This window comes from Lathyrus oleraceus, chromosome 5, assembly GCF_024323335.1.
Source record: "Lathyrus oleraceus cultivar Zhongwan6 chromosome 5, CAAS_Psat_ZW6_1.0, whole genome shotgun sequence".
In the NCBI taxonomy this organism is placed as follows: domain Eukaryota; kingdom Viridiplantae; phylum Streptophyta; class Magnoliopsida; order Fabales; family Fabaceae; genus Lathyrus; species Lathyrus oleraceus.
This window is the reverse complement of record NC_066583.1, coordinates 206,345,880-206,417,968: the sequence shown is the minus strand read 5'-3', so window position 1 is coordinate 206,417,968 and position 72,089 is coordinate 206,345,880. Positions and strand designations below refer to the sequence as shown.

The 72,089-nt window shown below is 37.9% G+C and overlaps 1 protein-coding gene across 1 annotated transcript; it reads right to left on the bottom strand.

Moving 5' to 3' along the window:
- Window positions 1–50,092: 50,092 nt before the first annotated feature.
- LOC127082889 (uncharacterized) lies at window positions 50,093–52,728 on the bottom strand. The gene has a single exon (XM_051023116.1). It carries the CDS (start codon window positions 51,992–51,994, stop codon window positions 50,576–50,578), a length of 1,419 nt encoding a protein of 472 aa, XP_050879073.1. The 5' UTR covers window positions 51,995–52,728; the 3' UTR covers window positions 50,093–50,575.
- Window positions 52,729–72,089: the final 19,361 nt, after the last annotated feature.

Below are 72,089 nucleotides of genomic sequence, written 5' to 3'. Positions count from 1 at the left end.
TGATTTGATAAAACTTCTCGGTTTTTGTTCGCTTTCTAACCTTTCCTTTGGATAAATAGAAGTGCGGTGGCGACTCGAATTGTATGATTTACTTTTGATTTAGTCAATAAATCTAAACGTAACGAATACCCCGCTACACCCAACATTTGAAGAAGAAGATGATACATGCTTGGCATAAGGTGCATAGGAAAGGAAGATCTGAGCTTGGTCCGTGCAACTCTGTAGCTTTAAAAGCTTACACTACTTGGGTGAAGAAGAGAGCTGTAGAGGAGAAGATGTCGTACGCTTGTGAAAGACTTATGTCTTTGGTTATGGCTAAGCCATCAACTCTCCCTAACCAAGATATAGAGGAGTTGGAAGACTCACTCGCCAAGATGAAGCAAGAAAGATATATATAGGAAGAACGGTTCCATGCTTTGAGCCAAAAGCATGAGGAGTTGCAGCTTGAGTCAAAGGACAAAGATGTGCTTATTGAACTTCTTGAAGATCGAGCAGTGAAGAGACGGAGAGAGCCAGGGGGTCCATCTTCCTCTAGTATGCCTTAGCCTTCCGATGCTTGGAAGAAGATTGTTGATCAGCTTGTCCTTGAGAAGGCTCAGATGAAGACATCTTTTGAGTCTGAGATTCGATGCATCCAAAGGAAGTACGCGCCCACAACCAGATCATCTGACACAGTTACTAGGGGATCCTTAGGATGATTAGTTTCCTTTTCTCTTGTATTTGTACTTTTAGTTTCTGAAATTGTACTAAGTGTAATCCTTCCAAATTTTATGAATAAAAAGAGATTTTATGGTCAATCAAAATTGTCATTACTATTATTATTTAAATATATTTGCAAATAGAACTTCACGTGTTCCTTGGAATTAAAAGCAAAAAAAAACATTGCATTACATACATCATATGCCTAACAGGTTTTCTTCTGCCAAATGTCTTTTCGGTTATTCTCCTATGCTTCAGCCAAGCTGACTCATCGATACAACACTCGTGTCAATCAACTCAAGATCATGGAACATTTGGAACAAGAGAATAGAGAGCTGAAGGATGAGATTGCACGGTTGACTTCCATTATGGAGTGTGTTCTTGCCGCGCAACATCAGTCTTCACCAACTCCTGCCACTCATCTCCAGAGGATTATTATTTCAGAGGTTGCTACCTCAATTTATCCCGTCTCTGCTAGCCAATCCGGTCCTTCCATGCCTGGTGGATTCCAATGGGGAATGCCACCAAACTTTGTGCCTGAAGGGTTTGCACCAACCTTTGTCTCTATACCGACATCTAGCCCGGTCATGTCTGTGCCACCACCAGTTATTTATACTTTGCTGCGTATTGAGGACACCATCTACCATTCTAATCCATCTGAGGGCCCAGATGTATATGAGAAGATGGATGAGATGAAGGATCAATTCCTTGAGCTATGAAAGGAGTTGAAAACATTGAGAGGAAATGACCTGTTTGGGAAGAGTGTTGTTGAGCTCTGCCTAGTGCCTACTGTGAAAATCCTGATGAAGTTCAAGGTCCCTGACTTTGAAAAGTATAAGGGAAATACTTGTCCTCTAAGCCACCTTGTTATGTACGCCTAAAAGATGTCAACTCAAACTGATAATGATCAGTTGTTGATTCACTACTTTCAAGACAGTTTGACTGGTGTTGCTCTAAGATGGTATATGGGATTGGACAGTGCAAGTGTCCATACTTTCAACGATTTGGGTGAAGCTTTTGTTGAGTAGTACAAATACAATGTTGATATGGCACCTGATAGAGATCAGCTAAGGTCTATGTCTCAGAAGGATAATGAGACATTTAAAGAGTATGCCCAAAGGTAGAGGGAACTTGCTGCCCAGATTAATCCTCCATTGGAAGAAAAAGAGATGACAAAGTTTTTCCTGAAGACCCTGAGTTCATTTTATTACGAACGTATGATTTCCAGTGCCCCCAATGACTTTATCGAAATGGTAAATATGGGGATGAGGTTAGAAGAGGGAGTCTGTGAAGGACATCTATCTAAGGAAGAAGCATCGTCCAGTAAGAAGTATGGGAGTGGTTTCTCCAAGAGAAAGGAGGGGGAAACTAATTCCATATATGTGGGGAGGAAAAGGAGGCCTCTTGTTAGAAGGAGTTCTCAACCTCGACAACATCAAAATCAAGTTTCTTTAGTGATTCCTGTATTTTCCAAAAATTCCAACAATCAATTAGTTCCAGTTCAATAACAACAACGTCAACAGCAACTGCAACAAAAAACCAACTAGAACAACAACAATATTCAACAACAAAGCTTTGAGAGGAAGAAGGTCTCTTTTGACCCTATTCCTATGACATACGCAGAATTATATCCATCTTTGGTTCTCAAGAACCTACTTCAACCAAGAAATCCACCTCAAATTCTCGAGCCACTTCCTTGGTGGTTCAAACCTGAACTCCGTTGTGCCTTTCACCAGGGAGCCCCTGGCCATGACATCGAGAATTTCTATCCATTGAAGTACGAAGTACAAAAGCTTGTGAAAAGTGGGATGGTGTACTTCGAGGACCGTTCCCCTAATGTGAAAGCTAATTCGTTGCCTGCTCATGGTAATGCTACTGTCAACATGGTGGATGGTTATCCGGGAAATTTCCGAGTTTTTTATGTACGACGTATTCGTAGGTCGTTGGTGGAAATGCATATAACCTTGTGTTTGATCAGTGACTGTGAGCACGACCATGAGGGTTGTGCAATCTGTAGCATGAACCCCCGTGGGTGTACAATTGTCAAGAGGGATATCCAGAAGTTGATGGATGAGAATGTAATCCAGACTCAACAGTCGAGGGATATAGATGATGTCAATGTGATTGTGTTGGTGTTTAAGACCCTAGAGCGGGTAGTAATCCAGTTTGATAGCAGCAACAGCAATAGCATACATAGATCGATATCGTCGTTGGTAATATGGTTAGCGGGTCCCGTCCCGTATGCATCCGATAAAGTTGTGCCTTATCAGTATAATGCCACAATGGTGGAAAATGGTCAAGAGGTTCCTTTACCCATAATAGATTCTGTGGTGAATATAGTTGATATTGCAAAGGTGACCCGTAGCGGTCGTATCTTCGGTCCGGTCTTTCCAAAGGAGATAGAAGATGTTTCAATCAGTAAGAATGTTGATATGACAGTGGTAAATCCAGTTAGTACTCTAGTGTGTCAGTCTGATGAATCCAGCAAGCTGAAGACTAATGATGATGAAGTTTTAAGAGTAATAAAGAGGAGTGAGTTTAATGTGGTGGAGCAGCTGCTCCAAACCCCGTCAAAGATCCTAGTGTTGTCCTTATTGATGAATTCTGAGGCACGTAGAGAGGCATTATAGAAAGTGCTTGAACAAGCCTATGTTGAACATGATGTTATTATGGATCAGTTTGACCACATTGTTGCTAACATCACCTCTTGCAATAATCTAAGTTTTTGTGATGAAGAGCTTTCTGAGGAAGGCAGAAATCACAATCTGGCACTCCATATTTCGGTAAATGGCAAGGAGGATGTGTTGGTCGACACTGGTTCGTCTCTGAATGTGCTTCCGAAGTAAACTATGTCCAAACTTTCTTATCAAGGGGGCCCGATGAGGTACAGTGGTGTGATTGTCAAAGCGTTCGACGGTTCTTGTAAAACTGTCATTGGTGAAGTGGACCTTCCAATGAAGATAGGTTCGAGTGATTTTCAGATTAATTTCCAACTAATGGATATCCACCCAGCCTATAGTTGTTTATTGGAAAGGCCATGGATTCATGAAGCTGGAGTAGTGACATCCACTCTACACCAGAAGCTTAAATTTGTGAAGAACGACAAGCTTATCGTTGTTGGTGAAGAGAAGGCGCTTTTAGTGAGCCATCTGTCATCGTTTTCTTATGTTGAAGCTGAGGAGGAGGTTGGAACTTAGTTACAATCTTTGTCTATTGTTGAAGTGAAAAAATTTGGGGAACCCATGTCTTCTTTGAAGGATGCTCAGAAAGCTATTGAAACTGGCAGCACTAATTAGTGGGGTCGTATGATAGAAATTGCTGAGAACAAGAATAGGGTCAGATTAGGGTTTCAACCAGGGTCGTTCAACATCAAAGCTGAAGATGTGGAACCGAGTTTCCGTAGTGGAAGGTTCATTCATGGTAATGATCAACACTCAGCTGCTGCGATCGAGGTTTAGGACGATGAAGGTGAAGCTTGCGCCAACTTTGTGACGCATGGCCAGACTTGCAACAATTGGGTTGCTGTTGATATTCCTATTATTATTCACCGATCTAAGTAATTTGTTGTTAATTTTAAAGAAAAATACTTCTCCTATGCCTAAGGGATAAGTGAACATTGTTGGGCATCTCAATTATCATCAATAAAATGCAATTCTATTCATCCACATCTATGATGTTTTATTTTTACTTTTTGCTTTTCTGAAAATGGTAATCACAAAAAACATAAATAAATAATAACTTTCCATCTTCATAATATTTGGTCACAATTCATCTCTAAAATCAAAATATCCAATCATTATGCAGGTTGGTTCCCAAACCGATTAAATACAATGATCCTACTCCCTCTCTGAACTTTGATTTCACTGTGTTTGAGGCTGAGGAAGAAACTGATGATGAAGAAGTATCTGATGAATTATCTCGTTTACTTGAGCATGAGGAAAAAGCCATTCAGCCGTTGGAAGAGCTGATTGAATTAGTCAACTTGGGTTCCGAAGATGATGTGAAGGAAGTCAAGATTGGGTCTCAATTGTGTCCAGAGGCTAAGAAAGGGTTGATTGATCTTCTTCGAGAATAGATGTGTTTCCTTGGTCCTATCAAGACATACCTTGTTTAGATTCTGAGATTATGGAGCATAGATTGTCGTTGAAGCCAGAATGCCCGTCGGTCAAGCATAAGTTGAGAAGAACTCATCCTGATATGGCAGTGAAGACCAAAGAGGAAGTGCAAAAAGAGATTGATGTTGGTTTTCTTATAACCTCAGAATATCCGCAGTGGGTGGCCAATATTGTTCCTGTTCCTAAGAAGGATGGAAAAGTCTGTATGTGTGTTGATTACAGAGATTTGAACAAAGCTAGTCCAAAAGATGATTTTCCTCTGCCACACATTGATATGTTGGTAGACAATACAGCTAAATTCAAAGTCTTTTCATTTATGGACGTATTTTCCGGTTATAATCAAATCAAGATGGCACCTGAAGATATGGAGAAGACCACATTCATTACACCCTCGGGAACATTCAGTTATAGAGTGATGCCTTTCGGTTTAAAGAATGCTGGTGTAACATACCAGAGAACTATGACCACTCTTTTTCATGATATGATGCATAAAGAGATTGAAGTCTATGTTGATGATATGATTGCCAAATCAAGTGATGAAGAAGAACATGTTGAGCATTTGTTGAAGTTATTCCAGCGTTTGAGTAAGTACAAACTCCGCTTGAATCCCAATAAGTGTACTTTTGGTGTTCGTTCTGGTAAGTTGTTGGGCTTTATTGTCAGTGAGAAGGGTATTGAAGTTGATCCTGCCAAGGTCAAAGCAATAAAAGAGATGCATGTTCCCAAAAATGAGAAGCAAGTCATAGGTTTTCTTAGCCTCTTGAATTTTATCTCAAGATTCATATCACATATGACTACCACATGTGTGCCTATATTCAAGCTTCTTCAGAAAGATCAGTCTTGTGATTGGACAGAGGATTTCCAGAAAGCTTTTGACAGTATCAAAGAGTATCTGCTTGAGCCTCCGATTCTACCTCCACCGGTTGAAGGAAGACCCTTGATTATGTATTTGATTGTGCTTGATGAGAGTATGGGATGTGTTCTGGGTCAACAAGATGAATCTGGAAAGAAAGAATATGTCATTTACTACCTCAGTAAGAAGTTCACCAACTGTGAGACTAGGTATTCTGTGCTGGAAAAGACTTGTTGCGCATTGGTTGGGCTGCTAAGCGTATGCGCCAGTATATGTTGAATCATACTACTTGGTGTAACACCCCAAAATTTGCCCTCCTCATTCATGCATTCATTTAGCATTTCATATTGCATTTCATCATGTCAATCAGAATTAGATCCAAAAAAAAAAAAAAAAAAAAACGAAAAAAAAAAAAACGAAAAAAAAAACGAAAAAAAAAAGAAAAAAAAAATAATTAAAAAAATAATAATAAAAAATTTTAATTAATTAAATTAAATATATAAAAAAATTTTGGACTTGGGTCTCTCTCATTTGAGCCCACAAAACCATGAAATTCAGTCTATAAATACCAAGGCTTCACTTGAGAGAACACAGAACAAAAGGGGGATTTTGAAGAGAAGCAAAATACTCTGAGGTTTCCTTGGAACAAAACCCTGAGGAAAAAGATAGTGAGAGAAGACCTAACGGAGTTCAAAGCAACCTCCAAACCCCGAAGGGAACTCAACTACACAGAATCACCTCTGTCTCACATAAACCCTGAAGATTGTTTTGTAAACCTCACGGGTGCAACTCAATTTCAATCAAGCTCTCCAATCAGGTTTGCCATTATTCCCATTACCTTTGCCCATGGGTTTAATATGTATATGAATGTATAAACAATGCCTTGAATGTTTAACCGTTTAATTTTTGAGTGTATGCCACAGGGTTTGAGGTTTCTGACCATACTGTTATTCATGAAAAAAATGCTTATGATGTTTTACTAACCCTTTTGTTGAATTTTTGTGAGGGCTCACATGACTTTTGCAGGGATAACTTGCGTGGTTTCCCACTTTATTTGTGGGATAACCCCTGGAGGTTCATTCCGATTACTTGTACTGACTCACTTTTCTTTGATGGCATTAGCTTGGAAGGATCTCAAGGTTTCCCATTCCTCTAATTGTTGTTACTTCGGATCTTTATCCGCGTGGTAGTTTTACATTTTTCCCGTATTTTACTGCTTTCCTAGCTGGAAGACCTCGATAGGAGGCAACGTTTGAGCCCCTTGGTGGCATTTTACTTTGAGATACATGTTTTGTGTTTTGTGTTCGTATCCCTGCAGGTAGCGCGGTTCCTTCATCAAGGACTGCCCTTTTTGCCCTTGAGCATCCCAAACCCTAAAACCCAAAGCAACACGTTTACTCCTTCTACTACAGGCGAGTAAGTCTCCAAAGGTCGAGCATCTGGTAGATTGCGTAGTAACGTTGTTCGCCCAAAACCCAATCCATAACCCCGTAGTTAGCCGAACTACGTTTTGCTCTGATTTTCAGGCCAGATGAGATACGTAGGCATAAGACGCGATGTCTTAGCGAGCACACATCCCCCAACCCATAGGTCAGCCGAGCTACGAAGACTCTGATTCTCATATTCAGATGAGATACGTATGCAGTGGATGCGACATCCGCGCGAGTCATTTTCATTTAACCCTTTTTTTTTGGTAAACATCACAAGATAAACCCACACCCTTTAGACCAGAACTACAAAAGTGGATCCCGTAGAGTACTACGGATGCGTAGGGGTGCTAATACCTTCCCTTCACATAACCGACTCCCGAACCCAAGATTTGGTTGCGAGACCCCGTCTTGTCCTTTCCTTTTTCAGGTTTACTTCGAGCGTTTCCTTTCCCTCCCTTGGGATAAATAACGCACGGTGGCGACTCTTCTGTCTTTTTCTTTCGCCGGTTGTTTTTTTTCGCACTGTATTTTTCAGGTTGCGACAGCTGGCGACTTCACTGGGGACTAAGAAGTTGACCTCTTGCTGGTCCATCTTCCCTAAGCGAGTCCCTCCTAGCTTTTGTAGTTTGTTTATTGGGTGTTCATGCTTTTGTACGGTTATTTATTTACCTGCTTTACCTTATTGCGTTGTGTACATATCCTTGCTTTATCTGTTGGCTGGCTATGGCTGCTTGGTGATCTTTGTGAGATGAGTTCTATACCCGAACTCGAGTGCACTTAAGATAGGAGAATGGCATAGTCCTGTCAACTTGTGTGGAGTATTCCTTAGCGAGTTGACTTGCAAGCCCATTCACTTGGTGAAGGTCGTGTTGAGATCAATAATGTCACATAAGTAAGTTGTGGTTAGACATTACTTGTTCCAATATAGACCTAAGAAGCCAAGGACCTTAGTTTACCAAACCCATCTTGGCCTATTCGTAGGACGTAGTGCGAAAGTCGTTCAAGTGTAAGATTTGATACGATTGTTACGCGATACTACACTCATAAGAGTCTCTCTTGAGAATATTGTTGGAATACGAGTAGTCGTTCCTCCAATAATATCTGAAAGATGGGATCATGACTATGGGAACCTTTTGTAGAACATGTTTGGTAGGTTTAAACCTTAGTACACTCCTTTTGGGTGGTTCTTAACCTAAACTCCATGCTCGTGACTTGCGACAAACCCTTGATTCATGGTTGATCCGATCAGGCATCCTTAATATCAATGAAACTCGGGTGTTGATAAGGTGTAAACCATAATCCACCAAAATGGGTGGTTGATATTAAGGATAACATGACCCATCCCATGACCTTTGTTTGGTGTGCTCTTAATTTCTCTCCAGGCAGTGCAACCTGACAGATGTTCAAGCGGATCCAGCAATTCTGATTGACATGCCTTTGCATTGCATAACATCATCTGTATATTTGCATCCAACATCTCATGTTTATTCATTTGCAGGGTATTCCCTTTCAAAACGGGGGTGCCTTAAAACTGAACAAGTAGTGCATCGCATACCATGCATATTAACCCTTGTCTGTTTTGCAGGTGTCACCGCAGTGTCTAACGTTTGTTCCCTGTATCAGGCAGTTATTGGTCCCAAGCGAGTCCACAGGTACCCGACAAAGGAAAATCGTCCACAACTAGCGATGGACCAAGTACAGAAAGAGCTGGCTGATATGCGTGAAAGGATGGATCAGTTCATGACATTGATGACTGGTATGGCAGCAAGCCAAGAAAAGCTGAGGGAATTGGTTGAACAACCGAGGCCCAATCCAGATTTGGAGATACCAAATGCTGAGGGAAACCCTGGTAACCCTGGGAACGCTGATAACCCTATGAACACTGGTAACGCGGGTAACGCAAATGCTGATGGAAACCCGGGTAATGTTGGCAACATAGGGAATGTTGGAAATGGTATTGGCGGAAGGTACGATGTGAATCAAGGAATTCGGATTAACGGGCGCCCCGTTACTGAAGATTATCAGTGTGATCAATTTTCTTTGCACGACGAGGCCCTCGAGACCACTCGCCGTATGGATGAGCTTGCTGAGAAGCTCAAATCTTTGGAGTCTCAAAATTCCTTAGGCTTTGATGTCACAAATCTTGGTCTGGTTCAGGGAGTAAGGATTCCTCACAAGTTCAAACCCCCTACTTTTGAGAAATACAATGGGGCTTCTTGCCCACGCACTCATCTCCAATCTTATCTGGGAAGGTTGGGAGCTCACACGAAAGATGAAAAGCTGTGGATGTACTATTTTGAAGACAGTCTAACTGGAGCTTCTCGTGAATGGTATTCTCATTTGTCTCGTACTACCATCAAGAGCTGGAAAGACTTGGCAGAGGCTTTTATCAAGCAATATCAATACAACTTGGACATGGCTCCAAATCGGACCTTGTTGCAAGGTATGTCTCAGACTGCCAAAGAAACCTTTAGAGAGTATGCTCAGCGTTGGAGACAGATTGCTGCGTCCGTCCAACCCCCTATGTCTGGAGATGGCGGACGTGTTCATGAACACTCTTCAAGGCAATTATATTGAGAGATTGGTTGCTTGCTCGTCAATCAGCTTTTCAGAGATAGTAATTGCTGGAGAAAGAATCGAGAGTCTGTTGAAGATGGGCCGAATTCAAGACAATAGTGCTTCCAACTCATCAGGTCCCAAGAGACCGTTTGCTGGTAACGGTCAGCGAAGAAAAGAAGGCGAGACAAGCGCTGTGTATACCGGCAGAGGCAGGGGTAGAGGACACCCTAATTATTATCAAGATCAAGTGGCCGCAGTCACTATTCCAACACCTGTTCCTCAACCGCAATATCATCCGCAACAACAACCCAGGTACAACAATCAAGGAGGTAATCCGGGTCAGCAGAGACACTATCAACAACGTCCAAGGCAGACGGACCGGGTCATCGAGCCAATCCCAATGCCTTATTCAGTATTACTTCCCAAGCTGATTGACATGAATCTGGTTACGCTGAGAACTCTGGCCCCACCAATCGATCCCAATAATTTGCCCAGAGGTTATGATGTCAACGCCAGATGTGCTTTTCACTCCAACGCACCTGGCCATACTACAGATAATTGCAAGGCTCTCCAGTTAAAGGTACAAGATTTGAGAGATTCCCAGGCTATCAATTTTGCTCCGGTGCCTAATGTTATCCAGAACCCGATGCCGGCTCACGGCGGGCAGGGGATTAATGCTGTCGAGGTGGTTAAAGTTGGTAATGCCCAAGGCTGGGGCAAATTTGTGGAGCCAATCATCAAAGAAGACAAGTTTGGATTGGGGTATGCTCCGGGATCTCAGAAGAATGAAGCCGGTACTTTCTCCAGCGGGGGTTTGGTTTCTCCCCACGTCGTCAATGCTGCAGATGAAGACAAGGCTGACAGCGACTGTGACTTAGATAACTGGATTCGCCCGTGTGTCCCAGGAGAAAAGCACGACAATTGGTCGTCTGAAAAAACCGTCCGGGTTACTCTACTGAAAGAGTGATTTTTATTGTTTTCCTTTATTACATGCATAATAAAGTCTTACACTTTGCCCAAGGTGTAATGGCTCATTTGTAGGGCCATCCATTTACTTACATTTCGCAATTATTTTTATCATCAATAAAGGACGGCTTTTGCAAACAATTTTGTGTTCTCTTTCTTTCAGTTTTTTTACTTTTACAAAAAAAAAATGGCAATGTTTCTTTTTTCGTTTTTTCTCTCTTTCCAAAAAAAAATCTCTCATTCTAAGGTAAAGCATGATCCTCCATCATGCAGAGCCGACCACTCGGATCTCACTGCTAACGACACTGCTATGGCCAAGTATGACTTCGACAATCCTATCTATCAAGCCGAAGAAGGGGCTGAGGAAGATTGTGAATTGCCTGAAGGGTTAGCCAGATTGTTGAAACAGGAGGACCGAGCTATTACACCTTATCAGGAGGTGGTTGAGACCGTCAACATCGGTACCGCAGACGACAAGAAAGAGATCAAGATCGGGGCCAGTCTACAGGCCGAGAGGAAAGACCGTTGATCATGTACTTGACTGTGTTAGAAAAGTCAATGGGTTGTGTGCTCGGTCAACATGACGAGTCAGGTCGAAAAGAGCATGCAATATACTACCTTAGCAAAAGTTTACCGACTGTGAACAAAGATACTCATTGCTCGAGAAAACTTGCCGCGCTTTGGCATGGGCTGCTCGCCGACTAAGACAGTATATGTTGACTCACACGACTCTATTGATATCAAAAATGGATCCAGTCAAGTATATTTTTGAAAAGCCATCACTTACCGGAAAGGTTACTAGGTGACAAATGATACTGACAGAGTATGACATCCAATACACTTCACAAAAAGCCATCAAGGGAAGTGTCTTGTCAGACTATCTTGCAGAGCAACCGATTGATGATTACCAACCTATGAGGTTTGACTTTCCTGATGAGGACATCATGTTTCTCAAATCGAAAGATTGAGAGGAACCACTCCCGGAGGAGGGGCCTGACCCTGAATCCAAATGGGTTATGATGTTTGATGGGGCGGTCCACGTCAATGGTCGCGGAGTTGGTATAGCGTTGATCACACCGGAAGGGGGTTCATATGCCATTTGGTGCCAGAATAACTTTTCCCTGCACCAACAATGAAGCCGAATACGAAGCTTGTATCCTAAGACTTGAGGAAGCCGTCAATATACAGATTAAAACCCTGGATGTATACGGGGACTCAGCTTTGGTCATCAATCAAACCAACAGGGAAATGGTGCTATGCTGGAACTACGTACCCAGAATTGACGTATCTCGGTCAGAGACGAATGAAGAAAGCATTTGGTCAGAAAGTACGCTCTCGGGAGTATCGAGTCGGTGAATTGGTACTCAAAAGATTTCTTCCTCCCAACACAGATCACAGGGGCAAATGGACACCGAACTATGAGGGTCCGTACATGGTTAAAAGGATTTTCTATGGTGGAGCTTTGACGCTAACAACCATGGAGGGTGAAGGATTCCCGTCCCCTATTAACTCAGACGCGGTTAAAAAATACTTCGCATAAAATAGACCCACTGGACAGTAAAAAGAATAGTCCAGGCAAAAAAAAGGGGCATCCCGACGAACCAAAAAAAAGAATAAAGAGGTTCGGGCAAAAATTAGGGATATATAAAAAAAAAAGAGTACACCCGGTGAGTCGAAAACCCAAAAGGGCGGCTCAGGAAAAAATGGGTATCCCGGTGGATTGAAAACCCGAAAAAGGGGCGATCCAGGCAAAAGTTAGGGAATAAGCGAATGACTGTGATCTGAGTTCATCAGTATTATATCACCGTTTCATTCAATCCGGCAATCTTTGAAGGTTAAAGATCGACTAATCATCCACTTCAGAAAGCAAGATGAGCAGAGCGTCTTGAGGACATACGAGCCATAGCAGAGTCGAAACTCGGTGGGACCCCGTATCCACGTTGTCATTAGGATAGTTCTCTTTTTATAGCGATCACCTCTTTTCAGGGATCAGCTTCCTGATACCCTCGCCTATTCCTGGCACAAATTTTCTCCCCAGTAAGAGTCGAATAATTCAGTTAAAGAGCCTCTTTATTTTTCATTTATCAGTTTGTTTGCAAAAATGTCCGAATTTTTGATAAAACATATTGCATATGAACATAATGGTGGCTTTTGCAGATGATTTGCACAGGAAAACATTTAAAATTGCTTAGAATGTGCTTAATCCCGAACGGTGAATTCAAACCGAGTAATTCCCCCGAGGCATACGTGTATTTTTGGTTGCAGGTCACAGGAACCGGATGCCAAGTCATGAATCCTCATCCCCAAGCGGTTGACAAAGGCTCTCCTCAGCAGAGCATGTTCCCCAACAGAGTTGACAGTATCCAGACTGTCTATCCCCAACAAAGTTGACAGTATCCAGACTGTCTATCCCCAGTAGAGTTGATAGTATCCAGACTATATATCCCCAGCGGAGTTGACGGTGTCAGACTGTATCTTCCTAGCAACAGCGGAGTGGTTGCATACCCAACGGACAAGAGGGTGGTGTTCCCAGTGTTCATCTCATCCCCAGCAGATTATTTCTAACAGATTTGTTCTAATCCCCAGCTTGAGGACGATTAGCAAGTTCATATCCCCAGCAAAGGTCGTTTCCTACGACACTTCCCCAAGAAGTGTTTTCCCCACAGACTCTCCTCACAGAGCCTCGCCGAACCAAGTTTCCATAGTCGATACTCCCCCCGCAAGGTCGACTTTTCAAGCAGCCAATTTATTTTTGGTGGCTCATTAGTCCCGGCAGACGGATCATTCCCCACAGAGCATTCAAGGATTGATACAACGATCTGTTCCCTACCGGAGTTTGCTTCCCCTAGAAGATTTCTTTTTTCTTTTACACCATGCATAGCATTTGCATTCGCATGCATATCATATCAAGCATACACATAAGCTGATAAACAGGTTCTTCCAAGAAGACTGAAGAATTACTGTACAACCAAGGTCTTGAGATCCAGCCAGAGGATCAAGCGTGAGTGATCCAGCCTGAGGGTCATTTTGAAGATTCAGCCTGAGAATCGTTTTCCCGTGATCCAGCATGAGGGTCACTTTTTGAAGATTCAGCCTGAGAATCGTTTGCCCGTGATCCAGCATGAGGGTCATTTTTGAAGATTCAGCCTGAGAATCGTTTTCCCAAGAGTCAACCTAAGGCTCAATTTGAAGATTCCCCAGTGAAGTCGCCTACAAGCTTTATTTCCCCAGCAAGCCCAAGTCTAGTTGAGGAGTCGTTACAACATGTTCTAGCCCGAAGAATATGTACGAAGCCCAAAAGTGGAATATTCTCGAAGCTGCATATCTAATATGAAGGTTGGGTGTAGATTTCAAAAGAGGGTCAACCAGCGCATGCCTCAGATGCGGGATCCTAATGATGGGAATTTATCATCAAAACAATCCAGATCTAGCCAGAAGATCGAAATAGATTCGGCCAGAGAATCGAAACAAATGAGATCTAGCCAGAAGATCGAAGAAGATCTAGCCAGAAGATCGAAGTCAGGTCTAGCCCGAAGACCGGAAATAGATTCAGCCAGAGAATCGAAACAATTCAGATCTAGCCAGAAGATCGAAGTAGATTCAGCTAGAGAATCAAATTAAGTTCAGATTCAGCCAGAGGATCGACACTCCAGATCTAGCCAGAAGATCAAAGTCAGGTCTAGCCCGAAGACCGAAAATGGATTCAGCCAGAGAATCAAAGGAAATAGATTCAGCCAGAGAATCGAAACAAAGAAGATCTAGCCAGAAGATCAAAATCGTATCCAACCCGAGGATCAAAATTAATATCCAACCAGAGGACTAAATTGAGTATAGGTTCAGCCAGAGGATCGAAACTCCAAATTAAGCTAGAGGATCGGAGAAAGATAAACAGCGCGGTGTATTTCCGCGTTTTTGTGGTATTCTCGGAGCACAAATTTTCGGTTTGTCTTTGGTATTCAATCACAGCTCACCCCGTTTGTCTGATAAGCTGTTCGCTTTCATCCTACTCGGGTTAGCTGATGTTTGAATAGGGGCAGCTGTAACACCCCAAAATTTGCCCTCCTCATTCATGCATTCATTTAGCATTTCATATTGCATTTCATCATGTCAATCAGAATTAGATCAAAAAAAAAATGAAAAAAAAAAATTTTACAAAAAAATAATAAAAAATAAATAAATAAAAAATTTTAATTAATTAATTAATTAATTAATTTATTAAATAAATAAAATATAATAAAAAAATTTTGGACTTGGGTCTCTCTCATTTGAGCCCACAAAACCATGAAATTCAGTCTATAAATATCAAGGCTTCACTTGAGAGAACACAGAACAAAAGGGGGATTTTGAAGAGAAACAAAATACTCTGAGGTTTCCTTGGAACAAAACCCTGAGGAAAAAGATAGTGAGAGAAGACCTAACGGAGTTCAGAGCAGCCTCCAAACCCCGAAGGGAACTCAACTACACAGAATCACCTCTGCCTCACATAAACCCTGAAGATTGTTTTGTAAACCTCACGGGTGCAACTCAATTTCAATCAAGCTCTCCAATCAGGTTTGCCATTATTCCCATTACCTTTGCCCATGGGTTTAATATGTATATGAATGTATAAACAATGCCTTGAATGTTTAACCGTTTAATTTTTGAGTGTATGCCACAGCGTTTGAGGTTTCTGAAACCATACTGTTATTCATGAAAAAAATGCTTATGATGTTTTACTAACCCTTTTGTTGAATTTTTGTGAGGGCTCACATGACTTTTGCAGGGATAACTTGCGTGGTTTCCCACTTTATTTGTGGGATAACCCCTGGAGGTTCATTCCGATTACCTGTACTGACTCACTTTTCTTTGATGGCATTAGCTTGGAAGGATCTCAGGGTTTCCCATTCCTCTAATTGTTGTTACTTCGGATCTTTATCCGCGTGGTACTTTTACATTTTTCCCGCATTTTACTGCTTTCCTAGCTGGAAGACCTCGATAGGAGGCAACGTTTGAGCCCCTTGGTGGCATTTTACTTTGAGATACATGTTTTGTGTTTTGTGTTCGTATCCCTGCAGGTAGCGCGGTTCCTTCATCAAGGACTTCCCTTTTTGCCCTTGAGCATCCCAAACCCTAAAACCCAAAGCAACACGTTTACTCCTTCTACTACAGGCGAGTAAGTCTCCAAAGGTCGAGCATCCGGTAGATTGCGTAGTAACGTTGTTCGCCCAAAACCCAATCCATAACCCCGTAGTTAGCCGAACTACGTTTTGCTCTGATTTTCAGGCCAGATGAGATACGTAGGCATAAGACGCGATGTCTTAGCGAGCACACATCCCCCAACCCATAGGTCAGCCGAGCTACGAAGACTCTGATTCTCATATTCAGATGAGATACGTATGCAGTGGATGCGACATCCGCGCGAGTCATTTTCATTTAACCCTTTTTTTTTTGTAAACAGCACAAGATAAACCCACACCCTTTAGACAAGAACTACAAAAGTGGATCCCGTAGAGTACTACGGATGCGTAGGGGTGCTAATACCTTCCCTTCGCATAACCGACTCCCGAACCCAAGATTTGGTTGCGAGACCCCGTCTTGTCCTTTCCTTTTTCAGGTTTACTTCGAGCGTTTCCTTTGCCTCCCTTGGGATAAATAACGCACGGTGGCGACTCTTCTGTCTTTTTCTTTCGCCGGTTGTTTTTTTTCGCACTGTATTTTTCAGGTTGCGACACTTGGTTGATATCCAAAATAGATTCAATCAAGTACATCTTTGAGAAGCCTTCTTTAACTAGGAGGATTGCCTGGTTGCAGATGTTGTTATCCGAGTATGATATTGAATACCGATCTGAAAAAGCGATTAACGGTAGTATCTTGGCTAACCATTTGGCTCACCAACCCATTGAAGATTACCAGTCAGTACAGTATGATTTTCCTGATGAAGAAGTTTTGTACTTAAAAATGAAAGATTGTGATGAACCATGGCTTGAAGAAGGGCCAGAGCCTGGTTCTCGTTGGGGCATGGTATTTGATGGAGCTGTTAATTAGTATGGTAATGGAATTGGGGAAGTGATTATTACTCCTCAAGGCACTCATTTTCCGTTTACAGCTAGATTGACTTTGAAGTGTACAAATAACATGGCTGAATATAAAGCTTGCATTATGGAGCTTGAAGAGGCCATTGATCTCAGAATCAAGTATCTTGACGCCTATGGAGGTTCAGCTTTGGTTGTGAATTAGATCAAAGGTGAATGGGAGACGAATCAACCCGGTTGAATATCATATAGATATTATGCAAGGAGGATTTCAACTTTCTTCGCAAAGGTTGAGTTTCATCATATCCCTTGAGATGAAAACCGGATGGCAGATGCTCTTGCAACATTGGCTTCTATGATCATGGTGAAATTTTGGAATGAAGTTCCCAATTTGGTTGTGATGTGTCTTGATAGGCCAACTAATGTGTTTGTTGTTAAAGAGGCCAAAGATGAGAAGCCTTGGTATTTCGATATCAAGTGTTTCCTCCAAAGTCAGATTTACCCGCCTGGGGCATCTTTGAAAGATAAGAAGACTTTGAGAAGATTAGCTGGCAACTTCTACCTGAATGGTGATGTGCTTTATGAAAGAAGCTTTGATATGGTTCTGCTCAGATGCATGGATAGACACGAGGCAGACATATTGATGACTGAAGTCCAAGAAGGTTCCTTTGGTACTCATTCCAATGGACATGTTATAGCTAAGAAGATGTTGAGAGCAGGTTACTATTGGCTAACAATGGAATTTGACTGTTGCAAGTTTGTGAAGAAATGCCACAAGTGTCAAATTTATGCAGATAAAATTCATGTTCCCCCGATACTGCTGAATGTCATTTCCTCTCCATGGACCTTTTCCATGTGGGGAATTGATATGATTGGTATGAATGAGCCTAAAGCTTCAAACAAACATCGTTTCATTCTAGTGGTTGTTGACTACTTCACAAAGTGGGTTGAAATGGTATCGTATGTGAATGTAACCAAGCAAGTTGTTGTGAGGTTTATCAAGAATCGGATTATATGTCATAATGGTGTGCCAAGTAAGATCATTACTGATAATGGATCTAACTTAAACAATAATATGGTGGAAGCTCTTTGCAAAGACTTCAAGATTTCACATCATAATTCTTCTTCCTACAGACCCAAGATGAATGGGGCTATTGAAGCTGCAAATAAGAACACTAAGAAGATCATTCAGAAGATGGTTGTGACGTATAAAGATTGGCATGAGATGCTCCCATTTGCTTTGCATGGGTACCGTACATCCATCTGCACTTCAATAGGGGAAACCCCTTTCTCACTTGTTTATGGTATGGAATTTGTGCTCCCGGTAGAGGTTCATATCCCATCATTACGTGTTTTGATGGAAGCCAAGTTGACAAAAGCCGAATGGTGCCAGAACAGATATAACCAACTGAATTTGATTGAAGAGAAGAGGCTGACTGCCATGTGCCATGGTTAGTTATACCAACAAAGGATGAAGAAAGCTTTTGATAAGAAGGTCAGGCCTCGTGTGTTCCGAGAAGGTAACCTTGTGCTCAAGAATATTCTATCTTTCAAACCCGATGTTAGAGGGAAATGGACTCCTAATTATGAAGGCACGTATGTTGGTAAGAGAGCCTTTTCAGGCGGTGCTTTGATTCTTACAACTACGGATGGTGAAGAGTTCACTCTTCCTGTGAATACTGATGTAGTCAAGAAATACTTCACCTAAAAAGAAAAGAATAACTTGCTAAGTTGAAAACCTGAAAGGGCAGCTTGGACAAAAATGAGCGTCTCGGTGGATTGAAAACCCGAAAGGGTGATCCAGGCAAAAATTAGAGACATAAAAAATAGAAAATTTATCCTGATAGATTGAGTACCACACCTTAGGGAAATATATGCAAAAAAAATAGGGATTATAGCAAGTAATTGCAGTTAGTTGATTCCCCAATCATGGGAACATTGTTTTGAGCAAATTAGTAAGTTCTAATTCATCATTCTCAACCGAAACCAAAATCGCAGCGGATATTAAAGTTGGTAGAAGGATTAGTGATCATTTTATTCAATGTAGCCATTTTCCATGTAAATTACCATTTTCCAACTTTTGTAAAAGATCTATGAAGTCTTGTCATTTACATACTACCATTCTATTAAATAAAGTTGAGCTTTTTATCCAATTGTTTCTACTCTTATTTATTTTTCAGCTAAATAGAATTGAATTTTATGATGATAATTTTGAAATTGAATTAATAAATAAAAATCATTTTTCTTAAATAATAATGAAAGAAATTACTTTTAAGCGATCAATTTCGGTAAAGAATGTCAACAGCAGTCTGAGAACAGGTGAGTCCTAAAGTGCGAAGCATTGTTGGTCTTCCCCAAGCAATTAGTTTGATAACTGTTTCCTCCCCAACAGCAAGTCAGATTTACCCAGCTGAGTTTGCAATCCCCTCCCCAGCTGAGTTGTAGGCTCACATCCTCAACAGTTTGCTCAGACCCCATACAGAGTTTTATCTCCTGTAGTCCCCGGTAGAATTCATTTCTAATTCCCGACAGTGTTGATCCTAAGTAGTGATTGATTTGGTCCCCTACGAGGTTGTCTCCCATTTCGATATGATGTTGGTCTAAAATTCCCCACAGAATTTAGACCCTCCGCATATATCTTCTCTCTTTCCCCAGCCAGGTTTGAGATGTTCAGAGCCAGGTGATTGGCATCCATCCTGAGTGTAGCGATAAATTCATGATCATCAAGCTATGGATAAGCTAGACATCAAATAACAAGAGTCGCCACCGCGCTTTTATTGTTTCCAAGGGAAAAGGGAAAAGTACGAACAAAACCCAAAAATAAGAAGTTTTCAAATCAAAATTAATAAAATTCCAGAGATTATAGGTAAGGGGGTTGGTTACATAGAGGGAAGGTGTTAGCACCCAAAGTGTCCTAGGTACTCCTAGGGAGCCCTTTCTTGTGTGCATATGTATTTTGTACAAAGTGATGTTTAAAAACAAATAGAATGGGGGATGAAAAAAGAATTCATTAATTATATTTTTGTGTTTGAAAAGACCTTTGGACTTGTGCCTACGTACCAACATAAAAATGAGGGATCAAAACCTCGTAGTTCATGATACAAATTTCAAAGTGGATGCATTGCTTTTAATCAAAACTTAAGTTTCAAAGGCACAAGGGCCTAAAAAATGGTTTGAATGAGTTAGTTCTTTTTGGCTTTTGAAAATTTTAAGTCAGATATAGTTAAGTTTATTTACAAGTTTGATTTAAGAAAAGAAGTTTGAAAATGCAATGGCATAAGGCCAAAGTTTCTAGTTTGCAAAGTGGTCAAAGTTTTAAAAAAACAAGTACAAGCAAAGAAGTTTTTTAAAAGGAGGGAGAGATTTTGAGATTAAAGTGATGGAGAGGAGATGAAGAGACTAATCCTAAGCATAAACTTAAAAGTTAAGAGTTGAAAAGATCTGACCAATGGGCTGCAATCCAATAGGCAAGAATGCCATATAGAAACCCCAAATTCCCTTGGATATTAGAATCAAGCAACAAACAATGCATACAATATTAACTTGAAGAGCAAGGCATCAAATAAAGATAGCCATTCCAAAATCTTCTTCAAATTGGCCTATGTAGCAGATGAATTCCACAAGTCATAGGTTCAAAATAACAGCTTCACAATGATCATGTTGCAAATGAACTCAGATGGATCTTCAATGATGTATCAGATGAAGTTTCAAATTGCAAGCACTTGGTTACATGAAAGTTGGTATTGGCCAAGTCTTTTTGCATAGGGATGTTGCCTAGATTCTAAGTCCAATTGTCCAAGATCAAACCAACAATCCACACAATAGTTTTTTTTAGGGTTTTTGTTTCTTATTATGTACATTAATGGTCAAAGACCACATAAAGAAACAAAATATACACAAACAAGATATATCACACAATATGGTCTAACTAGACAAAGTGAAAAGACATTAATATAAACAATTAGGATGCTATTGATAATGGCAAATGAATAGAGCTTAAAAATTAAAGTGCATTAAAAGTAAATGTCTTGAAATTAAATGTTAGGTGTTAATGAATTAGAAGTTAGTATTGTTTTTGCTTTATCTTTTCATTTTAAGTCATTCTTTGGAGAACATTCAACCCACTTATCACAAGCATAGATCCTTGAACCAAGACATCTTCCAAAGGAAGGAAAAAATGCCAAGTTTCCATACAATACCATGAAAGAGGGGAGACTTACAATCTCACTAAATGAAAGAGGGCCAACACCATTGAACAAGTGATTTTCCTTAGCTTCTAAAATGCATAACTCCTTCATTCCCAATCCAAATGAGGTCAAATTTATGACCAAATTGAAGAGGTTTTAAAGAGCTACAACTTTTATGAAGGAACGTTTCTCATTTGAAGTCCATAGGAAAAGTTATTCAAGGTGGAAGAAGTGAACATTTGACTTGGGACTTCGAAAATTTTCAAAAATGTTTGATTTCCCAAACTTCCACCTCAAAATTCATCATGATCTAAGCTTTAAATTTTAGCGGTAAATTCATGATCGTCAAGCTATGGATAAGCAAGATATCAAATAACAAGAGTCGCCACCACACTTTTATTATTTCCAAGGGAAAAGGGAAAAAGTACAAACAAAACCCAAGAATAAGAAGTTTTCAAATTAAAACTAATAAAATGCCATAGATTACAGGTAAGGGGGTTGGTTACACAGAGGGAAGGTGTTAGCACCCAAAGTGTCCTAGGTAATCCTAGGGAGCCCTTTTTTGTGTGCATAAGTGTTTTTGTACAAATGATGTTTGCAAACAAATAGAATGGGGGGATGAGAAAAGAATTCATTAAATAAATTTTTGTGTTTGACAAGATCTTCGGACTTGTGCCTACGTACCAACATAAGAATGAGGGATTAAAACCTCGTAGTTTGTCGTATCAATTTCAAAGTGGGTGGTTTGCTTTTTAACAAAAATTTAAGTTTGAAAGGCACAAAGGCCTAAAAATGGTTTGAATGAGTTAGTTCTTTTTGGCTTTTGAAGTTTTTAATTAAAGTATAGTTTAATTTATTTACAAGTTTGATTAAGAAAAGAAGTTTGAAAATGCAATGGCTTAAGGCCAAAGTTTCTAGTTTTCAAAAATGGTCAAAGTTTGAAAACCTACAAACACAAGCAAAGAATATTTTTGAAAGGAGGGAGAGATTTTTAAATTAAAGAAGTGGGGAGGAGATGAAGAAACTAATCCTAAGCAAAAATTTAAAAGTTAAGAGTTGAAAAGATCTAACCAATGAGCTGCAATCCAATAAACAAGAATGTCATATAGAAACCCAAATTCCCATGCTTCAGATGAACAATGCACAAAATATCAACTTGAAGAGTAAGACATCAAATAAAGATAGCCATATCCAAGCTTAGCAACTCCATGGTCTTCCTCAAAGTTTCCCATGCATCAGATGAATTCCAAGATGGCACAAATCACAGGTTCAAAATAACAGCTTCATAATGATCATGTTGCAGATGTACTTAAATGGATCTTCAATGATGTATCATATGAAGTTTCAAATCACAAGCACTTGGTCACATGAAAATTGGCATTGGCCAAGTCCTTTGCATAGGGAATGTTGCATAGGGTTTTTGTTCTTGTTATATACATTAATGGTCAAAGACAACACAAATAAATACAAGTATACACAAACAAAATATATCACAAAATATGGTCCAAGTGGACAAAGTGAAAATGACATTAATATAAATAATTAGAATGGTATGAATAATGGCAAATGAATAGAGCTTAAAAATTAAATTGCATTGAAAGTAAAGGATTTGAAATTAAATTTTAGTTGTTAATGAGTTAGAAGTTAGTATTGCTTTTGCTTTGCATTTGTTTAAGTCATTCTTTGGAGAACAATCAACCCACTTATCACAAGCATGGATCCTTGAACCAAGACATCTTCCAAAGGAAGGAAAAAAGACCAAGTTTCCATACAATACCATGAAAGAGGGGAGACTTACAATCTCACTAACTAGAATGCTATGCCTTTTGTGTCAAAATTTAGCACTATGTTAAGCAATCGTAATTGGACTTATGTAGAAGTCACAACTATTTGAGGTCGGGCAATATAATTTTGGTATTAATGAATGTTAGAGACATAGTATAATGGACTATGCTCATGAAACATACCACACACAAAAAGAATATGCAAAAGAGGTGGCCTAATCTCATCCATACTTATGTTTATTTTTCAATCAACTAGCCTTAGGACTTTGAGATATCATAGGCCAAATAGAATGGATGCATAAAGAAGGGGAATTAGATGAAGAGGGAGGGGAATAGATCAAAACTCAAATTGATCAAAGGAGGACTTTTACCAAATTAAGATCATTCATTCATTTTGGGAGATGGAATGTACATTCCATCAATCCCCTAAATCCAATGATCTTAACCTAGCAAAGTCAAATCTACCTTGACCAAGACCCAACAACACAAGTCAATCTTATACAAATCATCAAGATAACTCAACACAATTATTTGGCATTTATTCAATTTAAAAATACCAAAAATAATGCATTAAATTAAATATGGTTTTTCAAATTCCTAAAATCTCATTAAAATACCAAAGAAATGGCCATGAGATTTATCATAGGTCAGATAAGGTCAAAGGACCTTGGAGAAAAAATTTCAGAATTTTTAGAGACTTCAAAGTATTTTTAAACAATTAAAAATATTCACAAAATCAATTAAATCATGAAAAATATTAATAATGATTCAAAAAATAATTTTAATTAAAAATATGAAAGAGGAATTTATTTAAAAAATTTTGGTGAAACTCTCATATTTTTTGGATCAATATTAAAATTAATATGAATTAATGAAAATAAAATGAAATAAAATGAAAATTAGAAAATCAGAAAAACGTGGACCACTTGATCTCCCTCATTAATTGAGGTGGCATATCAAGTGGTCTAAAACGCGCGTTCCACCAAACACACGAGTCAGCGCGCCACACCAATGGTATTCAAAAGCAACGCTCAAGATTAAAACAATTTAAACAAGATCAATGGCTCATAACCTGTCCAGCGCACCACCGGCACTGGACCTCCGGTCACCTTCTCAGGCGAAGTCCACCGGACTGGTTCACTCATCACCATCAAGAAAATGAAAAAAGAGGACATGATCTGAAAGAAAAAATGGCGTAGAGCACGAATCTGACCTCAATTTCAACTAAGTCCAAATCTATAGAAAGATATGAGGAGTTGAATTTTGAGGCGTGTCAACTGAGTTGCTTCGATTTGACCTCAAAGCAACTCAATCTTCTTGCCTACATTGGTAGGACTTCAGACAACCAAAGATCCAAGAGAATAGATGAGAATTGAGTGAGAATCAAAGAGAAGAAGATTTCTGAAAATTACCTTCAATGTTGTGCAGAAATGGATCTTGCTTGCTTCAAACTTGACTTGATCACACTCGAGGAGCTTGCATAAGTGGTTTAGCAATGGTACAAAGCTTTGGATCCTGGAGTTTTTGAATATCCAAACAGTGAGATTCAAACTCAATTTTCAAGTTGAAAATTCTCAGGTTTTCCTTTGAATGGTGAGGGTTTCAATTGGGGGGCAAAGCTGGCGCGCAAGGTGTGTTTGAAATGAGCTCAGAGGCCTTGTATTTATAGCATTTGGGATTGATAATTGCACACTTGAAAATTTTCTAAATTTGCCAACGTGATGCACAAGCTTGCATGGGCATGTACAGGCCCATGAAGCAATCCATTATGATCCAATTGCAACTGTACTGAAGTCCAAATCATGCTTTAATGGCAAGGCAAAGTGAAATGGAGTTTTGGACATTTGATTTTCTCCAATGATGCAGACCTGTTAAGAACATGTGCAGCCCTAGCAAACCTCATCCAAAATGCATGAAATAGGACTCTTTGGAAATCTTAAATCAAGGGGAACAAGTTTGATGTTTAACACTTTTTCATTTGGGACTTGGATCATAGTGAATTTTGAGGTGGAAGTTTGGAAATTTCAACATGTTGAAAATTTTTCTAAGTGTTAAGTCATATATCTCAATATTCCACCTTACTTAACTTTTTATGTGAGCTTCAAATGAGAAACGTGTATTCATAAAAGGTTTAGCTATTTCAAATACCTTCAAAATGGTCACCAATTTCATGTCAATTGGATTTATAATGATAAAGTTATGCATTTTTGAAGTTGAGGAAAATCACTTGTTCAATGGTATAGGTAAAAAATGACCTATAATGTATCCTCATATCACATGCTCATAAAAGTTGATTTAGCTCTTACTACAAATATAAAAGTCGAAGTAGACATCTTGAATTTGATTGTGCAACTTGGAAATCTTTCATCTCATATAAATTGAGCAAGTTATGGCCTTGGGAAGTTGACTTTCAAATTAGGGTTTAGACAAAATGACGTATAATGTTTCAACATAGAAAATGACTTTCCAAGCAAACTTAGCTCTAGACTTAAACATGAAATTTGTTTGGAATGCCATTTAGAGTAACGTTTCTCTTGGAATCCTTTTCATATGATGCAAATTGTAGGAGATAGGATCTAGGGAAACCCAGTTTTGATCAGATGAATTCATATGGCCAACCACCATCAACCAACTTGCTAACTCCCAATTCTCTTGACTTTTTAGGCTCATGGTAGATCATATATGCATAAGATGATGAAATTTGAAGTGTCCCTTGAGAAATTTGATCAATTGGTGAGATAGCTTGTTGGAGAAGTTACTTAAGATACCCAATCAAACTAGGGTTTCCAAGGCAAATCACTTCCAAACTCTTGAAGAATACTTGGTCAATATGTCATGTAGAGATCATTGGGACTCATATATGATGCTTTGAGACATTGTGGATCTATCCTTGATTGTACTTTTAGCCATGGGGGTCTTAAACCCTAGATATGAACTTGATAGATCAATGATGATCATGCCCTACCTATAAAGGGGTTAGACAAATACAAAGGCATATCCTTCTCTTACTTCATCTTGATGAGCACGTCTTCCAACTCATCTACATCTTGGTTAGGGAGAGTTAATGGCTCAACCACAACCATAGACATAGGTCTTTCACAAGGATAAGGCATCTTCAACTCCAAAGCTCTCTTCTTCACCCAAAGAGTGTAAGCTTCCAAAGCTACACAGTTGCACGGACCAAGCTCGGATCTTCCTTTCCTATGCACATTATGCCAAGCATGCACAATCTTCTGCTTTAAATGTTGGGGATCTTTACCCTCTTGATATAAAAGACCTTCTAACAAAGTGTTATTGGGTTTGTCTCTCAAGGGGAACCCAAGTTGACGACGAGCCAAAGCAGGGTTGTAGTTAATTCCTCCTTGTGTACCAATGAGAGACACATTAGAGAATTCACCACAACTATCAATAATCTCCAAACTCTTCAAATATGGGTCATACCAAACTATATCATCATTAGTGAGAGACATAAGTCTCTAAGACCACCTTAGACATTGTTTGTTCTCCACAAAAGCAGGTGTCTGAGGCAAGTGCGAAATAAACCACTTGTATAGAAGAGGAATGCAACAGACAATAGTTCCACCACCCTTAGAATTCCATAGATGCAAAGAGAAATACATATCACCCAACAAAGTAGGCACAGGATTCCCAATCAAGAAGATTCTAATGGTGTTAACATCAACAAAACCGTCAATGTTAGGGAACAAAGCTAATCCATAGATGAGCAACACAAAGATAGCTTCAAAAGCATCCACACTACCAGCTTGAGAAAAAGCAGTAGCTTCCTTGATGAGGAAATCAGATGGCAACCCAAATAACCCTCCTTTCTTCACCCAATGAGCCTCTATCTCAGACTTTTTCAAGTGAAGAGCTTCAGCAATAATACTAGATCGGAGAATCTCCTCCAATCCACTAAAAGGCACTCTACTAGAAACACATATCCCCAAAAGATGAGAATACTCCTCCAATGTAAGCATAAGCTGAAAATCTGGGAAAGTGAAACAACGGTAGAGAGGATCATAGAACTGCACTAGCACACTCAGAAGTCCTTCAACCACATCAGCAGACAAGATAGACAAAAGTTTCCCATGACGTTGTTTGAAGTCCAAGGGATCTAATACAAAAGATGCTAGCTTCCTTAACTCTTTCAAGTCGGGACATCTGAAACTGTACTTCTTAGTGTTCCTTCGTCCATAATCCATGGTCTGAAAGTATTTGTAAATAATACCTCAGTTCCTTGAAATTTTCGTATGATGAATGTTATGATGCGCATGAATGCATGGATGCAACAATCACAAATAAGGGATCACACACAAGGCAAACAAAGGTCAAGGGATGAATCAAGTCATTGTCAAGATCAATCATCCATTTTGGTGGATTATGGTTTACACCTTATCAACACCCAAGTTCCATTGATATTGACAAGACTTGATTGGATCAACCAAGAATCAAGGGTTTGTTGCAAGTCAGGAGCATGGAGTCTGGGTAAGAACCATCCCAAATGAGTGAACTAAGGATAAAAACTTGTAGATCATGTTCTAAAAATTTCCCAGAGTCTTAATTCCATCTATCGGATATTACAAGTTAAGATAACTGACTCATCGACCCATAATATTCTCAAGAGAAACTCGTCTGAGTGTAGTATTGCGTAACAACTGTTATCAAGTCTACACTTGAACAGTTTCTGCACTACGTCCTAAATAGGTCAATAAGGGGTAAATTTTCTACGGTCCTCAGCTTCCCAGACCCAAATTAGAGATAGTAATGCCTAACCACAAATACTTGTGTGACATTTCCAAATCCAAAAGAGTCTCCACTGAGCGGATGAATCTCAAGCCAACTTGTTAAGGACTACTCCACACAATTCAAACATGACTATATCATCCTCCTATCTTAATTTCACTCAAGTTCGGGTTAGAACTTATCTCACCAATCAGAAATCACCAAGCACAACTGCTAGATTATATCACACATACATATATACAAATATATACACACAAAAATTAGGCTAAACCCACTGGAGACTACTCCCCAACAGATTCACCACTTAATTTCTGTAGCGGTAAATTCATGATCATCAAGCTATGGATAAGCTAGAGATAAAATAACAAGAGTCGCCACCGCGCTTTTATGGTTTCCAAGGGAAAAGGGAAAAAGTACGAACAAAACCCAAAAAGTAAGAAGTTTTTAAATCAAAACTAATAAAATGTTAGAGATTACAGGTAAGGGGGTTGCTTACACAGAGGGAAGGTGTTAGCACCCAAAGTGTCCTAGGTACTCCTAGGGAGCCCTTTTTGTGTGCATATGTACTTGGTATAAAGTGATGTTTACCAAACAAATAGAATGGGGGGATGAGAAAATAATTCATTAACTATTTTTTTGTTTGACAAGACCTTCGGTCTTGTGCCTACGTACCAACATAAAAATGAGGGATCAAAACCTCGTAGTTCGTGATACAAATTTCAAAGTGGGTGCATTGCTTTTAATAAAATTAAATTTGAAATGCACAAAGGCCTAAAAATGGTTTGAACGAGTTAGTTCTTTTTTGGCTTTTTGAAAGTTTAAGTCAAGTTTAGTTAAGTCTATTTACAAGTTTGATTTAGAAAAGAAGTTTGAAAATGCAATGGCATAAGGCTAAAGTTTCTATCTTTTTGCAAAAGTGGTCAAGGTTTAGAACAAAATAAGTTCAATCAAAGAAGGTTTTGAAAAAGAGAGGGAGATATTTTGAAATTAAAGAAGTGGGGAGAATATGAAGAGACTATCCTATATACAAAATTAAAATTTTAGAGTTGAAAAGATGGGACCAAATGGGTAGCAATCCAATAGACAAGAATGTCAATAGAAACCCAGAATTCCCTTGGACTTTTTAGATTCAAGCAACACACAAATGCACAATTATATTATCTTGAAGAGCAAGGCATCAAATAAAGATGGCCACATCCAAGCTTATCCATTCCATGATCTTCTTCAAGGTAGCCCATGTAACAAATGAATTCCACAAGTCACAGGTTCAAAATAGTAGCTTCACAATGATCATGTTGCAGATGAAATTAGGGAGATATTGAATGATGTATCAGATGAAGTTTCAAATTGCAAGCACTTGGTTTCTTAATAAGTTGGCATTGGCCAAGTCCTTTAGCATAGGAATGTTGCCTAAATTCTAAGTCCATTTGTCCAAGATAAAGCCAACAGTCCACACAAAGGTTTTTTAAGGTTTTTGTTGTTATTATTATGTACATTAATGGTCAAAGACCACACAAACAAACAAAGTATACACAAAACAAAGTATATCACACAATATGGTCCAAATGGACAAAGTGAAAATTGCATTAACATAAACAATTATAATGATATGAACAATGGCAAATGTATAAAATCTAGAATTAAATGGCATTAAAGTAAATGGCATGAAATTAAAAGTTAGTTTTTAATGAGTTAGAAGCTAGTATTGTTTTGTTTTTGCTTTTCATTCTTAGACATTCTTTGGAGAGCACTCAACCCACTTATTACAAGCATGAACCTTTGAGCCAAAACATATTCCAAAGGAAGGAAAGAAGACCAAGTTTCCACACAATACCATGAAAGAGGGGAGACTTACAATCTCACTAACTAGAATGCTATGCCTTTTATGTCACAAATTTAGTGCTATGTTAAGCAATCGTAATTAGAATTATGTAGAAGTCATAACTATTTGAGATCGGACAATAGAATTTTGGTGTTAATGCATGTTAGAGACATAGTATTATGAACTATGCTCATGAAACATACCACACACAAAAAGAATATGCAAAAGGTGTGGTCTAATCTCATCCATACTCATGTTAATTTTTCAATCAACTAGCATTAGGACTTTGAGATATCATGGACCAAATGAGATGAATGCATAAAGAAAGGGAATGAGATGAAGAGGGAGTGGAATGGATCAAAACTCAAATTAATCAAGGGAGGACTTTTACCAAATTAATATCATTTATTCAGTTTGGGAGATGGAATGTACATTCCATCAATCCCCTAAATCCAATGATATTAACTTGACAAAGTCAAATCAACCTTGACCAGGGCCCAACAACAATAGTCAAACACCAACAAGTCTTCACAATTGGTCAACAAAATTATTTGGCATTTATTCCAATTAAAAAATACTAAAATAATGCATTTAAATTAAATATGGTTTGTCAAATTCCTAAAATCTCATCAAAACACCAAATAAATGGCCATGAGTTTTATCATAGATCAAACAAGGTCAAAGGACCTTGGAGAAATTTTTTCATAATTTTTAAAGACTCAAAAGTATTTTTAAACAATTAAAAACAAATGAAAAATCAATTAAATCATGAAAAATACTAATAATGATCCAAAAAATAATTTTAATTCAGAATATGAAAGAGGAAAATATTTGAAATTTTTCGGTGAAACTCTCATATTTTTTGGATCAATATTAAAATTAATATGAATTAATGAAAATAAAAGGAATAAAAGAAATTCAGAAAATAACCAAAAAACGTGAACCACTTGATCTCCCTCATTAATTGAGGTGGCAGATCAAGTGGCCACCAGCGCGCGTTCCATTATGGTCTTGAGTCAATGCGCCACAGGGAAGGTAATTACAATGCACGCTCGTGATTAAAATAATTCAAATGAGATCAATGGCTCAGAACCAAGCCAACACATCACCGGCGTCCAAAGGCTTGCTGTCTTCTCCGGCGACCCTGGCCGGACTGGTTCACTCATCACCATTAAAAAAATGAAAAAGGAGGATATGATCTGAAAGAAAAAATGGCATAGAGCACGAATCTGACCTCAATTCATCCTAACTCCAAGTATATTGAGAGATACATGGAGTTGAAATTTGAGGTACATGAACTGAGTTGCTTCGATTTAGCCTCAAAGCAACTCAATCTTCTTTCCTACATTGGTAGGACTTCAGACAACCAAAGAATCAAGAGAATTGAGCAAGATTGAGAGAGAATCGAAGAGACGAAAAATTCTGAAAATACCTTCAATGTAGGTCTGGATTCAACTGTTCTTGCCTTGGCTCGTGCTTGATCTCACTCCAAATGCTTGCAGAAGTGGAATGGAATGCACAAAAGGTCTTGGATCCCTGGAGTTTTGAATCTCAAAACAGTGAGAATTCAAACTCAATTTCAAGTGAAATTCTCAGGATTATCCTTTGGAATGAGAGGGTTAGAGGTTTGGGATCAAAGCTGGTACGAATGTGTGTGAAATTCTGAGCATATGGAGCTCTATTTATAGCCAATTCAATTGATATTTGCACACTTGAAATGAACTTCCAAAAATAGTAATATGTGATGCATGAGTGCATGGGCGTGTACAGGCCCATGAAATCACTACATCTGATCCATAACTGAGTGTAAGCAAGGCTGAAGTCATGTTGGAATGCTAGGCAATTGTGCATGGATGTTTCAAGTTCAATCTTGCCAAATGATGATACAATGTTCAAGCCATGCGCAGCCTATTCATTTCTTGTCCAAAATAGACGAACTTGGACTTTTTGGAAAGGTTAGATTAAGAGGAACAACTTTCATGTTCAACACTTTTTCATTTGGAGCTGGTGTCATGATGAAATTTGAGTTGGATGTTTGGAAATTTTTAACATATCAAAAAATTTCTAAGTGTCAAGCCATATGTCTCAATATTCCACCTTGTTTAACTTTTTATGTGAGCTTCAAATGGGAAAAGTTTCTTCATAAAAGTCGTAACTCTTTCAAATACCTTCAAAATGGTCACAAATTTCATGTCATTTGGATTTGAAATTGTAGAGTTATGCATTTTTGAAGTTTGGAAAAATCACTTGTTCAATGGTATAGGTCAAAAGTGACCTATAATGTAGCCTCATATCACATGCTCATAAAAGTTGAATTAGCCCTCACTATAAACATCAAGGTTGAAGTAGACATCTTGAATTTGACTTTGAAACTTGGAAATATTTAATATCATAAAAATTGAGCAAGTTATGGGCTTGGGAAGTTGACTTTCAAATTAGGGTTTAGACAAAATAACCTATAATGTTTCAACGTAGAACATGATTTTCCAAGCATAACTAGCTCTAGGTATAAACAATAAAGTTGTTTGGAATGTCATATAGAGTAAGTTTTCTCTTGGAATCATTTTCATATGGTGAAAATTGTAGGAGATAGGGTCTAGGGAGACCCAGTTTTGATTAGATGAATTCATCTGGCCAACCACCATCAACCAACTTGCTAACCTTCAATTATCTTGACTTTATAGGCTCTTGGTAGATTATATATGCATAAGGTTATGATATTTTAAGTGTCCCTTGATAAATTTGATCAATTGGTGAGATAGCTTGTTGGAGAAGTTACTCAAGATACCCAGTCAAACTAGGGTTTCCAAGGCAAATCACCCTCAAACTCTTGAAGAAAACTTGATCAATATAACATGTAGGAATAAATGGAACTCATATATGATGCTCATAAACATTCTTGAATCAATTCATGGTTGTGCTCTTTGTCATGAGGGTCTCAAACCCTAGATATGAACTTGATAGATCAATGTGATCATGCCCTACCTACAAAAGAGTTAGGCAAATGCAAAGACATATTTTTGGTATTTTGGTTAGTAAAATGATAATATACAAGTATGATACAATCATAAAGTACTTGGTTATCTCTCCCAAAAGAAACCGAATGAAAGAGGGGTAAGGAGGATGCCAAGGTATGATCCCAATGCTTATACATATGATGAAATTGCATGAGGGATCTTAGGGTAAAAATTGGGGTCTTACACTATGGAATATTGTATTCTCATAATTCACATCCCTTGCTTATAGGATATTGTAATGCAGATTGGGCAGGCAGTGATGATGACAACAAGATCACTTATGGAGGATGTTTCTTCTTGGGAAATAATCTTATATCTTGGTTCAACAAGAAGAAAAATAGTGTACCTTTATCTACGGATAAGGCTGAATATATTGCAGCAGGAAGCAGTTGTTCTCAATTAATTTAGATGAAACAAATGTTAGAAGAATATAATGTCCAAAAAGATGTCATGACATTGTATTGTGACAACCTAAGTTCTATTAACACTTCCAAGAATCCTATTCAGCACAACGTAACTAAACAAGTTGAGATTCGTCATCATTTTATTAGGGATCTTACTGAAGACAAAATTGTTACTCTTGGTCATGCAACCACTGAGAATAAACTGGAAGATATTTTTACTAAAGCCTTAGATGCAAATCAGTTTGAAAAATTAAGGGACGAATAGGGAATTTGCATGCTTGAAGAGTTATAGCAATTACTGATATAGAGATATGTAAATTTAATTTTCTCTTCCATCCACTTAATGGTGCACAAAACTCAAGGAATATCATTATAACTTTTCCTTATTTTCCCAACACGTCATCCTATCCATTCTATAAACATCATTCATGCCACCTTCTTTATTCTCTCTCTCAAACTTACTCTTAATCACTTTCATCTCTCCATCGTCTATTTGCAATCCATACCTAAAATCTCCAAAATGTCTTAACCTTTTGCCTCAACTCCTAGCAAGCACACTAAGAAGCAACTGAATCCTAAATATGTCGGTTCTGAGATAGATCTCTCTGATATAATTACTGATGGTGTTCCCTTCTCAATAGTTCCTGTCCATGCAACCCATATAAGGAAGGCCATAACATATGCTTCAAGGAAAGGAAAGCCCTCTAAAGTATGTACTTTTTCCTCTCCATCCATGACTTCTAAAAATGTAAAAACTCTTGAACCATGTACTACTGTAAAGAAACTCCATTCTATGACTAGTTTGTATCTTTATCTCATTAGTGTGGAACCTAATGTTGGTGTTTCTAAAGATTGTCCTATTATGCAAAATGTTATAGAAGATGTTGAAGCCTCTGAAACCAGTAATAGACATAAGTCTATTACTACTTTGAGTAAATCCAGCATGATCATTGCGGACAGAGACGATGTAGACAAGAATATTTGTGTGTTGATCTCTCAAGTTATGGGTATTGGACCCAAGACTAATGTTGTGCCGGATGTCTCCACATCCTTTGCCCAACCTGATAACACTACTGAAACCCCATGGATAAATCTGATGTGAATGTATATACTATGTCTCCGGAAAAATCTAAAGACAAAGAGGGGTCTGAAGGGATGACTAGTGATTTGGCTGACAAAGATGAAAAATTTGTTGAGAAAAAGAATCAATCCACTAACATAGTAAATATAGAGGATATGGACTTTGGTGATGTACCCTTCGGTCAAAGACTGGCTCCAAGAATAGCTAACATATTGAAGAACATAAAAGGTCAAGTTATTAAATCCTCCATCACACCCTCCAAATCTCTCAGGAAAAGAGCTAGTGTTGACCCTACAAAAAGATGGAGCAAGGTTTTTACTTTTGTTTATAAGAAGAAATCCCTTAAGAGGAAGGAAGTTCCTTTTGAGTCTAGTGATTCTGACCATGATGTCGAACACAATGTTTAGCACATCGTTTCTACTGCCAAAAAGTAAGCATCTGGAAGAAGATTCTAGAAAATATTCCTAAAGTTCTGATTGATAACATTTCCTTTCACTCTATGGAGAATGATAAAACATAGAAATTTTTTTATCGAAGAAGATTAGCGTTCGAAAGGGAACTGGGAAAAGATTCTTTTGAATGCAAAGAGGTATTGAGTCTGATTCAAGAGGTTAGATTAATGAAGAATGTAACTGGATTTGGAAAGTGTTATGAAATGCTTATGAAAGAATTTATTGTGAACATCTCTAAGGAATATGATAACAAGAGGACCAAGGAGTTTAGAAAAGTGTATGTCAGAGGAAGAAGTGGGGAATTTTCTTCTGAAATAATAAATAGGTTTTGGGGCAGAAATAAAGAAGAACAAGCTGAAGTAGAAGTCTATGACAATGTTATCTATAGAGAGATTATTGTTAAACAAGTAAAGGAATGGCCAAGGAAAGGGAAGTTGTCTGCAAGTTCCTTGAGTGTGAAGTATGTTGTACTTCATATATTGGAGTTGTTAATTGGGTTCCAACCAATCACGCTTCCAACATTGCTACAGGACTAGGTAAGTTTATTTATATTGTAGGGACCAAGTCAAGTTTTGACTTTGGATTCTATGTCTTTGATCAAACTATGAAGCATGATGCCTCTTATGTTGTGAAGATGCCAATAGCTTTTCCATCATTTATTTGTGGTGTTATTCTGAGTCAACACCCAAGTATCTTAATTAGTTATGACAATATATGCAAAAGGGATCATCCTCTCTCACTACATTATAGGTTGTTCACTATGAAACATGTTCCAGACGTTATCATGACATCTAGACAGACATCTTCCAGGCCTACTACAAGAATAGACATCCTTGCTGATCTAAAAGATACCTATAAGACCTTGGATGAAACTATCAAAAGTTGTACTGAGAGGAAAAACAAGATTGAAATGTTGATAAAGGCCTTATCTGAAGAAGAAGGAATTTTGAAAGGTGATAAAACAGGTGAAGAAGATGCAAATGAAGAAGGTTCTGATGCAAGTGATGATGAAGACACTACCAGCAATGATGAGGACTGAAGCACTCTGGTTCTTCTGTGTGTTTTTTGTTCTTATGTTGTTTTTGTGGGCTATGCCCTGAATATTTTTGCACTTTAAAGTGCTCTTGGTGGTGTTTGGTTTGTAAACTCTCTTTTTACTAATCTGCTAACTCTGACATTTGGTTATAATTATCAACCTTTTGGCTAAAAAGTGGAGTAGATAGTTGTGTGATTGTGATTGATTTTTCTGATTATTTCTTTGTATTCGTTAGCCCGCCCTGACTCTTACCCACTGAGGGGGAGCATATATGGAGGGGGAGTATCTCTTTGGGTAGCTCTTGCCCCTGGATCTGCTATTCAGGTGGAGTGTGTTTTTTGTGTGTTGTTACGAATGGGCTGCTGATGTTAATAATGTCAAGAACAATGTCCTAACATCCTGACTAAAGAGAATTTATTTTTCTCTTAGGAAGGTTCTTCGTGTGAGAGTTTATCTCTCTAGTTTGAGGCAATGTTTTCTTTTTGATGGGCCTGCCTTTGGTGTTCTTGGGAAAAAGGATTTTGGTTGGTTGCATGATGGTTTTTTACTATGATCCTTACCCTCATTTTCGTTGGTCTATGCAAAGGTTATTTTAGCCAAAATTTTCCAAAGGGGGAGATTGTTAGGTCTGATTTGTAGTGATTGGCTGCATTTTGGAAAAACAAGTATTATTGTCAGATGTGGAACAAGATGTTCTGGCATGCTGGTTCAACATTGGAGTGTGACCTATTTTAGTATCTCGTGAGATTTATTTCCTTTTATTGTATATCTGAAGATACTCTGAAGATTTAGGTCACGAAATATGTAGTGTGTTTTCTAAAAAGAAAAAGACTATTTTGCCTTGACTTGTTTACAAAGTAAAGATGTCAAAACATTTTAGGAAACATCTGATCTGATTGAAATCAAATTTGTAGAAGATTATGCAGAGTCTTTGGACCTGATATATATCAAGCCCGAAGCCCATGTCTTTCCACTGTTATTTATGGATCGTTTCTAAACCTAACAATGTATCGAAGCAGTGCAAAATATTGTCTAAATTAGGGTTTCGTCTCTTGGTATTGTGTGAGCCATTCGAGTATCTCCTTGATACTTGAATTGGACCTGTTTTATTAAGTTGTAACTGTCAATCCCTAAGAAGCTTTTAAGCAAGTGTGGATTGTATTTTTCTGTTATAAGTTGTTGTATAGTTGAAGGGAAGTGAGAGGGGTCTCATATTTAGGATAGTCTTATATATAAACATACACAACTAGAGATTAGGTAAGAAGTTTGTAAAACCTGAGGTTGTTCAGAACTTCAAACTCATTATGTGACAGTGGATTTCCTTCCTAGCTTGGTAGCCCCCAGATGTAGGTGACGTTGCACCAAACTGGGTTAACAACTACTTGTGTTATTTCCTTTCGTGCTGCTATTTAAATCCTAACATTGTCTGTGGTGTGATGATGTGTTGACCCATCGTGTATGACATCTAGGATCTGCATACCAGAATTTTAGAACTCGTAATATGCATTAGACACATACCCTGTTGGTATGGATCTAGTATCAGAGGAAGAGACCCTTTTGAATCAGAGACGGGAATAGATGACCATAGCTCATAGGGATTGGGTCGAAGTGAGTTCTTGCCTCCTATTACGGTTCTGATTGACTGGTGCATTGTGGTTTTGAGAAGCCTGGGGCTTTGGCTATTGATAAGGATGAGCGACATGCACTGGTTAGTATGGAGAAGCTACCGAGTTTTGCTGGTGCGCTTGAGCAAAATGCTACTGATAAGAAGGAGGAGCTTCTTGCTAGTAAATGGCGCAACACTAGCTACATATGGTTGCTGACCAAACTGCATAGGATAAATAGGTTATTGATAAGCAAATTGTTGTTGGTGGTGCTTCTTCCATGAATGGCTTCTTCTTTGATTAGCAGACATAACATTTGTCTCACCTTCCTTTTTCTTCTGAAACCCTCTGAAAAATTTCCTAGCAATTTTGTTGGAGGTTTCGACAATAGTTATCATCTTGCCATTTTTCATCCCAAGCTCAACCTTTATAGCCACAAAAACTAGGTTAGAGAAACTTGTTGATACGCTACTCACCTTCTGTCCATGAACCAATCCACCAACTCCTTCTCGACAAGACGTGGTTCAACTTGCGAGGCCACCTCTCTCCATCATTGTGCGTATTCCTTGAAAGACTCATTGCCTTTCTGGGACATGCTAAGAAATTGCGTCCTATCTGGGGCCATATCCATGTGATATTTATAGTGCTTGATGAAGGCGTTAGATAAGTCTCAGAAGCACTAGATATATCTCTAGTCAAGGATCAAGTACCATTTGGAGGAATCCCCCTTTAAGTTATCTTGAAAATAATGTATCATCAGTTTGTCATCCTCGACATGTGCGACCACTTTCGATAGTACATAATCAGATGGATTTTGGGGCATAAGTGGCCCTCATACTTATCGAAATCAGGGGTCTTGAATTTCATGAGGATCACAAGACCGGATACCAAGCACATTTCTTTGGCAGCTGCACCAAAGACTCTTTCGCCTTCCGTAGCTCTAAATATTTTCCCAAGGTCCTGATAATTTTCCTTTAAGCCTTTTATATCCTCACGTCTTTCATCCTCTTCATCAAAAGATTAGGAGCATGGTATATTTGATGATGATCTTCAAACTATGGTTGTACATGTGTATGAATGATTGGTAGAGAGACCCTATGGACCACATGATACGCCTTGGTGGTGAAGGGTAAAGGTACCACTTGTTGGTTAGATTTCAAAATGCATGGGGAACTTTCCAATGGTGGCGTGTAGCCAGGAGGTTGACCAAAAATTGGCCAAGTAGAAGGCACAATCCTCACAAGTTAAGGCTCAGAGGTAGGTATGTAGACCTTTGGAATGACTGTTGCTCGAGGAGTGTCAAACTTGGTGGACAGAGCTTGAACCATCTCCATGATTTAACCCATATTTCCTCTTAGTTCGCAGAGTTATGAACTCGGGATTTCTAGTTCTTATTCTTGATCAACCATCCTTTGATGAGCGTTGGCTCGAGTATTGTAATGGTGTTGAGGGTTCACGGTGGGACTAGGGGAAGAAAACATAATGAGTTTTTTTTCTTGATATGCAATACATGCTAATGAATACATATGCAATGGTATGTGAATCAATGTAATGCATTTTTTATTTGTTTTAGGTATAGGTTCAAAGGTTCGAGGTACTGACGAATTTGATTGCTTTCCATAAAAGGGGTATCATCAAGTATGATCTAAGGTTTATAAAAAGGACACCAGAGTCATAGATCCATAAGAATGTTTGTCACTTATGGAAACTACATCTTGGTCTTCAACTCCTTCAAGAAAATCTACCATGAGCAAGATCTTAGGGTCTACCCTTACGAGAACTACATCTCCAGGACCAGCACTACACGGCCATCTACTTAGTTGGACAAAGCGTTAAAAGTTCTACAAAGGTCCTTAGAGTGACGGATCCTCGCGAAAACATCGAAGCTTATGGAAAGTACATTCCGAGCAACAACATTTTCAAAGGATATACTCTAAGTGAGGTTCTCGTGCTGACCCTTATGAGAACTGCATCTCCGGGACCCGCACTACTCAACCTCATCCTATCTTATATTTTCACTCTAGACTCGGGTAAAGAGACTTTCTCTCAAGGTTTACAATTAGAGTATCAATCCAATACCATAACATAATGGAACCATACAACAGATTATATAACAATATAACAATATAGATACCAACAATAAGATAAAGAAAATCCACACAAGTAAAGCAAACATAAACACAAAAAACAAACCAAACTAGGCTTGATTCACATAGGGAGCTTCCCCAAAAGAGTCACCATCTGTCATACCTCAAAAAAGGAGAACACGATCGCGCGAAGCGCAATCGCCCGCTTGCGGGATGGACTGAACAAAGACACCACCGAACTCTATTTATTCCCAAAAGAGGGAAAGGGAAAATATTGATAAAACCCAAGAGATAACGATAATGATTATGGTAGTCGCAACCAAATCAGGGTTCGGGAGTTGATTACACAAGGATGAGGTATTAACACCCATCACGTCTATTGTACTCGATCGGGACCATTTGGTTAGTTAATCACGTTAGTGTTAGCTGAGAAATGTTAGGCTTCTAGAGTTATTAAAAAAGGAAAAAGAATAGGGAAAAAATGTTTATTTTTTATTAGGGTGTCTGGTGAGACTTTGAATCTCGCACCTACATATCTCTGGGTGCGATGGAGAACTCAAGGCTACATAGTTCTGGATAGAAAATGTTTCTTTGTTGGTTGATTCTAGCTAAAGCTATTTTGTCTCAGTCGACGGAAAAATAATGCTTGCTACAGAAAACAAGTGGAGAAGGGAACGCTTGTATCACAAAAAAATGGATTTATAAATCAAAATTTACGGGAAACATCGCAAGCTTACTCACACATACAAGTGGACGAAGCATTGTCTTGCATCGTCTCAAGATGAAATATATTTTGTTTGTGAAGAGTCTTTGAATGAATGCCAAAAGGAAAATTGGTTTGGACGTGTTTGGTGTATTTATGGGTTGGAAGTAGAGTATTTATGACTTTCAAGCTTTTACAACTTGAGTCTAATACTTGGGACTATGATTGGATTTTACACCCAAATAGTTCTTTCCTTCCATTTTGTTATGAAAAAGTCAAAGTCATTAAGGGTTGGTCATTTTTCGATTTGCTTGAGAAAAGAAACTTGACGTTGGATCAAGCTTTTATTTGTGAGTATAAAAAAGCTTTGAAGTGGTTTTAAGGTTTAAAAAATGATTTTAATGTGGATGGCAGAAGCTTGGTATTGACCAAGATTTTTGAAAATGGAACTTGATATTGACCAAGTGCTTGAAACTTGTTTGAAAGGGTGATTTTATTATGTATTCATCTTTATCTTATTTAACAATCAAAGTTATACATGCAAGATCATACAATCAAGTGTGACACACACTCATATAATTAATAAGTAGAATACAAGACATGCAAGCAAATATACATTCAAACAAATATAAAACAAATTAAGCCAAATCTGATTCAAGACTATTACCAAATGCTAAGTCTTAAGGGAAAACTAATGAACCTTCTTTTTAAAAAAAAATTAATTAGATGAGACAAACTCTAATGCATACATCTAAAAAAGAATTTCATTTTTATTTTGGTTTTAATAAAAAAAAATTAAAAGAAAAGACTAAACACTACATGTTCTTATTTATAAAAAAAAACCATCATAATTCTATTTGATAAACAAAAATAATAATTAAAATCTTTTTATGTGATTTTTTATTTTTATAATAATACTAAATGACAAGAAGAAAAAAGAAATAAAAAACAATACCCTAAAAGGGCTTAGGGTGCGGGCGCTAGGCTAGGGTATAAGGACTCAAATTCGATGCCTAAACCAAAGGTGGGCGCGATTCAGGAGGTTGTTGATCCAACCCGATCCAACAATAAAAGAATAAACATGGTTCACTTGTTGAATCCCAACCTCATTCTACTCTCTCAGTCATCCTCACTCTCGCTTCTCCATTCAAACGACTTGCTTCTTCCTTTCTCTGTACCCAAATATTCATCTCAGATCTTTGAAATCGAACCGTCTTCACCCTCATGATAATAACTTAAGACCAAACAACACCAAGTGATGCATTCAAACTAAAACAAAACCCCAAAACAACAAAAAAGGTAAATCGAAAAAAGATTTGAATGGAAGTTCGACAGTGAGAGAAGGATAACCCTTCAACAGTCATCAAGAATGATGATTAGATCCAAACTTGATGCAAAAGGCCAAGTAAGAAATGGATTCAAGTTTCAAAAACCAAACTCCCATTTATTCAAACCCAAATGAAACGGGAACCACCAACAATCAGTTACAAAACAGAAATCCATCGCACAAACAAAACAAACACGATAAACCAAATAAGTAGTGATCAGAAGGTAGACAAGGAAACTCGGGCAAACATATATACCCCATCTCACATAAACCTAACCCCAACCCATTGATTCCATTTGATTACAGAGGGTTACAAAAGGCAGGGAAGTCATACATTCAAGTTAAATATCGAAAATAAGTTAGCAGAAATATGATTCAAGAGAAAGTCTACCTAATCGCAGCAATACCGGCCAAAACAGGTACGATCTTGGTTCAAAATTTTTTATGTACCATCTGTGTGTGTTTTTGAAAATTTTGTGTAATTCTGCACTGTTGTAGTTTTGTTATTGCTTGCCCTTGTGTTTTTTTTTACTGCAGTAGCTTATATTTCTTTGAAATTTTGTCTTAGATTAGTTGTTTGAACAGGTCTTGGTGCTTTTCATGTATTCACAACTCACCTCTTTGTAGAGACAATTTGTGCACTTGATTGACATAGTTTGTGTTTGACCAAATTTCCTCTTTTCAGGTCTTTGTTGATGATGGACATGGAATGATAGATATTGGTTTGTTTGAAGATGGACTTAGGAATAGATGGATTAGTGATGAAGAAATTTGAGCATGTTGTAGATTGAAGACTTGTCACATTGTAGGATTAGGCATCATTTGATGTTTTGTAATTCCATAGATTCAAATATTTAACACAATATAATTTGACAATTGCAAATTCTAAGTTTTTCTTTTTGTAATTTTCAATGATGTAATGTAATAACATTTGAACACATTTGAAATAAAAATGAATGTGATTCTTTAGTTGAATTCAAACTTTTACCATGACATGTTTGGATATATGAATTTGAAATCATGTTTGCCTATAGTAAAAAAATATCAAAATAAATGACATTCTATGAAAAGGAAAGATTTTCAGTGACTTATAAAGTGTATGCATGAATTAAAATTGAAGCTTGCTTTTAATAAAACGAAAATTATGTATACAATTGAAATGTATATATGAATTAATGGATGAGGCAATGAATGAAATTGAAGTGATAAACCTAAGCTCTTAATTCCAAACCAAACAACCTAATTGAAATAAAAAAATTGAAATTTTAGAAGCTATAGATAAAGAGATGCATGATCCATAAGGCAAATGTCTAGATGAAAAAGTCAAGTTGTTGACTTTTTCTCCAATGCATGCTAAAGATACACAATTACCAAATGAAATGGTCATTATGTAGTGATGAAAATAAGATTAAAATGAATTAATGTAGATGAATGAATGCGGATTAATGATTGTATATGAATTAGGTGTGGAAATATTTAGGGTGTGACACACATTGTGCCTAGAAACTCTAGAGGGTCCACTCAACCATGTCCATCTAGTTCACGCACTCTTTACTTCTTTATTTTTTTCTCTTCTCTGTGAGGGTTCATATTTGAGGTTAGATGGAATTGGTTTCTTTTCAAATTTCGGGATTGGCGCATGTGCTAGTATCTCAGTATTGGGGGCCTTTTTTTCACAAACCCCGTATCTCTCTTTTCTTCTGTTTTGTTTCATATTCTTTGACATATTGATTATTGATATTAAGAATTCAACAAGAGTTTGGGATGGAATAAATTGTCATTAAGTGGGGCAACACAAATTCAATCATTTCCTCTAATACTTTAAAGGTTAACTTTCCTTGTTTCACATAGATGATGGTCTCAACCGTAGCCATAAAAGGTATGCCTAATATGATGGGGACATGAGAATTCTCTTTTATTTCCATGATCACAAATTCTATAGTTATATAGAGGTATCTGACCCTAATAGGTACATCCTCTACAACACCTAAGGCATATTTTATTGACCTATCTGTAAGTTGTAGAGAAATGTTGGTTGGTTTTATGTTACCTATATTTTATCCTTTTACACATTGAAAAGGGCATCAAGAAGACGTTGACCCCTATATAACATAAGGCTATTTCAAATATCATAGCATCTATCTCACAGGGAATCGAGAAACTCATCGGGTCTTTTAACTTAGGCGATAATTTATTCCGAATTAAGGCGCTACATTCCACAGAAAGCGCCACAGTCTAATTGTCTTCCAATTTCCATTTCTTGTAAAGGATTTACTTGAAGAACTTAGAAAACATGAGAATTTGAGATAAGACATCGAAAAAAGTAACATTAATATAGAGCTTTTTTAGTAGCTCCACAAACTTCCTAAACTGGGTCTCTTTACTTGAGCAAACATTTGCAGAATTGGGATTTGGGGTGTATAAGGAGGAGGAGCAACATATGGTTCCTCCTTCTTTTTCTCTTCAATGAAAACCTTTTTAGGTGGTGTTGACTCGGTTTCCTCTACTTCTACACTCTTCTCAATTGTACTCTCCTCTTGCATATCCTTCTCACCAAACCCATCTACTAACTTACCACTCCTAGTCATAATCGCATTCATTTGTTCCCTTGGGTTTTGGTCAGGATATCCTAGAAACAATGGGAGAGCGACAGACAACAAAGCTTGTTGCTTTTAAACCTGAGATATTTGAGTTTTCAACCTTTTATTGTGGGTGACAATGGATTCTACTTTGGTGGATACTTGCCCACGAACCTCATTAGTATGAAGATTCTGGTTCCTAAACTCTTCATTTTGATGAGTGTGAGTTGCCAAAAATTTCCCCATCATTGATTCTAAGTTAGATTTCATATAGCAGCAGAGGTGCCTTATTGGAAACCTGACGGTCTTATGGCATGTTAGGGATGGTTATTTTTGTAGGAAAATTTTGGGTGATCTCTCCACCCTGAGTTATAGGTATTGAAATACGGGTTACCGTGTTGGTTATTATTCACATGGTTGATATTATATTGGATATACCCTATGGCGAGGATAATTTGATAATCACTAGCGGTGTGTCCATTTATTCCGCAAACCTCGTAGTAGAGAACCGTTGGGGGAAATATAAACTACAAGGATTTGAGGAGGTGGGTTAATACTCAGATTCTCTATTTTTTGGTAGAAAGCGTCTACTTTGGAGTTCATATGATCAAAAGGACTAACTTCATAAAGCCAACCCTTTTAAGGGCCTTTCAGAGTGATTTCACATACGCTTCCCCATAAATTATGGCTCTTCACCATGTCCTTTATCAAATTATAAGCCACGTGTTGAGATTTATTCATAAGGTGCCACCGGAAGTCGCATCTAGGGCCATCCTTGTGGAGTAAAGGAAATCATTATAGAATGTATGGACCATAAGCCACTTCTCTAGCCCATGAAACAAGCACAACCTTAATAAATCCTTGAAAAACTCACACACGTCAAACTAAATTTCCCATCCTCTTGCCTAAAGTTTTGTCTCACTCATCACTTGTGCCATTTTACTCGGCGAAAAGTGCCACACGAGAAATGTAGCTTTCAGATGAGCCCAAGTTGTTATGGAGTTAATAGGTAAGGATTGGATCCACACGCGAGCTCTATCTTTTAAAGAGAAAGGGAATAATCTAAGTTGAATGGAATTTTGATCAACACCGTTAGCTTTTAACGTTCCATAAAATTTAACAAAGATTTACAAATGCAAAATTGGATTTTATGTAGGTAATCCCGAGAATTGGTTCTGATGAACCATGCCCACAAGAGAGTGTTTAATCTCAAAAATATTTGCCGCAATGGGCGGATGGACGATACTATAATTTGATTCTAAATCGGTGGGAACCACGTAGACTTTGAGAGGTTTGGTATTTACTACAGGTTCAACCATTTGTTATTGTCTTAAAATTCGACGTCTCTCGTGCAAGAAACACTTGATCTCATTTATTGATTCATCTAGATTTCACACATATCGTGTTCTTTTCATCTGATTGTACAGAAGAATTAATATAACAAAACACAAAAAAAGTTCTAATATATACAGTGATAACACTTTCGTAAGTGTGTTATCTTCCTCTGATCAAATATGCTACCCACTTTCGTGGGTGTAAAGTATTTGTTAAGAGTCCATTTTCATAGCAGGAAAAAATAAAATTACTTTCTCTGTTGGAATTTTGATACATTTTCATCGCCCCAATCCAACCGTTCAGTGCTTATAAGTTTGATACCATGCTACACCCTTTCAGCGTATAGGCGATATCTATGATATTCCTACTTTCGCAACAAAATTGAATATATAAGATCAAAAACATCAAAACAAATTTTCTAATTTTTTGTAACAAATTATATAAAAATCTGCTTGAAGGTTATGATCGGGAAAACATCATCATCCTAAACCCCTAATCGACTACTCAGACATGATGAAATGGATTACAGATAACATAAACATTACAAAGGCATACATGATTAACAATGCGATAATAATGATAATAATAAGAAGATAAAACTTCGATTGAAGATAAAAGTACTAGAATTAGATAAAAGCTCCAATGCGGAAAATATATAAGGTTTATCTTTCTCTTCTTCCACAATGTCACCTGCATGTTAGGTTTTCTCACTCGAATTCTTCTCACTAGCGCCTTTTAATTCTTTTCCACTCCTTAAGGTAATAACATTCTCATGTCCTTTCAGATTTTGCACATGATGTCCGGGAAATGTTTTGACAAGAGCAAAAGATTAAGCTTATTGTTGCGCCACTTAAGAGATCCAAGTCTCTAACATTTTGTTACGTGTGGCTATCAAATCCCCTTTGAACGCTAACTTATTCAAAACTTTAGACATATGAAGATTCTAGTTTTGGAATTCATTTTTGTGCTTAGTATGATATATGATAAAAAAATCCATTATTATTTATAGATTGACCTTTACATGACTGTTTCCATCCATATGACCTTGGAAATTATGAGGACTAGCTGGTATATGATTGACTACAAACTGGGAGAGAGGTATTTTTACATGAAAAATTTGGATTATCTCTCCACCCAGGATTGTATGTATTTTAACAAGAATTGTCCTATTGGTTATTGTTAACATAATTAATAATATCCTAACTAGATTCTTTAGTGAGGTACATTTGGTAGTATACAACAGTATGACTACTTACTCCGTATATTTCGCAAGCATGGATTACATGGGCTATCACACTTACACTCAATTTGTCGAATTTAGAAGTCACTACTAGCGACGAGTGTATATTGTGTTTAAATAATATGATTAGAAAATCATAAAAATATCCACTTATATAATCTTTAAATGGACTATTTTTCTTCAAAATAACCATGTTTTTCAATTTAAATACCCAAATAACAAATATTTCAAATTACTCACCAAAAAACCATGTTTCAAACAAAAAAAGTATCGAAGAGGATGCGCCAATGCTACTTGTGCATGCTCTCAAATTTACACACTAGAGCCACTTTGATTGGCGCATGCATTATAAACATGCCAATGTTAGTGGCACATACTTTGGAGGCTTAAAAGCATGCACCACTCCCCTTGGCGCCTTAGTGCATTCCTTTTTTCATAAATAGATCTTCATTTTCCATCATTCTTCACACATCTTATGATTTCATCTTCTCATTGCATCTTCTAAATGTCTAACACGATTATTAAAAGAGAAGTGATTATTGGTTTTTCGATTCTGAAGCCTCTGATGAAGATTCGACTTTGGAACATTCTGACTTCGAGCATCTTGAGAGGAACTTGATTGTTGGTTAGACAAAGATATTGAAAAAGGTGAAAAAAATAGAAGAATTGATAGGCTTGTTTCCACGTTCAACAATAATGAAAAACGTCATGTGTGGAAGTCAGTTAAAATTGACAATGATGTATGTGTTATGATGTTTGGACCACATGATATTTTTTGATCATTATAATCTCTTAGATATGACATGGGTGCAATACATACATAAAACTTGAAACTTTCTGCAATCGCACCAACGTCTATCTTGTTTGACCCGATAGTATCCCCTTAGACTCCCTTCATTATGGTCAATTGTTTCTTGTACACTAAATCATCCTCTATGACGGTCAAACATTGTAACCACATGTGTGTTAGTTTTGACAGTTTTCTCCCTAATAAATTTCATATAACTTTCATTGAACAATTGTCCTAATTGTAACACTGACCCATACCACCAACAAACATATGCTGCCACCACGTCTTACCATGACACCGATGAGGCATATGATACCACCATATTATACCATAGACTCAATCAATGTACACCCAAACATCACACTACCAAAGTACGCAAACATCACACAACCAAAGCATCAAACCAACACATGTGTATCAAACACCACAACATCCATTGTTTTGTTTCCAAAACGAATCAATGTCTCAATTTAACCAACCAGATCGTCCACTCGTAACCCAACAAATGCGATCCAACTACGACAACATGGGCACCGAACTCGACTACAGCAACATATGTAATTCGCAAGAGATGCTAGATTTCATTGATGACACACATGTTCCAGGGACCTCACTCCAAACACCTCAGATGAATCCAGGGAGGTACCAAACACCTCAGATGAATCATGAGAGAGAACAATCACCTCAGGGGAATCATGTGCAACCTCAACGGCGAAGGGCACCGCCGAATTGTGGAATCAATGCCCGTTATGATCAAACACATCGTTAAAATACGTTTACAAAATTTAATTCTATTTAATTTAATAATATTAGTATTTTTTTTTTATTTTCCAATTGTTTTATTTTTAATAAATAATAATTCTAATTTTAAAAAAATTCATTACACTTAGACACCAAGGGGAATAGTGCATGCTTTTAGGAAAATAATTTATGCATCAGAGGTATTGGCATATGGGTATTGCATGCGCTATGTTTATTTTTCAATGCATGCGCCAGTAGTAATATCGCATTCTCTCGTATATGATTTTTTTTAATTGAAACATGGATATTTTAGCAAATTATGTGAAATATTAATTATTTAGGTATTTAAATTGAAAAAGATGGTATTTGAAAAAAAAAATCCTTTAAATGAGTTAATTTTCTTTAAATATGTAAAATAAAGTGGGGTAGAGGATACTACTATGTTGGTATAGAATAATCATGCTGAGCATGAATAGTTGAAGCATCATTAAAATCTCTTTGATTGGAATTAAAATCTCACTATCACTTATGAATAGGAGAATCAAATCATATAGAATTGACGTGCCAGCGTTAATCTTAACACTAGGCAGCTGCCAATAGCCAGACGCATAACAACAAACAAAAGCCAACCTCAATTCTCTTTTACCACTCTTCTCTATATTTGTTGAGTGAATTCAAAATTTAAACACTAATTTTTAACTTCTAATTACATTATTAATTGTTTTCTTTGATTACATAATAAATTAATTTTTTTTCTTCATGTATAAGAAATGGACCATGTTACATAAATCACGGCGAAAGCCGAAATTGTCTCCACCTTGGACTTTTCCACTTATTCAATTAGCAAATATTATTAACGATTTAATTTAAAATTAATAATTTTGAATTTAAAATCTATATTATAGACTATCCATTTTCTACAAACATTAAAATCCATCATATAAAAGTCTCATAGATGACTGTAATACACCATGCACGCGTACGACTTTCCTTTTCCCTGCCTTCAGAATAAAATGTTTTTTTTTCAGTTAAAATAAAATATTAAATCGTCATATTTTTTATTCAAACTATTTTATTTTGAAATATAGTAATAATTTAATAGCATTCTATTTTTGAACATCATGGCTACATTTTCATTTCTCATTCACGTGCCTACATACTATCTACCCGTAAAAAGTGATGTGCATTTATTTTGGAATGAGAACTACGAATATATGTATTAAAAATAGTTAAATTCAATTAAATTATTACCCATGTACATGTTTGACATCTTCCTGAAATTGAATAGAAATTCTAAAACATGCTAAATATTACTAAAAAAATATTTTTGTCGTGAGTAGAATAGTTTTAACATATATTGTGTTTCTTCTTTCAAAACAAAACAATACCCATTTCTATTGATAATTTGACCATAATATATATATATATATATATATATATATATATTAGTCATTAAAAACAAAAATGTAGTAATTGAGAAGATTTATTCAATTAAAAGTTCAATAATAATAATGCAACAAACAAAATCTCAACAATTTAAATAATCTTAAGATATATACAGCTTCAAAAGTTACGTCTTAACTATATGAATCAGTTTTTCTCTTGCATGCTGCTGATCATCATTCTTCTACTAGGTAGATTTGATGGTAAGCTTTAATATATTTAACAAATTGTAATAAATTTTTTATTTTTATTTTTACTGTTAATATAATTTAATAAAATATTGTATTTAATTTCACTATTTTAACTATAAAAATAATGATTTAATTTTGGAAATTGTTTAAATATTCATATTTAATTGACTATTTTTCATAATATATATTTTATAAAACACATTTTATTTAAATAGAATAAAATCACATAGTCAACATTTATGAGTCTCACAGAGTAAGAAACAAGTGTAATTATTTATCTAGATAAATTTTTTGTAATGGTAAATAGATATAAACGGTAGATTTGAGATTTCATTTTTTAAAGCTGACATTTATTTATATTTAAATATGAATAAAGAAAATTATTTATAAATTAATTATTTAACAAAAATGATATGCCAAAGATAATGCATTATAGAAATTTATTTTGAATGAAGTATTGTTTTTTAATTTGTTTTATTTATTTATTTTTGAAAATTTTAAAAAATTTTTATAAAGTTATGCCCCGCATTTGTAAATTTTTTAAAGTTTTCCCTAAAGTAAATTACTATATTTGTGTTAGTAAAAAGGGTGTATCAACAGAAATTAATAATTGTTTCTATGTGTTTTTTTTGTTGCATAAACTGTTCCCATGTGTTTTATTCACAAGCATATTTTGTTTTTCTTTTCAAAGGTTCACGAGCATAATTATGATATGAAATATCCAAAAAACACATCATGTCAACCCAAAAAAAAGAAAAGAATTGTCTAATAAAAAAACACATCTTTGATTTTAAAAAAGAAGATTTCGGCGGCTAACAATCCCCCCAATCTTGCCACCAATTACTCCTAGAATCTTCAATTTTATAATTGTTAATAAATTATAAACTAAAAAATAAATAAATAAATTGAAGAATACAATATAGTATAAACTATAGAGTACTAGAGACTCCAAAACAATAGATACAGCCAGCATCAAACAAACCTATCTAACAATAATAATAATAATCTCACACTTGTCAAAACCAAAGTTTAAATATCAAAATACATAACCTCAATGCTTCTTTTGTATATATTGCTTAAAAAAATTCATAGTAGAAAAAAACAAGCTATAGCTACTAGTAATTATATTTACGCATAATTCTAAACGACTCAAAAGAACAAAAGAAAAAGCATTATAAAAAAACATGGTTGAATTAATTTGATTTGATGGTGGTGGTTTATGATGAAGATACCAAGATTCTCCATTTCATGCATTAGCGTTGTATACTTCTACTGCCAGAATCATTTGCTTTCAATAAAGTGTATTAAAATTATATGTACGAATTACGAACCTACCTTGTTCTTTTTTCCATTCATATTTTGATGATGTTCGTTCGTTAATCAGAAGAAGAACAATTAATCCATGATTCCACTGTTGCTTCACCTCTTGTACTCACAACACATTCTTGTCCTTTCTCAACTCCAACAATGGTTCTCTGACTCCACTGATTCTCGTTGTTGTTGTTGTTGTTGACTGCGTCTGATGATGATGTTGTTGTTGTTGTAGTAGTAGTAACCATGTTGTTGTTGTTGTTGTGATGATGAAGAACACCAATGTTAACGTTGTTAACATGGGCATGAGCATGAGGATGACTCAAACCTAGTTCATCAAAAACAGTACCTATTTTCATTCTTGAGTCAACATTGGGCGTGGTTTCCAAGGAGGGTTGTTGGGTCCCATGTGGATATTTTGTTGGTGTTTGAGAAATTGATTGAAAACCGAGAATCTGGTTGTGTTGCATGAGAGGGTGATTATTCTGCTGTGATAAATGGTAGTTAATGGAAGCTGAATTAGTTGAAGATAAATTTTCCATCATGGAAGAAGAAGATTGGATCAATGGAGAAAAGGGTTGAACTTTTTGAGCGAAAGGACGAAGAAGATAAGGAGGTGGTGGTGGTGGAGGGTCCATATGATTTGACATAGATCTTGAAGCAACAGAAGAACCGAAAAGATCCAACCTTGTTCTTGGAAAAGGTGAAGAAAACGGTGGCGCTGGTATACCGGTGAATTCCTGAACCATGGCTCTGAAATTTGTAGTGTCAGTAGTGAGAACTGTGGTTGGTGCACGCCTTGAAGCTCTTGATCTTTTCTTCGGATTTCTACCCACGTTGTTGTTGTTGTTGCTGCTACTGTTAATAAGATCTTGATGATCATTGGTGAGTGATCCTCCACGTGAAGTACTTTCTAGTGGTAGAGAATGGTGTTGTTGTTGTTGATGATGGTATTGGTGTTGTAGGTGTGTGGTGGGAACAGAAGCAACGTTTTCTCTGGTTTGACCGAGGAATTGACTCAATAAGAAAGCTTGATGATTATGCTGAGAAGACGATGATGAAGAAGATGAAGGTACCAACAAGGTGCTAAGATCGGTGTTGTTGGGTTCAGATCTAGCTGTAGGTTTAGACCAAATCATATCAAGGTTTAGAAACGAGTTTGGGTTTGATGATGTTGATGATTGTTTGTGTAATGAATCAATGTAATAATTGGGTAATGGATCGAACATTTGGTTATGATGATGATGATGATGGTGTTGTTGTTGTGTTTGTGGGTTTAGATTGTTGTTGTTGTTATTACCAAACTCGCTTATACCATGATTGTTTCTTTCTCCTGTTGCTACTATTGTAGCGGGTGCTGGTGCTGTTGGTGGTGGATTGTTTAAAAACGCAGAAAAATTTGAGGATTCAGCGCGTGAATCATACTCTTCAATTTCCTCACCACAGCTTGAAGATTGCATACTACCACTATTTCCTGAATCCATGATGAGGAGGAAGATAGTGAAGGAGAGAGAGAAAGATAGTGAAGAGAGAGAAAGAGAGAGAGAGTTGCTGTTGCTTTATCTTTTGCTTTATTGGTTTGGTTTGGTTAGTGTTGGTGCTTACACAAACTACTAGTACCCCTCCACTCCATGTATTTAAGTGGTGTGTTCGTACAGGGTCAGAGAATGAGGTATGGGACAAAAGAAAAAAACATGAGAAAGGGTTGTTTCTGGAGTAAGGTAATTATTATGAAAGAAAAAGATAGTTTTCTTTCTTCAGATCATCATAATTCTCTCACACACACGTTTTTTCATTCAAACATACCCCTCTCTCGGATCTGAAAAAAATCATACACTATGCTCACCTCACTTTTATTACTCAATTTGTGTTTCAACGAAACGGAAGGAAATATATGTTTACGTAATTCTTGCAGTTATTGGGAAGATGTGTAAACACAAACTTACTCTGTTTGTTTGAATTCTTAGAGATAGAGATAGAGAGAGAAAGAGATATTAGGGTTTGTTACAAAAGAGTGTGTGGAGGGGGGTGTGGAAGAAGAAAAAGTGAAACTGTTTATGTTTATGTTTGTGGTTGATGCATCTGAAAAATATCAGAGTGGGGTAGAGATAGATATGAGGTGGTGGTGGTGAGAAATGATGATAGGTTTATGTTATGTATGATGGTCAAAGTATGTGTGAGAGATGTGGTTTTCATTTGCAGTATGAAATGGAGAAAAGATAGAGTAGTTCTAGTACTATATATGATGGAGGTTAATTATGTTAATTAATTAATTTAATGAGATGTTTAATTTATTTTTAAGTTTATTTATTTATTGATTTATTTTACTTGGAATAATGAGGTGGGCATGCAGTCAGATTGGAGTGATGGTTGTTGAGTTGCGTAAAGAGAACCACCCTATCTACCTTTTTTATACGCTTCAATAATTATAAACCAATTCGAATACTTGCATATATTTTATATCTAGATGCTACCAACAAAATATAGATATATATCTAGATTTAGACATGAAAATATTATTAGAAAAATAATTACAGATAAAAGAGGATTAGTTTTTACATGATTGTAATCGGATATATATATTTTTTATATATTTGACTAAGTTAAAAGGAGTATACTAGGAAAAAATTATCAAAAGGTATAGGATGGTTTTTCTATTATTTAACTTTTTTATAAGTAAAAGAAATAATTAACTTGCGCTAATGATTCATCTATGCTAATTTGCTGAATCAGTTGAACAACATCTAAGGTTGCTCCAACAATCCAAACTAATAAGAAAACTTTACTACTTTGTCATTGATTATAATTAGTTATTAGACCCATCTTCGTTAATAAATAGATAAATTACTTTTTTTTTTGGGGTAGGAATATAGATACAATTAAGTAATCTTCAAAATAATCAACTTTTTATATATATATATATATATATATATATATATATATATATATATATATATATATATATATATATATATATATATATATATATATATATATAATTGTTTCTATTTAGATAAGAATCATTTAGGGGTGTTAAAGGTGAAGTCAAAGTTTCTTTAGGTTAGTTGGTTAAAATATTTGCAAACTTAATATTTGATGGGTTAGGGTGCGTGATCTTTGTCTAGTTAATTTAGATTTGCTAGGTAAATGACGTAGGAGATTTCTCTTTCACACTTCTAGTTGTGAGTTAAGGTGTCCTTATGAGTACTTCCTTGAGAGGTGGTAGGTCCACGAAAGAAGGCTTCATCCTCTTAGAAGGGGTCTCCTTTTTAGGCTGCCCATGGCATGAACATGGTGATATCACTTGGCAAGGATCAAACTTCAAACATCAATGCACACTTGCCTTGCAATCCAAGCTTAATTCAGACTATCTAATATTCATTTATGGACCTCAAGCAATGATTTCATGGGCCTGTGCGTGCCCATGCACCCTTGCATCACCATTTGTCAAAATTGGAAAGTGATTTGAAGTGTGCAATTATCAACTATTTTGGCTATAAATAGAGCTTCAATTGCTCAGAAATGAACACACATTCGCGCCAGCTTTGATCCCCCATCTCAAACCCTCACTTTGCAAAGGATAAGCCTGAGAAATTCTTTTGAATTTGAGGTTGAATTTCCACTGTTTTGAAATTCAAATCTCCAAGAATCCATAGCCTTTCAAGCATCTAATCCTTCTTCTGCAAGCAAGTGGAGTGAGATCAAGCACAAGCAAGATCAAGATCAATTGAATCCAGACCTCCATTGAAGGTATTTTCCAGAAATTTTGAACTCTTCGATTCTCTCAAATTCTTGCTCAATTCTATTGATTCTTTGGTTGTCTGAAGTCCAACCAATGTAGGCAAGAAGATTGAGTTGCTTTGAGGCCAAATCGAAGCAACTCAGTTCATGTACCTCAAATTTCAACTCCAGGTATCTCTCAATATACTTGGAGTTAGAGTGAATTGAGACCAGATTCGAGCTCAGTGCCATTTTTTCTTTAAGATCATGTCCTTGTTTTTAGATTTGGTGATGGTTGATGGTGGTCCAGTCCGGTGAGGTCCGCCGGAGAAGATGACCGGAGCTCTGGCTCCGGCGATGTGTTGGCAAGACTCTGAACCACATGATCCATTCATTTTGTTTTAATCCTAGGCGTTGGTTTTGAATACCAAAGTTGCCACGCGCTGACTAAGGACTATGGTAGATAGCGCGCTCCTGGCCACTTGATCTGCCACTTCAATTAATGAGGGAGATCAAGTGGTCCACGTATTTTTGATTTTCTGAATTTTCATTTTAATTGCATTATTTTCGATAATTCATATTAAATTCAATATTGATCCAAAAAATATGAGACTTTCACCAAAAAAATTCAAATATTTTTCTCTTTCATATTCTGAATTAAAATTATTTTTTGGATCATTATTAATATTTTTCATAAATTAATTGATTTTCCATTTGTTTTTAATTGGTTAAAAATATTTTTAAATGTCCAAAAATTATGAATTTTTTTCTCCAATGTCCTTTGACTTTGTTTGACCTAATGATAAATCTCATGGCCATTTCTTTGGTGTTTTGATGAGATTTTAGGAATTGGACAAACCATATTTAATTTAAATGCACTATTTTAGTATTTTTAATTGAATAAATGCCAAATAAATTTGTTGAGCAATTGTGATGACTTTGTTAATGTTTGACTCTTATTGTTGGGCCTTGGTCAAGGTTGATTTAACTTTGTCAAATTAATATCATTGGATTTAGGGGATTGATGGAATGTATATTCCATCTCCCAAAATGAATTAATGATATTTGTTGGTTCTAAGTGTTGGCAGCAATTTTGGTAAAACAAAGAGTGTTCACAAGATGTTGCATGTGATGTCTTAACAAAAGATATCTATGTACCTGCTGGAGTTTAAAAAACATAATTATGCAGGATTGTTTCAGGATGTCATACACAATGTCATGGCATTTGATATTATGTACCTGCTGGTGTTTAAAAATTATAAATGGAATTATGCAGGATTGTCCCAGGATGTCAGACCCGATGTCATGACATCCTATACACAGAACATTCAGGGAGAATGTTATGGGTTTTGTGATTGCACATTTAATGTCAATCTATGTATGATTGAAGATCTGATTTGCAGGCGCATTCAATCATTGATTACAACCTAATTTACTTATTTTCCAAAGAGATCTAACCAGCTGTCATGAGAAGATTTAATTGGAAAATAGTTTTAGGGTTTTCAAGATGTCCAAGCCCAGCTGAAAGCTTCTATAAAAAGGGACTTGGAAAACCTGATTTGACACACAACCAATACTGAGCGAAATATTGAGAGAATATAAGGGTTTGTGTCTTGTTTAGTTATGAGACTTGTAATCCATTCAATTCATCCATAGATGATTGAATTGGTCTGATTTGTGAGTTGTAATTTGTCACTCTAAGCTTGTAAGCAAGAGTGTGTGTCTACTTGATCAAAGTTGTTAAGCAAGATCAAGTGTGTGTCTACTTGATTAAAGCTGCTAAGCAAAATCAAGTGTGTGTTATTGAAAAGTGTCTTCTTTTCACAAGGAATTGTTGTTTAAAATCATAGGTGTGATTGAAGGGAAGTGAATGGGTTCTCATATCTAAGAATGCTTAGGTAGAAATTGCACGGGTAGAGATTAGGTGAGAAAGACTGTAACTTGTCGAAGTGTACAGAGAGTCTTTGAACTGATTCTATTTAGTGGATTTCCTTCCTAGCTTGGTAGCCCCCAAACGTAGGTGAGTTGCACCGAACTGGGTTAACAATTGCTTGTGTCATTTGCTTTACCATTATGTATCTTTATCCTATGTGTGTTAACATATATTAGTGTTGTGACATTACCTTCGACATCTCATATCTGATACCAGAATTTCAATTGGTATCAGAGCAGGCATCCTGCTCTGGTTCTGGGTGAGATCTAGGGATAATACTTTCTGGTACAACGGAGAGAGATGAAGGATCTATTCACAGGCCACCAATTTTGGATGGATCTAACTATGACTATTGGAAACCTCGAATGGTAGCTTTCTTAAAATCTCTGGATAATAAGGCTTGAAAGGTTGTGTTAACAGGCTGGGTACATCCGATAATTACTCAGGAAGGAGAAGCCACAACTGACAAGAAGCCTGAAGAACAATGGTCCAAGGAGGAGGATGATCTAGCCCTTGGAAATTCTAAATCATTGAATGCCATATTCAATGGAGTAGACAAGAATATCTTCAGGTTGGTAAACAACTATGAGGTGGCTAAAGATGCTTGGGACATTCTCAAAACCACTCATGAAGGCACCTCTAGAGTTAAAATGTCTAGACTACAACTGCTCACTGTAGCACCTCAAATTTTCACCTCCCATTTTGTATATACATTTTCATTTTAGGTCATTAACATTGCATTGTCCATTGCATAGTTCAAGTCATCATTCAAGACTGGTCAGGAGGTTCAGTTGTGCAAGCAAGCAAATGCATTTTCAATGGAATCAAAGCCCTAGGGCTGGTACAATGGGTTCATGTGACCTAAGGATCTTTTTGAAGTGGTTTGGCCAAAGATTGGATGTTCAAAGCTCATCAGTCAATGATCAATTCATCTGAAACCCTAGAAAGTCAACCAAAGTCAACTGTCAGTTCAATCATGGATTTGAAGGTGGGAGATGGTTAGAGAGGCCTCATTCATGTCCATACAAGTCTCATTTGACATTTCAAACATCAACATTGAAGAATTTGAGGTCAGATCAAAACTTTCCAAAAATAGTAAGTGACCTGTAATTTGAATTTGCCAAAAATGGAAAGGTTTTCTCCTCAAGATTACATCAACAAGAAAGCTTCAAATGAAATTTTGTCCAACATGAAAGTTGAAGATCTTTCTCTCCCCTTTCCAAAAAGTCCAAGATCATGAATTTCTCATGTGTGGTTGAAAAGATATGGATCAATCATGGCCAAGTGAACATGGAACTTCAAACATGCATAACTTTCACACCAAATGTCCAAATGAAGTGGTTCTTTTTGCAACATTTTTCTCTTGATCTCTACTATCTAAAACATTCATCACATGCCATGCATTCTCATCACATAAACATTTGATTTTTCATTTGAATTTTGGAGGGAATTTTCAAATTTAAAAATGAAGTATTGTTTTCACATTCTCACACTTGCATTGACTCTAAAGTGAACTTTTGAGTGAAATTCCAAGGCAATTCGTGCACTGTTCCATTGAGCTTTCATGCATAAGGTGCATTATCCAATTTTGCATCCACACCTTGTTTTCATTAATTCAATTACCATTTGGCTAAGTGAGATTAAGAACATGATTAACAGAGCATATATAAACCTAATCATAACAGATTTCTGCATTAACACATCACTTTTTCAGATCTAGATCCATTTTCACAAATTCTTCTCTCAAACTTTTCATCAATTTTCTTCAAATACATTGCATATTCCTTGATTAATTCTTCACTTGGAAGCATTGTGGAGCATTATTGAAGCAAGATCCAAGGGATTTCGTGCAGATTTGAAGCAGCTCGAAGCTTGCATTCATTAATGGCAATTTCATATTTCTGTGGAATCAAGCACAATTAACCTTCAAACCTTCCTCCATTCAATCATACAAGAGCTTTGGAAGAACTGTTTGAGCTGTTCAAGGCCTGAAATCACCAATTCCACTTCTGCATCTTCATCAAGGTCAGAAATCGATCTCCTCTATTCATGAAATTGCTATGTGATTCTTGTAGATCCTTCAATGATGAGCAATCTGAGCTTTGTTTCATAGAAATCCATGCTGTATTGAGATAGTTATGTTGATTTGAAGTTTGATGTGTGAAACTTAATTGATTCAATTTGCTTGATATATGTTGAATTAGAACAAACTAAGCATGGATTGTTGATGTATGATGAGAGATGAACGCGTTGATGTACTTATTTTGCGTTTCTGAGAATTTTGTTCTTGAGCATGAAGAACACGATGAAGATTGTAGGGTTTCGTTTCCAGAACCATGTTTGATCCATTATGGCGCGTTTCTGTTGTGTTGCATGTGTTTCTGGACATGTACTGGTCCAACTCAGCGATTGCATGGCCTTTTGATTGGTTCCCGTCTGTTTGACCTAGCCACGTCACATGTTGACCAGCCACGCGTTTAATGAAACGCAGAGTTTTGGCTACCAGCGCACCACATTTTAAATTACTCCTCTCTTCGATTCCTGGCTCACACACTAATTTAAATGCCTTTTTCACTTTTTCATTTTCCCTCCATGTCATTCATGCTATGCTTTCACATGTTTTTTTATTTTTTCTTTCACTTCATAAATTCATAAATAAATAATTAATCATCCAAATAATATGGGAATTTTTGCATTGTTCTCCTTATTGTTTCTAGTTTTTTATGAGCATTTTTCCCCAATTTGTGCATGGCTGGAAAGTATTTTGCCCTAGGGTTTGTGTGCATATGTTCATTTTGTGCTATACCTTGCCATATGCTTTGTGAAATGATGAGTTTTAATCCAGTGCTTTTGAAATTTTGCATGCTTAAACTAGACTTCATGCTGAACATTTTGGTGTTGAGTTTGCAATTTTATCATGTGCCATTGCTGAGATATGATCTTATGAATGTAGGTGTGACAATGTGTGTCACACCTTTGCTTGCTCAACTTGATTAATTTCTTTGCCATGCCAAATAAATTCCAAATGATGTGATTTTTTGCATGATGCTTGATATGGATGTTGTGATTGATCATGATTTTTGCTGGAATTTTTGGATTCATTTCTGATTTGCTTGAGATTTTTCATTCTGGATGGTCATTTGTGAGCTTTTGAAGTGTCTTGAATTTCAATCATTTGTGAAATGTTTGTGCTTTATCATATGAATGTGAAATTTTGCCCATTGTTTCTAGACATGTTAAAGGTTGTTTTGGCTTTGATTTGGAGTTTTTACCATGTTTCATTTCTGTTTTAGGCTTGTGCTAAGTTGATGTATCAAATTGTGTCACATTTGAGCTTGTTTTGGTTGCCTTGCCTTATGGAATTTGATTACCATGCTTAATCATGTCCAATTGCCCTAATTTTTTGTGTGTTGATCATGTTGTGTGTTCTGTGTATTCATGAATTTTCTTGAGATTAATTGAATCATTTTTGAATTAATGTGCATTTGTTCATTCTGTTGTCTCAATGTGCTTTCAACTTGCATACCTTGCCATGATTGGTTTATGAAATGAATTTGGTGAATGCTATTGACATGAGACCTTTTGGATTGTGTTCTTAAGTGATTGAGGTTGATTCATGTTGAATTTTATGTTCTGTTTTGGGTTTTTTCTCCCCCTTTGATCCTAGGCCTTGACCTAGTGGTTTGCCTCTCATGTTTGAGCTTTGATTTCAGGTTAAGAAGCACATTTGCCATAGTTGATGATGCTCACTCACTTGGATTGATTAAGTGGTTGATATTGGTTAACCTTGAGTTATTTTGTAGGTGGATTTTAGCTCATTTGAGTTGAGCTTGTGGCTTGCACCTTGTTGCATTGCTTGTTTGATTGTGTACTGTTGACTGTTGACTATTGGTTGTCTGTTTGATTGTTTGACTTGTATACTGATTGAGTTAGATTTTTTTCAGGTACATAAGTTGCTTAAGTTCTTTTGAACTTGTTTTTGCTTTGCTTGGTTGCTTAACCATTTGAGGTATAACTCACTGACTTCATGTAGTCTGGAAGACCTGTCCTGTTACTTGGGCAGGCACCTGTCTGAAGCCCTCCTTAAGAGGCAATGCTTGTGTTTGTTTATCTTTTGTGCCAAGCAGGAAAAGTCCTTTGACAAGGCAATTGGCAGATAAAAGAGATGTGTAGTCCATCTCCTGCTAGTCAGTGTGTCATCTACTTTGCTCACACACCTTGTGTTGATGCATTGTGGATAGTAACCCAAGATCTTTGTTGTGTCAGTCATATGTGGATAGAAGAGTTCCCCCTTTCTGAACTCCCACTTTCATCTGTCTGAAGCTCTCCCAGGCCAGGGATAAGAGCTGTGAGGTCTTATCCTTACTTCCCATTTCATCTGCTTCACCCTAACTCTCAATGTTAGGGTTAAGAGCTAACATCACCCTGTTACAGTGGCTTATTTGTCGAGGTTGACATGACCCTTTGACTAAAGCTTAACCTTGTGTGAGCCTATCTGTTTGTATATAGTGTGTGTGCTTGCCTTTGTGCTTGTGTTTACTCAGTTGCTGTTTAGGATAGCTTGCTCCCTGTGCAAGTTAGATAGAAACTTCAACCTAGGACCATGGTGAATTTACATGATAACTATTAGGCTCGAGTTAGTCTCCCTTCTAGTTTGTCATTTCCCAGTCTCTGGTTAGGTTAGAAGTTCTTTCCCTGCGTAGGGGAACTACGTCGCCCTGATCCTCATACCAGATGAGGTACGTAGGCAGGAGATGAGTTGATCTCTCCAGGCGCCCTTTTATTTTGTTTGTGTGAGTTGTTTCTCCTTTTCTGGTTGGAGTCCGATGTAAGTCTAGCGATTGGCATTCGGTTTCCAGTTTCTTTGTTGGAGTCTGACATAAGTCCAGCGATTGGCAGTTGGTTTCCTGTGTCTTGTTTGCTTGTTGGAGTCTGACATAAGTCCAGCGATTGGCAGTTGGTTTCCAGTGTGTGTTTGTTGGTTCGGAGTCTGATGTAAGTCCAGCGATTGGCATTCGGTTTCCATGTTTGCCTGTTTTGTGTGGGGTCTGACGTAAGTCCAACGATTGGTAGTCGGTTTCCTGTGTGGTTTTGTTTTGCATGCGTGAGCCGAGCTACGATTGCTCTGATTCTTCTCCAGTCAGAGAAGATACGTATGCATAGGATGCGACATCCTAGCGAGCACGTTTCCCCCTGTCCCGAACTACGTCGACTCTGATGTTTGTGCCTGACAGACTACGTAGGCCTAGGATGCGATATCCTGCCGAGTCCTGGTTCTCTTGTCTTTCTGTGTGTTCTTTCCAGCCTTTGTGTGCAGTTGTTTGAGCAGTGTTTAGAAACCTTTATCCTTCCTTTTGTGCGTGGATCCCGTCGAGTACGATGGATGCGTAGGGGTGCTAATACCTTCCCTTCGCATAACCGACTCCCGATCCAATCTCTCTTTGGTCGCGAGACCATGTCTTTCCCAGGTTTACTTCGAGCGTTTCCTTTCCCTCTTTTGGGATAAATAACGCACGGTGGCGGCTATGTTGTTTCGTTTTCCCACCGGTTTTTCGCGTAATGCGACAGTTCGCGACTCTGCTGGGGATACACGAAGTTGACCTCTTGCTGGTCCATCTTCCCTAAGCGAGTCAGTCCTAGCGCTCTCTAGGATAGGGTTTGGTTGCTTTTGCTGTTTCATTTATTGCATTTATGATTATTGTGTTGTGTATATATTTGCATAAATGTTTGCATGCATCATACTATCATTGTGTTGTCTTCCGTACAGGTGGTTCCTCTGTTTGGGGTGAGTGTTCTGAGTGGGGCTAAAACCCAGGCCCGAGTATACACTTAGGATTAGTGTGGTCTCATGTTGCCTCTCATGTTAGGTCAACATGTTTTTGGCAACGTGACATACCACAAGCCGGACGAGGTTCATTTGAGAGTGCTCTTCCTTTGTGGAGTATCCACTTTGGTTGATTCACCTCATCTGAGCTATTGACTTCGGTGACCGATCTTTCCCGGATCTTTGGTTTAGACGATCTTAAGAGAGTTACAACGGCACACCCGAAAGGGCAAACCCGTTGAGTATCTTTGCCCGATTGTCGAGACCATTGTCCGCCTTAGGATGACCTTGTTAGAATTCACCTGTGAGGGGAGGGTTTGATTCTTGCAAGTACAGGTTTCTGCCAGTGATGCTGTGTTGGTGACCTTAAGCCGGATTTATGGATCTTTATTTCTGGACGCTGGAGGTTTGACCCTGGTATTGATCAGAGGGTTCCGTTTATTTCGGATCCCTGGGCTGAATTTGAGGGTACTTGCTCAGATGGTGATTTGGTTCTGAAGTATGGGTTCCAGATGACTTTGGGTTTCAGACTTTGCGGTTCCGAATTCAGGCCGAAGCTTTGATCCCGTGCCGCGTGATACTCAGCCGGCCAGTCATGTTTGCATCATTTGCATCATAGCATGTTTATTTTCAAAAAAAAATAATGCATGAATAAAGAAAAAAGTTAACCCGCGTGTGCATATCCTTTTTTGGATCATTCATGATAAAATATAGTACCCATATCATGCATATCATGCACATATCATTCTTGCATTACAGACATGCTTGGGAGAGACTTCTCGCTCTAGTTCCTTTCCTAGGCAGGATTGCTGATCAGCGACCACACCGCTACTCAACCAGACTAAATCATCAGAGGAATATGGACCAGGTTCAACCAGAATTGGCCGAGATGAGGGCAAACATGGCCCAGTTTATGACGATGATGCAAGGGGTTGTTCAGGGGCAAGAGGAACTGCGTGCCTTAGCCCAGAGACAGAAAGCCGTGACTCCGCCGTCCAACCGTGCTTCACCAGTGGGTGTCCCGGTTCATGAGTGCTGCTGCTGCTCCCGCCAATGACTACGCTGTGGGTGATGAGTTAAGGGGGATCAGAATCAACGGACAGCCTCTTGCTGCAGAGACTGTCAATGCTAGAGCTACCCGGGTTCCAATTCGACATCCTGCTCCGATTGTTGATAGACAAGAGGACATGTTCACTCTGCTTAGTGAAGATGATGAGGTTGTTGGAAGAGTCGAGGAGAGGGACCGTAAAGTGGATGCCCTTGCTGAGAAAATCCGTGCCATGGAGTGTCAGAACTCTCTGGGGTTCGATGTAACCGATATGGGTTTGGTTGATGGGTTGAGGATTCCCTACAAGTTCAAGGCGCCATATTTTGACAAATACAATGGCACTTCTTGTCCTCGCACTCATGTGTAAGCCTACTACAGAAAGATCTCAGCATACACTGACGATGAGAAGATGTGGATGTACTTTTTCCAAGACAGTTTGTCTGGAGCGTCTTTGGACTGGTACATGGATCTGAAGAAAGAATCAGTCAGAAGCTGGAAAGATCTAGGTGAAGCCTTCTTGAGGCAGTACAAACATAACATGGATATGGCTCCAAGCCGAACCCAACTGCAGAGCTTGTGTCAGAAGACTGGTGAGAGCTTCAAAGAGTACGCCCAGAGATGACGTGAGCTAGCCGCAAGAGTGCAACCTCCGATGTTGGAGAGAGAGCTGACTGACATGTTCATCGGGACCTTGCAGGGTGTGTTCATGGACCGCATGGGGAGTTGCCCGTTCAGTAGCTTTTCTGATGTTGTTGTCTGTGGGGAGAGGACTGAGAGTCTCATTAAAGCAGGAAAGATTCAAGATCCTGGCCCTTCAAGTTCTTCGAGTTCTAAAAAGACATACTCTGGGGCACCCAAAAGGGGAGAGAGTGAAACAAATGTTGTGCACCGTCGAAGGAATGTGAACAGAGGACAATATCGTCAGGCTGCTGCTGTGACTATTCCAGCTACTCAACAACAGCAGAGAAGACCAACTCAGCAATATCAGCGTCAACAACATCATCCTCAGCAGCAGGCTTACCAGCCTCGCAATGGTAATCAAGCCAGTACGAGTAATGAGAGGAAGAAGATCACTTTTGATCTGATCCCTATGTCATACGCAGAGTTGTATCCCTCTTTGATAGAGAGGAACTTGATTACTCCCAGAGACCCGCCGGCTACACCCGTCAACCCTCGGTGGTGGTATAAGCCTGATCAACATTGTGTGTATCATTCGGGTGCTCCTGGTCATGATGTGGAAAGCTGCTTTCAGTTGAAGAATAAGGTGCAGGACCTTATCAGATCAGGGATTCTGAGCTTTGAGGACTTAGGTCCCAATGGTAATCAAGCTTGAAGATAACAAGCCCCGGGCTGGCGTTGGCTTTTCTTCTGAGGTATTCGACGAAAAAGGGTTGTTCAAAAGCAGAAGCTGCTGATGCAAAGGATAATGACATTTGTCATCCCTGGAGGGATCTGTCGCAATTGGGTCACTGTGGGCGTTCCTACGGTTGTTCATAAGTCAGGGTAATAATCACTTTGTTTAAAAACCCTTCTCCCATGCCAAAAGGAGGAGTGATGACATTGTTGACAACATTTTGTGCAATGATATTTTCATTCAAATAAAAGCATGTTAAAACATTTGTTTTTCCATTTGTTTTCCATTTTCGCTTTTTGCATGAAATTGGTGATCACAAAAAATCCTAAAAACAAGAATAAAAGCAATCTTTTCATCTGCATAATGGTTGCCTTGTTTGTTTTTCAAAAAACTTTTCATATTCAAAATCATTATGCAGGTTGATTCTTAAACCCATTGAACATAATGATCCGACGTCATCTCCCAATTTTGAATTCCCTGTATTCGAAGCGGAAGAAGATGATGTTGAAGGGATTCCTGACGAGATTTCCCGACTTCTTGAGCAAGAAAAGAAGATCACTCATCTGCATCTCGAGAATCAGCAGAACAGCCAACTGGGGCATTACAAAAAGAAAAAAAAAGGAGAGGAGGGTGCAAAATCAAAGAAATCAAAAGAAAAAGTCAAAAGAAAGAAGAAAGAAAGAAAGAAACAAAAGAGAAATAGCACCCTCAAAGTCCCAAGTTGACTGATGTTGAATGGATTCAGAGTTGTTACGACCAAGTGAATCTGATCGAAAAGAAGAGATTAACTGCCATGTGTCATGGTCAGTTATATCAGCAGAGAGTGAAGAAAGCATTCGATAAGAAGGTCAAGCCTCGTGTGTTCTGAGAAGGTGACCTTGTGCTCAAGAAAGTCTTGTCTTTCGTGCCCAATTCCAGGGGCAAGTGAACCCCAAAATATGAATGTCCATATGTTGTCAAGAGAGCCTTTTCAGGCGGTGTTTTGACACTTACAACAATGGATGGAGAAGTTCACTCGTCCTGTGAATTCAGATGCAGTCAAGAAATACTTCGCCTAAAAAAAAAGCAAAATAGCTCGCTAAGTCGAACACCCCAAAGGGCGACTTAGGCAAAAAGGAGCGTCTCGGTGGATTGAAAACCCGAAAGGGCGATCCAGGCAAAAGTTAGAGACATTGAAAAAAAAAGAATTTGCATCCCGCTAGATTGAGCACCTCACACTGGGGCAATCTAGGCAAAAATTAGGGATTTGGCAAGTAACTGCATCATGACAAGACTGTGCTCTACATCTGTCATCCGTCAGGGATTCTCGATTCATCGTCGACTGAAGCTCCGAATACATCGAAATTCAGAATGGTAGAGAAAAGGTCATTATGTTCAATGTATCCCTCTTCCAATATACATCACCGATTTCAAACTTGTACAGATCTATGGAGTCCTGCCCTTTGCAGACTACCGTTCCATCACATCAATTTGAGCTTTTATCTAATTATTTGCACTCTTATTTGTTTCAACTCAACAAATGTTTTGCATGTTTTAATTGATAAAGTATCATTGTTTTCAGAATAAACAAATCTTTCACAAAATTGTTCTTAAACAAAGTGAACATTCACAATGATGGAAGGATACTTAGGAGATCCGCAGTGCTCTCCCAAGGGTGGTATGATTACCAACATGTAAGACATTTGTTCGTATCTCGAGCATAACTGTATCTTTTTCCTGTAGAACCTCTTATGGTTTCTCCTCAGCGAGGTTGCTCAGTGCAGTGTTGGTTGAAGTTGTTCATCTTCATGTCCCCGGCAGTGCAGAATTCTGCCTCCAAATCCCTGTTAGCCCTATTGTGGTGCACCTCCAGTAGAGTGTTGTTTGAGCCCTGTGGTGGGGCATCCCCAGCAAGTTTGCTGTTGGAACACTTTTGTGGGCCAATTCCCAAGCAGAGTGTTTATTGAAGGCTTCAACTTTCGTCTCTCCAGCATAGCAGTCTTCTCCTCTCCCCGACATGGGTGCTTGTCCTTGGAAGATCGGTATTTGGTGGATTGACATCCGAGTAATCCGGCATTCCCTCGGATAGATTCCTCAGCGGAGTTGTTGGCATGATGAGCTTTATCAATGCCTATCTATCTTCATCAGAGATCTGGTTGCTTCTTGGTATCTTTGTTCTCCAGCATGAGTTGTTGTTGTGGCGTGTCTGCCTGTATGTTGAACTCTTTCATCTGGTTGTGATTGATGATCCCTCCGGGAGCCTCTTGTGGCCTTCCTCCCCTGCAGGATGATGTTGTTCCCTGACGTCCCAGTCTCCAGCAGGTTTTTTGTGCTCTCTGGTGATTTTGGCCTTCCCTCTGGAAGAGTAGCACCGAATGGTTGATTCCTGGACCTATGTGTGTTGAACATATCTGTTTGTCAGCATTCATCATACATTCTTCATGCATAATACATACATGCATAATCATAACATTCAGGTACTCATGTTGCATCTGTTGCCATGTATCTGTTGATGGTTGTCTCCTGCTAATTGGTGATACAGATCTCCCCAGTAGATCCTCCCCTAGCAGATGTGGGTGTGTCTGATCTCTCCATATAGAGTCGACCCCTTAAGCAGAAAGTGTCTGTCATTTCCTTCTGCGCTCCCCACTGAGTTATATCCTCGTGGATGACGGTTGTTTCCGTTCCCTCCCTGCACACACAACGGGATGGGTTTTCCCTATTGAGTTCTTTCCTCATTAGGATGAGTCTTGATTCAGTCTGCCTTTTTGGATCGATCCTAAACTGGCTTCCTTGTGGCTGTCTCTTGTGCCTCCCTGTGGTGTAAATGAATAGTTGCTCACTAACCGGCACTCATTCATCTTATCCTCAGCGGAATTTGTTGGCTTCTACCTACGAACCGGTAGTTGTAAGTCCTATCTTTGTGGTATTCTACCTACTAACCGGTAGATGTAAACTCCATGTTCTCCCCTTTGTGGAGTCAACCTTTGTGCTCATCCTAGTCGATGATGGTTGCTTTTCTGTGGTTTTCTGCCTACGAACCGGTAGATGTAATCCCCTCTTTGTGGTTATCATTATCCAGTTTTCGGTATCGATAGTCCTTTTCCCTTTTGGATATTTGCTTTGATTAAGCAACTTTATCCCCAGCGGGTCTTCCCCTTCCCTTTGGATAATTGCTCCGAGTAAGCAATTTTATCCTCAATGGGTCCTCTTTCATTCACCATTTGCTGGTAATGTTTGTGGTTTCCCCTTTTGATTGGTCATCTTTACCTACCTAGTCGGGCCTCCCGATGCCTTTCTTTTCGGTTGATTCATCCTTTAACAACCTACAACCCGGTTAGGATAATCTTCCATGCGAGTGTATTATCTACGTTTTGACGGCTATAGATAATATATCTCATGCGCTCCTTGGTCGAAGTCTCGTCCTTCCCAGTCGAGTAAGATTCGTATTCCTTGTGGAATCGAATGTCCATCCTTTAACAAGTTTGCTTTCGCTCTCTTCAGGATGTTGAGTGTTTTGGAACACACACCAATTCACATTTTCGGTCGATCTATCCTTTAACAACCTACAACCTGGTTAGGATAATCTTCCATGCGAGTGTATTATCTACGTTTTGACGGCTATAGATGATATATCTCATGCACTCTTCGGTTGAAGCCCTTCGTGTTTCCCAACTGAGTAAGATTCGTATTCCTTGTGGAATCGAATGTCCATCCTCTAACAAGATTGCTTTTCTAGCCCTCTTCAGGATGATGAGTGTTTTGGAACACAAACCAATTCACGCTTTGGTCGGTCACCTGTTTCATGCCTACAACCCGGTATCCTTGGTGTTCCTTCCTGTCTGCTCTCTGTCGTGACCTTGATCCCCAGTGAGCTACCTCTCCGTTAGTTTCGATAAACGTTGAGTTTTTCCTATGCGTCCGTTGACGTATAGTTGTATTCCTTCCCCAGTGAAGTAGGTTCTCCTCTCCGTTGGTGTCGATAAACGTCGAGTTTTTCCCATTCGTCCGTTGACGTATGGTGGTATCCCTTTCCTTCCATTCATTCGTTGATGTCTGGTTACCTCTCCGTTGGTTTCGATAAACGTTGAGTTTTTCCCAGTCGTCTGTTGACGTCTGGTTGTTTTCCTTTCTTTCCATTCATCCGTTGATGTCTAGTCTCCTTCTCCGTTGGTGTTGATAAACGTCGAGTTTCTCCTTCTCCGTTGGTGTCGATAAACGTCGAGCTTCTCCTTCTCCGTTGGTGTCGATAAACGTCGAGCTTCTCCTTCTCTGTTGGTGTCGATAAACGTCGAGCTTCTCCCGTTCGTCCGTTGACGTCTGGTCGAGTCTTCCCAGTTCATCCTTTGATGTCTGGTCTCCTTCTCCGTTGGTGTCGATAAACGTCGAGCTTCTCCTTCTCCGTTGGTGTCGATAAACGTCGAGCTTCTCCTTCTCCGTTGGTTTCGATAAACGTTGAGTTTTTCCCATTCGTCCGTTGACGTATGGTGGTATTCCATTCTTTCCATTCATTCATTAATGTCTAGTTACCTCTCCGTTGGTTTCGATAAACGTTGAGTTTTTCCCATTCGTCCGTTGACGTATGGTGGTATTCCATTCTTTCCATTCATTCATTAATTTTGGTTACCTCTCCGTTGGTTTCGATAAACGTTGAGTTTTTCCCATTCGTCCGTTGACGTATGGTGGTATTCCATTCTTTCCATTCATCCGTTGATGTCTGACTACCTCTCCGTTGGTTTTGATAAACGTCGAGTTTTTCCTGGTCGTCCGTTGACGTCTAGTTGTGATTTCTATTCCCATTCATCATCTTTCGATGTCTGGATGTGATTGTACCTTTGAGAGAATAAATCAAAACCCCTAGTGGTAAATATCAGTTCCCAGTGGAAGCGTCCGTTGGTGAATTATCCTTTCTTGGATCCCCTGCGGAGTGCAAATTTCTACGGTTCTTTGGTATTCAATCCCTGTTTAACCTGAAAGTCTGACAGCCGTTGCTCTCATCTGTTCAGGTTCCCAGTTGATTGAATAGGGGCAGCTGTAGCACCTCAAATTTGCACCTCCCATTTTGTATATACATTTTCATTTTAGGTCATTAACATTGCATTGTCCATTGCATAGTTCAAGTCATCAGTCAAGACTGGTCAGGAGGTTCAGTTGTGCAAGCAAGCAAGTGCATTTTCAATGGAATCAAAGCCCTAGGGCTGGTACAATGGGTTCATGTGATCTAAGGATCTTTTTGAAGTGGTTTGGCCAAAGATTGGATGTTCAAAGCTCATCAGTCAATGATCAATTCATCTGAAACCCTAGAAAGTCAACCAAAGTCAACTGTCAGTTCAATCATGGATTTGAAGGTGGGAGATGGTTAGAGAGGCCTCATTCATGTCCATACAAGTCTCATTTGACATTTCAAACATCAACATTGAAGAATTTGAGGTCAGATCAAAACTTTCCAAAAATAGTAAGTGACCTGTAATTTGAATTTGCCAAAAATGGAAAGGTTTTCTCCTCAAGATTACATCAACAAGAAAGCTTCAAATGAAATTTTGTCCAACATGAAAGTTGAAGATCTTTCTCTCCCCTTTCCAAAAAGTCCAAGATCATGAATTTCTCATGTGTGGTTGAAAAGATATGGATCAATCATGGCCAAGTGAACATGGAACTTCAAACATGCATAACTTTCACACCAAATGTCCAAATGAAGTGGTTCTTTTTGCAACATTTTTCTCTTGATCTCTACTATCTAAAACATTCATCACATGCCATGCATTCTCATCACATAAACATTTGATTTTTCATTTGAATTTTGGAGGGAATTTTCAAATTTAAAAATGAAGTATTGTTTTCACATTCTCACACTTGCATTGACTCTAAAGTGAACTTTTGAGTGAAATTCCAAGGCAATTCGTGCACTGTTCCATTGAGCTTTCATGCATAAGGTGCATTATCCAATTTTGCATCCACACCTTGTTTTCATTAATTCAATTACCATTTGGCTAAGTGAGATTAAGAACATGATTAACAGAGCATATATAAACCTAATCATAACAGATTTCTGCATTAACACATCACTTTTTCAGATCTAGATCCATTTTCACAAATTCTTCTCTCAAACTTTTCATCAATTTTCTTCAAATACATTGCATATTCCTTGATTAATTCTTCACCTGGAAGCATTGTGGAGCATTATTGAAGCAAGATCCAAGGGATTTCGTGCAGATTTGAAGCAGCTCGAAGCTTGCATTCATCAATGGCAGTTTCATATTTCAGTGGAATCAAGCACAATTAACCTTCAAACCTTCCTCCATTCAATCATACAAGAGCTTTGGAAGAACTGTTTGAGCTGTTCAAGGCCTGAAATCACCAATTCCACTTCTGCATCTTCATCAAGGTCAGAAATCGATCTCCTCTATTCATGAAATTGCTATGTGATTCTTGTAGATCCTTCAATGCTTAGCAATCTGAGCTTTGTTTCATAGAAATCCATGTTGTATTGAGATAGTTATGCTGATTTGAAGTTTGATGTGTGAAACTTAATTGATTCGATTTGCTTGATATATGTTGAACTAGAACAAACTAAGCATGGATTGTTGATGTATGATGAGAGATGAACGCGTTGATGTACTTATTTTGCGTTTCTGAGAATTTTGTTCTTGAGCATGAAGAACACGATGAAGATTGTAGGGTTTCGTTTCCAGAACCATGTTTGATCCATTATGGCGCGTTTCTGTTGTGTTGCATGTGTTTCTGGACATGTACTGGTCCAACTCAGCGATTGCATGGCCTTTTGATTGGTTCCCGTCTGTTTGACCTAGCCACGTCACATGTTGACCAGCCACGCGTTTAATGAAACGCAGAGTTTTGGCTACCAGCGCGCCACATTTTAAATTACTCCTCTCTTCGATTCCTGGCTCACACACTAATTCAAATGCCTTTTTCACTTTTGCATTTTCCCTCCATGTCATTCATGCTATGCTTTCACATGTTTTTTTTTTATTTTTTCTTTCACTTCATAAATTCATAAATAAATAATTAATCATCCAAATAATATAGGAATTTTTGCATTGTTCTCCTTATTGTTTCTAGTTTTTTATGAGCATTTTTCCCCAATTTGTGCATGGCTGGAAAATATTTTGCCCTAGGGTTTGTGTGCATATGTTCATTTTGTGCTCTACCTTGCCATATGCTTTGTGAAATGATGAGTTTTAATCCAATGCTTTTGAAATTTTGCATGCTTAAACTAGACTTCATGCTGAACATTTTGGTGTTGAGTTTTCAATTTTATCATGTGCCATTACTGAGATATGATCTTATGAATGTAGGTGTGACAATGTGTGTCACACCTTTGCTTGCTCAACTTGATTAATTTCTTTGCCATGCCAAATAAATTCCAAATGATGTGATTTTTTGCATTATGCTTGAAATTGATGTTGTGATTGATCATGATTTTTGCTGGAATTTTTGGATTCATTTCTGATTTGCTTGAGATTTTTCATTCTGGATGGTCATTTGTGAGCTTTTGAAGTGTCTTGAATTTCAATCATTTGTGAAATGTTTGTGCTTTATCATATGAATGTGAAATTTTGCCCATTGTTTATAGACATGTTAAAGGTTGTTTTGGCTTTGATTTGGAGTTTTTACCATGTTTCATTTCTGTCTTAGGCTTGTGCTAAGTTGATGTATCAAATTGTGTCACATTTGAGCTTGTTTTGGTTGCCTTTCCTTAT

What these genes read in the sequence shown, in the direction of transcription:
- LOC127082889 (XM_051023116.1), bottom strand. Translation starts at nt 51,994, where the DNA reads ATGGATTCAGGAAATAGTGGTAGTATGCAATCTTCAAGCTGTGGTGAG.